The sequence below is a fragment of the Andrographis paniculata genome, unplaced genomic scaffold (assembly GCF_009805555.1).
Source record: "Andrographis paniculata isolate CXL003 unplaced genomic scaffold, ASM980555v1 Contig69END, whole genome shotgun sequence".
NCBI classification, from domain to species: domain Eukaryota; kingdom Viridiplantae; phylum Streptophyta; class Magnoliopsida; order Lamiales; family Acanthaceae; genus Andrographis; species Andrographis paniculata.
In genome coordinates this window covers 7,655,329-7,720,542 of record NW_026137605.1, presented here as the reverse complement: position 1 = coordinate 7,720,542, position 65,214 = coordinate 7,655,329, and the positions used below count along the sequence as shown (strand labels likewise).

Genomic DNA, 65,214 nt, shown 5'->3' with positions numbered 1-65,214 from the left:
TATCATATATTGCTAAGCCCAGTCCTTGGCATCAAATCGGTTTGAAGAAGTTGCTAGAAGCTTTGATCGCGAACACGCTTCTTGTTTTTGGGATAGATCATAGATGAGCTCCTGGAGATTGTCTTCTGGTAATTTTTGCAGTTAATTTCACTTTGCAGGTTTCAGACGACATTTAGCATTGTGAATTTAGCTTAAGAAGCAACAAAGGGAATGAAGTTTTATAAACACGACTGCAAAAAATATATTATAATGAAAGCACTACACTAATCCACAATTAGCTACTAATTAATCAAGATCCATAAATTTTCTGTTCTTGTAGTAGTAGGGAATTCATTACAGGAAAACTCGCATCGCCAAATCACAGAGAAACTGAAAGCCACACAGAATCCAAATCGGTACGAAGGGTGGGTTTATTGATATTTTCCTGCACCTATTTAGGTCGAGAGATTCGATATGCGCCACGCCCAATCACCGATTGGGGATGATGATGGAGTGGAGCAGTAGACCGCAAGCGGAGGATATCCAGACAGCTCCGGCGATTCTCAGCACGCCGGCGGTGGTCGGTCTTTTTCGCAGAAGAAATACGGCGCTGAAAGCGCAGGAGAAGGCAAGGATAACGCAGATCACCGATGCATTGTAGGCAGACAGAATAGCTTGATCTCCGGGGTCTGGGGGTTTCCGCCGAAGAAGGGGAAGCAACGCCGCCGCGCCGGAACTGAGCGCGACAACCACCGGAGAAACCCTATCCCTGTTTTCTGAATATTTGGTGAAAGAGGGGCGATGATTGTCCAGGTAAAGCTCAAAGTGTTTGGTGTTCTTGGAGGCCATACGAGGAGGAGATGGTGCTGCTGCAAATGAATTGGGTAATGAATTAATTAGTTGATTTTGGTGTAATGCTGGGCTGGACGCGCTCAAGATTCAACTCATAGATTAGAATAAAAAAAAAGAATAAAAGTTGGTTTCGTGTGGAAGGGAGCAAGTAGTTAGAGATGATGAACATGACTATAAAAAAAATTGCAGTGTTATGTGTTTTTCAAAATGAAGAGCCAATGGGAGGTTAGTCTGCCAGGAACAGTTCCTTTCAGATGTTGACTTTTGATGGCCGGAAATTTCATGGAATTGTGCGTGCCCCTTCACGCGGAAGAATTCCCAATTCGCATCGGGGAAATTTTACACACATTTTAGAATAAACTGATGCCCAATCGAGATAGAGAGAGAAAAGAAAACGAAAAACCTAAATTACAGTAGAGAGAGAGGGAGAACATGGAAAACTTAACAGTGCGTGCCGGCCGGTGGAATGGCGAAGACTCCGATCTGGAGTTCGATGCTAAGAATGTTTTCGGGTGGCCCATATTACAATCAAATTTTGATCCTGATCATCTCTCTGACTACATCTATTGGTGGTTGAAGAAAGATTGGGAGGAGAAGTATGGAGATGGAGGGAATGATTTTCCTGCTGATAAGGCGTTAGCTGCTGCTCAGGTGATCGAAAACGCAGAGTTGATTCTGGAGGACATGAAAATGATAATGAAGTTGAGTCCTGAAGAAGAAAAACATGTCGTGACTGATGCTGTGGTTAAAATGGAATTTTATGTCTGTGGTTTTGGAATGGGATTAACAGCTTCTTCTTCTTCACCTGCTTATTTAATGCATCAACATTTCATGTCTGCAATTGACTCTTACCTGCAAAAATCAAATAGCAGCAGCAGCAGCAGCTTTGGTGATCAGGGTGAGGGTGAGGGTGAGGGTGAGGGTGAGGGGATCTCTGTATCAAGACCAGGATTCAGCTTTAAGAAGCCCCAAGAAGAAGACCCCTATAACTGGATACATCCTCCTATTGCTGCTGCTCCTTTTAAGTTCAATCCTTATGAAAACGAAGAAGCTGGTGGAAAGATTGATTCTGATAGCTGGTATTTTTTCAGCCCAGCTCGAAGGTCTTCGACCGAGGCAAGAGCTGCTGCCATCCATCCCAAGAAATATCCATTCTTGGATTATAATGGTGAACTCCTGGAAATCGAACCACAGGCAGCTATCAACAATGATTATAAGTTAGAGCATCCAACATTCAAGAAGCTAATGTATAAGTTCAATCAAGTCTTTGGTGCCCATGGAGATGGAGCGGTCACGGAATTTATGCTTCCCTGTGGAAGACTACCGTGGACCAATGGACTAATCTGGCGGGATCATGTCACCATTGATGTTGTCGGAGGAGGAGAAGATCATTATTCCGACACCAGGTTTCGCCAATGGGAGAAATACATAGCTTTTATGAAGAAGACAAAGGGATTGCCGTATCCATCGGTATTCAATGAGGCAACACTAGCCGTCTTTGTAGAGGCAATCGGTGCAGCTCTGGGCCGTGCCATTATGCCCCCCGGCTCGCACATTTGGGTTAAGGCATTTACCGACACGGCCACTATGGTTGCATTTGCTTGCATTTTTGCCGGGATAGGACTGCGCCGCGCTAGGCCTCAGGTGGCGCAAGGTCTGATCAAAGCTGGGGCGCTGGCTACGGCCATGGCGGTGATCGTGTCGCTGGGAGCGGGCCTTCCGGGCGTGCTGGCGTGGCCTGTCGGTGGTGCCGCCTTTGCCCTGGTGGCGACTGCGGTGGCGTGCGCCTGATCTGAATGTATCAACAATCCAAAGCTGCTCTGCTCTGTAGATCTTCTTCTTCCGCTGCCTTTTATTTTTACGTTTGTTTGTTTGGTTATTAGGATTGCTTGATTAAGAATGTGCAATGACCTTTGAGGTTTTGGGTTTCTCTGATGAGAAGTGAAAATAAGATAATGAAATTGAGGGCCTGGTTCTGGTTGATGATCATCCTAATTTTGGGCAGCTTTCAGACCACATTTAATTTGATGATTGATTCTGCTGCAATCTAACATGTCTCGCGAATTACAGAGTGGATAAAGTTAGTTAGTTAGTTAGTTCGAGTGTCCATTGCAGAATGGAATCTTGGTTAGATGAGTTCCCTGTAATTAATGATTTTGAGGTCAAAAGCGTGTCTTGATACCGCCCGCGATTTGCTCCTAATGGGACGATTCAGGCCTGAAAAATATGCTTTGGAACGGCTTCAGAATTTTAAATTTTAAATCCGACCAATTGGAGGGATAATAGATTTTACTAAAACTAGCACTACACTGGATCTGACCTATATATTTTAATAATTATTAGAATTACTATATATTTATATAATCTAATATAATATATATTATTTATTTTAAAAAATTAAAACATAAAACAAATCTCTAATTTTTGAATAAAATTTGTTTTTGTGTTTGTTCTTTCTCAATTCTTTTAACAAAGGAGACTACCGCCGTTCCCTCGTCCGCCGGAAGATTACCGTCATCATTTGATTGTTTTGATACTTTTATTGCTTACTTTAGTATTAAATTATTGATAAATTATACAACTTTTTTAAAAAAAAAAAAATTTATTGAGTTGACCCCAAACCCGGAGGAATTTAGGACGAAGCCCTATAGAATTCGTTTCAAGTCGATCTTATTATCATCCATAATATTGCGGTTTCGGGGTTTTGAATTCAAATAAGCTTTTGGTTCAAAATGTGCTTTTTTAAACATATGATTTTAAAATTTTATTATCTCACATAACATCATTTTAAACATTATTTTAATACCAAACACCAACTATCAAATCAAACCCAAAAAAACACAGCTTTTGATTAAATATGAAATTAAATTTTATATAATTCAGTTTGGATTATTGTTTGTCCACAATTTCGATTGGATGCTTTGAACCGGCTATCTTAAAAATTTTGGGCAAATCTATGTGCCGCCCGGCGAGCTCATGATGCACACTTTTGACCTCAATTTCATTATCTTATTTTCACTTCTGATCAGAGAAAACCAAAACCTCAAAGGTAAAGGTGGTTGGTTGGTTGGTTGGTTGCACATTCTTCATCTAATCATAACCAAAAAGTAAACATAGAAATAAAAATAAAAAGGCAGCAGAAGAAGATCTACAGAGCAGAGCAGCTTTTGATTGTTGATACAAGGGATGGAGCAAAGCAATCAGGCGCACGCCACCGCAGTCGCCACCAGGGCAAAGGCGGCACCACCGACAGGCCACGCCAGCACGCCCGGAAGGGCCATCCCCAGTGACACGATGACAGGGAAAGCCGTAGCCAGCGCACCAGCTTTGATCAGACCTTGCGCCACCTGAGGCCTAGCGTCGGCGCAGTCCTATGCCCACAAAAGTGCAAGCAAATGCCTTAACCCAAACGTGTGAGCTGGGGGGCATAATGGCACGGCCCAGAGCTGCACCGGCTGCCTCTCCAACGTCGGCTAGTGTTGCCTCGTTGAATACCGATGGATCCGGCAATCCCTCTGTCTTCTTCATAAAAGCTATGTATTTCTCCCATTGGCGAAACCTGGTGTCGGAATAATGATCTTTTCCTCCTCCGACAACATCAATGGTGACATGATCCCACCAGATTAGTCCATTGGTCTGCGGATACGGTAGTCTTCCACGGGGAAGCATAAATCCCATGACAGCTCCATCTCCGTGGGCACCAAAGACTCGATTGAACTTATCCATTAGCTTCTCGAATGTTGGATGCTCGAACTTATAATCATTGTTAATAGCCGCCTGTGGTTCGATTTCCAGGAGTTCTCCATTATAATCCAAGAATAGATATTTCTTGGGATGGATGGCAGCAGCTGATCTTGTCTCGGTTGAAGACCTACCAGCTGGGCCGAAAAAAGACCAGCTATCATAATCAATCTTTCCACCATCTTCTTCTTCTTCATAAGGATTGAACTTAAGAGCAGCAGCAGCAATAGGATTAGGATTAGGATTAGGATCATATATGCAGTTGTAGGGGTTTCCAACGAGTTTTTGTCCTTTCCCAGCCAAGCCATCGAAGGTCAAGATCTAACCTCCTGTTGGCTCTTCATTTGAAAACACACACAACACTGCAACTTTTTTATAAAGTCATCATTCATCCTGTCCGCACCAGACCCTCTTTATTTTTATTTTATTTTCTAATCTCCGAGTTGAAACTTGAACGCGTCGAGGCCAACATTCACCAAAATCAACTCAATTCATTTGCAGCAGCACCATCTCCTCCTCTTATGGCATCCAAGAACATCAAACACTTTGAGCTTTACCTGGACAATCATCGCCCCTCTTTCACCAAATCTTCAGAAAACAGGGATAGGGTTTCTCCGGTGGTTGTCGCGCTCAGTTCCGGCGCGGCGGCGTTGCTTCCCCTTCTTCGGCGGAAACCCCCAGACCCCGGAGATCAAGCTATTCTGTCTGCCTACAATGCGTTACTGATCTGCCTTATGCTCGCCTTATCCTGCTCTTTCAGCGCCGTGTTTCTTCTGCGGAAAAGACCGAAAACCGCCGGAGTGCTGAGAATCGCCGGAGCTATTTGGATATCCTCCGCTTGCGGTCTACTGCTCCACGCCATTATCCCCAATCGGCGATCTGCACGTATCGTATCGCCGGCGAAGATCGGAACTGGCGTGGCGAACATCGAACGCCTGGTTCGAAGTAGGTGCTAGAAAACATAAATCAGGGCGTTGTATGGATTTGGAATTTGCGTGGAATTTTACAGAAATGAAGTTACTTACTGCAAAACCCAAAGGATATTACTCCCTTCATCCGGCATGTCCATTTATTTTTTTAAAATTATAAATATATTTTAAAATTTATATTTTATAATTTTTTAAATTTTAATTAAATTATTCAATTATAAGACTCTCTCCATCCATTAAAATTAACTTAATTGGAGATACAAATTTTCTTTTTTCTTTTTTCGAGATTTTATTTATTTTTAATTATAAAATTATTTTTTAAAATATCATTTTTATCATTTATTTCTATCCCACTAAATAATATCAATTTTTTATTATAATAAAAACAACTACACTAATACCACAATACTAATTTTTATAGTCACTCTCATTGTATTTAACATCCTTAGTATAATTTTTTTTTTGTACAAATTTTATTTTATTAGTATTATAAGATATTTTTGTAATTTTTGTAATTTTTTTACTATATTTTTGTATAATAATTAATATTCAAATATCAACAAACAAAAAAAATAAATAAAAAAAGTATTTTTTTCATATACGTGTATATATATATATATATTTGTTTTTTCTTCTATCCTCAACTACTATTTTTTTATGACGTAAAAAAGCCACAGTTGCTATTGTCAAGTGCTTTGAATAAATCCCAGTCGAGAAGTCCAACAAAAAAAAGTCATATTAGTCGTTAAAGGTTTGAATACATAAAAAGTAACGAGTTCAAACTCCCGACCATTGTCCCTTATATGATCTGTTTTATTATTTTGTAACCAAACCAACACTAAAGAAGCTATTAATAAGCAAGAAGCAAGCAATTCAATTAAATGAAATTCATTCCAAGTAACAGATAAAAATAAATTACCTTACACTTTGTCATTTAACACACACACAGTAATGTAGCACTAATACTAACAATAAATATACAAGAGAAAGCAGCCAAATATGCACTTTGTAAAACCACCTTTGGATTCGACCCACAGGCAAATAAATTATCTTTCACCTGTTTGTTTTGTCCCCAGAATCAGTTAGTCGTTTCCGGCTTCTGTCCGTCGGACACCTTCTAAATTGTTGAAGACCAATGTAGGAGGAGGCAGGCATTGGTGTGGTGCTGCTATTGCTATTGCTATTGCTATTGGCTTTCTATCTTCTTCCACAAAGATAAGGTTCTCCTAATTATAGAGTCTGCCGAAAATCCTTCTGCGTAGGCACTAATGGCTGTCAGGAGGCTCTTGAATTTCTCCCCATCATCCTGTGTCATTCACCCCAGCCAAGCTTTAGGAATCAAGGGTTTGTGTTGCATATGAAAAACATATGCCAATATTCAAAGCATAAAAATGTAAATAACTACCGGAGATTCCATACAAATTCGAGTTTTAAGCAGTGATAGACCGTATGTATGCATACATTATATATTCAACTAGTTATACTTTATTATTCCGAAAAAACCTATACAAATATGGGGTGGGGTGGGAAGATGAACTGGCCTAAAGTTACTGTGTCGGAAAAATCCATCAGGAATTTATTATTCTCACATTATCATGATGCAACCAAGGCTACATGCAAATTGGTTCTCGATTTAACAGCATAATCAGATTAATGTAATCAACCCATTTTCATTTAATAAAAACACAATGCAAAGGATTCACAATCTCAGTTCTCACATAAATAGCTAAAAAAAGGAATATCTTGCATCGCGCTAACCTCTGGTTTACTGAAAGCTATATCTTTAGTGGCAAATGGAACCATGTAGAATGGAAGATCAGAACGTAGCATAGCCTACATTGTATAAAAGAAGGTACTCAGCACATAGAATATCCAAGTTTTCAGAAAGCGATTATTCAACAGACAAAGAAACTCACCAGATTCTTGCTGAGAATAGCTTGCTCGGAACTCTCAATCAAAGACTGAATGAAATAAAGTGGCATTAAAATCTAGAAGAAGAATTAAAATATCCAAACACATGCCAAGCCAATTCAACATAAACCAGTAGTAGGACAAAGATTCTGAATAGAAATCAAAATCTTCATCAGAATTTTTTCAGTTCTAGATTTCTGACATTGCTAGTGACAGATTTATTAACTTGGAGTTTTCAATCTTTATTAAAATATCGTAAATCATCGTTAATTTTCTTCATCTAGTTGGACATAACAACATCCAACACTAACTCATACAATCATAATTTACCTAGAGTATAGCTAAAGTGAATGCTAGTCCAACCTTTCTAGCAGTATCTATTTCATTCTAAATTTATTTCCATGTCTTAGCAGGATTGGAAATAATTGATTGTGATTAAAACCAAAAAATCCTTATCCCTTCAATTCCATTTGGTAATCTCTCTACAATGATAAGAACAGCTAAGCATGTGTCTAAGTAGAACACCATCAGAATGGTCTATAGAGAAATATAACTCTTTTTTTTTTTTCTATTTTGTCTTTTTTAAATTCAAGCCATGAAAGGTAAAAAACATGAAAACCCAAATATGAGGAACTTCCACAATAGTAATTCCAACCTTTCTTATCCGGTCCTCTTGAACTTGGTCAGCGCAATCCAACAAGTTCTCCAGTGAACCTAACAATATAAAACAGATAAGATTGATTCAACAAACATTCACTTGAAAAATATATATACAGACCAAAGCAATACTTGCATTCCAATAATTTCATAGGGCAACATAGTTCTTAGTTCATGTAAAATGATTTGAAATGAAGTCTCGTTCTCCGGTTTGCATTTGACTAGAAACTCAGTTGACAAAATAATATTCTATAAAGAACATCATGATAGGTATGTGGCTTTTTAATAATATGTAATCAGCTGTAATGGTTAGAAGATAGCATAAAATCAATCAAGAGGTCACGTAGTACTTCCATGATTCAGATATTAATTATGCTTTGCATCTATGCAATCTGTTGCATATTCAGATAAGTTAATCATCATATGTTACAAGGAAAGCAAGACATCAGAACTTCAATCACTCAGTTTCATTTCTTCCAGGTCTAGCAGTGAATGAAAAGAGAAAGATAGCACAAATCAGAACAGGATTTCCAGCAGCATGAAATTCTATTGTTGAAAATATAAATAAATAAATAAAACAACATAAACACTATGACAAGTAGTATGTGAACATACCAAACTTTGTAATAAGTTGAACAGCATGTGCATTTCCAATTCCATCAACTCCTGCATTCCAGGCAACTTATCAATTCATAATATTTTGCAATCTAGCAATCAATGACCCACCACCCCCCAAAAGAAATCATTGAAAAGCACCAAAAGTTGAGCAATATGTTGGAAATAAAAAAATAAGCTGCTGCAGGCATCAATATCCCAATGGCAGATTACTAACAATTTTACAAGTCTCACTTATATCAAACTTATTTTTCTCTGCTCAAAGTCCGATGACTTAATTGTTGCCATTAGTATCTGTAATATCAAATTGAGACAACCAATATGGTTTTGGCTTTCGGCCACAAATGTAGATGGAATGGTTGAACCAAACAAATAATGTTGAATACTTCTCTCACATTCTACTTCAAACTTAGCATTGCCAAATTTAAGAGCATAAGAAAAAAAGTATCATGGGAGATTCAAGAGGGACAGACAGAAGTATTAATCACCAAGTTTAACAACTTTATTCAGTCCAAAACTCGAACAAGGATGGCCTAATAAAATCAAGAATCAAACTAGAAAATGAGAGAAAACCTGGTATGTTATCAGATCTGTCACCCATAAGTGCTATTACATCAACAAATTGAGATGGCTTCAAGGATCCATATTTCTCAGCAAAATCTTCGAGCCCAAAAGAAGACATCCTGAGAAGAATTCCAAGAATGTCTTTAACAAAAATCATCATAAATGCAAACAACCATAGTTTTTTTAAAAAAAAATAAATAAATTTACACATGAGGTCATAATAACTTCAGTACCCAGTATTTTACAAATATTCACAGAAATGGTATTACTCATGATAAAATAAGTGTCACAACACTCCTGAGTTAGGAAAAAGAAACACCACTTTAAAATGTACTGTCTTGAATAGAGGCAGCAAATGATTGTTCCTTATGTTCATTAAACCAAGAAGTCATACATTTGATAATGGCCGATGACCCTAAGAAGAGATTCTAATAATCTACAACATATATAACTTTCTACCATTTTTCTTCACATATCCAGTTCTTTCCCTTTGGAATTAAACTCAAGTGATGTACCCACCAACTAGATAAAAGATCCTCCGTCTACTCATGAAACTCGCTTTTAACCAGAAAATGATGAAAGATTCACCGAGAAATGGTTATCCAGAGACTTTGCAAATAGTTTCAGTATCTATAGAGAATTCAAAGACATAGCAAAACTTTGTATTCTATCTAAACGGTGAGATAGATATTATGATGGAATTATGTATAACATATAATAAATTAATGAAAAGTAATTTGTGAAGGGAAGTATAGTTGAAACCATAAAAATGCCAGAGACTAACTCAAAGCCACGAGGAGCAATTCGCAGGAGTCGCAATGAAGGAGATAAAATCTGAAAAAAATCTTTATCTGGAGACACAACACGTACCTATAAAAATAAATTTCAAGGAAATCATAAGCCAATGAAAAATATAACAAACACTGGATATATAAATAGCAAGACTAACTCACTCAATCAAGGAATTCAGTATAAGTATGAAAAATATTGTTGAAGGATGAGAAGAAGATGCCAAGGGCTAACTCAGAAAGACATGGCCACAGTCAATATTTTCATCAAGTCCAAATTCACCTGCTTGACAGCAGTATGAACTTCTAAATACAGCAGCAGTGCCAATCTTTAATTCTATTTTGCATACTTTGTGCTTTGCAAATCTTCACATTTTGTGGAAAAAACAGCACAAAACTAATGTTAACTAAGTTCCAGGCATTGGTGTCACTGATTATTTACCGCACCAAATGGTTGAATGTCCTTCCTCAAACAATTTGCCAGCATAAAATTTTGCCCTAAAATGATGAAATCGTTACTCCTTCCATCAAATTCAGCAAAGATGAGATGTGTGTGTGTGCGCGTGTGTTTAAATTAGAGACAGGCATACTTCATAATCAACATAGACTAGTGCATTGCCCAAAACTTTCAAACCACTCATTCACCAACTCTATACATAGATAAACATCAAAAACTGATGCTATCTTCTATGTGATTATGCAACTACTTACTTAATCACTTAGTCAAAATATTTCTACAAGAACAAAGCTATTATAGAATGTTCACTTTGGATCGCTCATAACCTCATTCAACCAGAATACCGATATTACCTTGAATCCATCATTAACACTTCTAATAGCAAGGGTCCCAATAACATCGTCAGCTTCAACACCTGGGACCTGCAAGGAGTAAAGAAATTAATAGTCATTTTCTTTACACTCTTTAACGATGCTGAACCAACATGTTATCTGCATACCTCAATTACTTTGATGGACATCGCCTTTAAGGAAGCTTTCAAGTATTGAAGCCCCTGAACCACAGTGTCAGGGGTAGGACTCCGATTGCTTTTGTAAGCAGGATATAGTGTGTGCCGAAAATTCATGCCTAAAAATATTTAATCAATTACATATCGTCAGTCATAGATAATTTGAGTACCACCAAGACACCAACTCTTAATAATACACAGAGGTGGCAAAATTGCTTAGACACCACAAAAGAGGTTCTTCTATCAATTAATTGTGAGGCAGCAAGATTCAATGTAGAAGTCAAAGAAAAGGGAAATTTTGATGGTCAAGAGTTGTTCAAGGAATAATTTCATGGAAAATTTAAATATAAGAAATTTCAGGGATAAACAAAGGAACAAAGATCATAGAAACTGTGCTATCTGCATAACAAATTAGAACAAGAAAAGAACTTGGAGACTGGAAACAGGAAACTGTATTTATGAGTTGCAACCATTAATCTTGTCAAAGAAAACTAGAATTTACATTCTATGTAAGTGATTATCATTAGATGTAAAATTGATTATCTAAATGACATGCAATGGAGGTAAATAAAAAGGCTTATGTATGAACAGAGTTTCTAGCTCAGAATGGAAATGTAAGTAATCAACAAATAATTGACTATAAATGCAGTATCATCTTCAGAAGGTCACTTCGTCTTAAAAGCTTAAGAAGCCCAAATTGATAAGAGAATGTGGCTTTGTTCACACAACTCATTGTTTTACTGACACAATTCCCAATATATAATATATATTCTATTTTCTCACAAGAAGTCACACAAAATATTATTTTTTATACTACCTGACACGATTCCTCCTACCTCACATAAAAAAAATACTTAAACACTAAACAAACAAACCCTATATCATTTCATATTATTTATTCATTAAATAATTACTCCAACACCCCTTATGTGCATGTGGCTCTCATTTCAAGTATGTGAATAAATTGTTTTTGTTTGATTGAAGTAAGTTATGAATAGCATAGAGCAATTATGTACATTTACTTAATTTTATTTTATTTTATTTTTTTATATTAAAATATTGTATAAAATTGTGAATTTTTTACAGTAGTACATAGCACCTATTCCATTATATGATACATTAGAAGATACAAGTTTACAAAGACGATATGATAACCATTGTGTGTTTGGTGTCAAGGCATTTTTTAGGACGTGAAACTAGATAAGATGTTTGCCAAAGATGACCTTGGTTATGCATTGATCTGAACCAATGCATCTAGGTGACTAATGTAGCATTCTACCAATGCATTTAGACATATGACATATCTATTAGATTAAATTACTATTTGAGTTTATGTATTTTATATCGGGTCATTTAATAAACCAACTCATATATTCTCTCAAAATGTAACATGCCGGGTACATCCTTGTAAACCTTAGAATGTACAGGAAGGCTGCCTCTTGAATCTGAATTCCACTATCACCTCAAAAATATATATCCCATTCTAATATTATCTAGTCGTCACTTTCCCAAAGCATCAGACCTATAACACCACCACCACCACCACCACCACCACCATATTTTTTACTCTGAGACAACACTTGCCAACAAAAGAAATGTGTGTGAGTTACCTGCACCGGTCAATACTTGGTCAACACCTAGTCAATGCATCAATAATTTTGTTGCCGCCGACTCCGGCCACGTGTGAAGGTGCGGCTGCTGTTTAGTTGCTAGAATGTTCCGAATATATTGAGATATTTTTGACCTATTTGTCAAATTTCTAGTTTTTTATCAAGTTTCTTATTTGGTTTTAGGTATCTGTTTGGAGTTTCTATCTATTATGATTTAGTACAGCTGCAACAATAGAAGCTCTCCGGGTGCAACAAAGGATTGCTGCCATAAGAAACCTTATTTTGACGCTGCCGCTATAACAGAAGATCGTGGCCATTACAAATTCTAATTTGGTCAAAACTTTAATTTCTTAGAGTTTACCATCGCTGTCACAACAAAGAATCAACTGGTCCAAAGCCCAATTATGAAGTTTGTCAGAATTCAACCTACACCTCTGGTCTCATTTACCAAACTCAAGGTGGCATTTCCGACACAAACTTGAGTTTGAGAGAGTGTAGATATATTTTAAAAAATATTTTGGCTAATATTATTTAGATTTAGATAATTATTTAGACATATCTACTAGATTAGATTATTATTTAAGTTCATCCATTTCATATCATATCTATAAATAGGGCCTAATTTCATTATTAAAAAAACAACTTATAAAGTCTCTCAAAATGTAACACCAAGGATATTGACATACAATAAGCAGATTCTTCCATTTAAGACATGTAGACCTTTTCTAAAAACTAAACTAAGCAGTTGAGAAGCCAGAGTTTCATTACATCTTAGGATGTGTGTTTTTGTCAAAAAACACCAACATATTTCCCCAAAAAAATTAATATATCACACACACTCATTATTTTTATATGACCTACACAATTCCCTATATCTAAAATATCCCTTCAAATCATTTCACAAAACAAACACATCCTTAACATTTCCATTGTAAGAAACATTCAAAAATTAGTGTCAATTGCTGCAAGAATGCTTCAAATGAATGATATGAGGAACGTGCATATCTATTTTACTAAATAATAAATCATCAATAAGTACCAAAAGAGGAATAGAAGCTTTAAGCATCCAACAAAGAACAACAGCGAATAACAATTATAAGAGATCATAATTTCATAATTGTTCAAATCCCCTACTAAGAATATTATTTGTCACCTAGAGATTATGAAAACCTCAGTAAAACAAAAAAGAAGGGTGCAATCCTCACACTCTAAATAAATTCATGTCCGAGCTGGTTTCTCTTCAATCAGGGATCACACAGTAAAATCAACCACAGAAGCACTCAAGAAAGAAGAATCACTTTTGTGAAACTCTAGAACTCACGTTACACATATCCATATGCATGTGTGACAAAAATGAATAGAAGCCAGGCACCAAAAAAATAGCTTCCAGAAATTAGCATGGCATTTATACTGAAAGGCATCTCTAGTTTAAACCTCAGTAAAAGGATTCAGTCGTGGCACACTTCAGAAAATAATGTATGTGTCAGCCACTCATCAACCAGAAGTCACAGTAGAGTTGGCCACATAATACCCAAGAAGCAGGAATCCCATCAATAACACAGGTACTCACAGAACATATATTCAAATGCATGTGACAGTAAGAAAACAAGTGAAGACCCAAAGAATGACCAAGATCAACTGCACTGTATCCAAAGTTCAACTGTGTGAAAATAGTACCATAGCAATTAGAAAATGGAGATTTCAACAATTATCCATTTACTTGGGCTGTTTTGTATGCACCCAACAATTTCACAAGCAATAATGAATGAAGAGGAGGGGGAAAATTTTTTGCATACCTTTAGCAACAAAACTTCGTTCGGATGAAACATGACCATACGGGACGCCTGTAAAGATGAATTTTGTTTTTGTCAAATTATTCTCTAAGGAACCCACTCTGTCACACTTATATGGTTCAATACATTCCAGGATTATCAGATTTGAATTTGATGTTAGGTAACCAGGGTTGATTCAATAAAAGAAATTGCTTGAAGCAACCAGAACAAGGTGAGTCTTTCTAAAACATCCTATAGTCCTTTTGAGAATGAGCACACTGCATAATTGCAAACCAGACCTAGTGCTTTCCAGATTTTGCCAGACAACTTGAGTGAAATGCAATTGTGCACCAGTTTTCACTAAAAAAAAATGTGTGTGATGAATCTTCCACATCATTACGCAACTGTCAGCAACACAGCTAAAAGCTGCATAGAATGATAGCTGTGCTTTATGAAATTTTAACTTCCAGATGTAGTCCCACGTGAAAAGATTATTATTTTTATTCTTGCAAGGCTACAAAAACCTATAAGTGTGTTTGTTTCAGTTTTCAATCCTGTTTCACACTATTGAATCTATAACAAGATTATTTTTCTCAGGAAAAACACACTTCCAACAACTATTTTCCATTGAAAAATAATGAAATGCAAAACGCACGAAAACATTTAAAACACTTAAAAACTCAAACACACTACGATCTAGTTTGACTAATCTAATGTCACTTATTTGGGTCCACTAACTTTCTTCATATTATAACAAAATGTTTGATTCATATTGATAATAAAATACATGTGAATCATGACATAAATAATTGAAAAAAAAAAAGAAGAACAAGAAGAACAAACTAAACATTTTTATGAATTAAAGGGAGAAAAGTTCAAATTGACTTTTTTACAAAATACACTGTGTGTTTTGTGTTTTTACCTCCCGTATATACTAGTTAATCTACCACTTGACCTCACAAAAATCAAATCCAATACCTATTTTCCACGTAGGACACCATATCCAACAACTATTTTCATCTAGAAACTATCATAGCAAAAAAACACACAAAAAAAAAAAGATAGATAAATAAATAAATAACAAACATAAATGACCACACTGCACAGTCAACTATTGAAATATCATTGTACATAAGCTGTCTTATATGGCTTATAATTGAAGTTTATATATTGAAAGGACCAAAGCTTTAACTGATGTTAATTTTGCCAGCAAACCTAGGAAGTATGAATAGACAGAGCAAAATCTTTCAAAATGATTAAGATCATTGAATCAATTAAATTTAAAAAAAAAAATTGCATTATATAGAGAGAAATTGAAAAAGTACACCATAATCACCAATTAAAAAACAAGAGAGACAAACCATACGGAACAATGCTTAGCAGAAAAACTATATTCATGTATTTGAAACACTAACCACAAGCACTGTTATTTTTTGGGTATCCAATTCAAGGCTTAAGTGCAGTTATTCTCCAATCCCATCAGCACCACCTTACATGTCGCAGCATCAATGCATGTGGTTCTAGAAAGCAGAAGAAAATAAAACTAGCACATCCTAAGCATCCATAGCGATTCAAATGGCTAATGACATGGCTGTCACTGACAAATAGTGTGAAGGATTTTAAGTCATCAAAAAATTCCCACGAGACACAATGAAAAAGCTAGGAATGGCAACAGAAGAGGGTGCAGTGCCTTTGGTCAGCTGCTCCATGGTGTCAGGTCAGGGCAGTTGTGGGGGTGGGGTTGGTTTTTGCCCACACCTTCACCAATGATCCACCCCTACATAATATGCATACGCATATACACATACACATACAAATTATGTATGATGTATGCCTCATATTATATTAATTAATCATAACAAGAATTAAGTATTGAATGGTACTCCCTCCGTCCACACATAAAGTATACAATTACTTTTGGCGTGGTGTTTAAGAAATAATAGTATTTTAATTATAGTGAGTAGTTAAAGGTAGTATAATGACATTTTTGCCCTTATTTTTTGATATAAAAGTAATGATGTGATGTAAAGTAGGGGTATTTGTGGAAAAAAAGTGAGGTATTTAATGAAATATTTACTTTGTAAATGGGCATCCCAAAATAAAAATATGTATACTTTCTAGTTGAACGAAAGGAATAATTAATTATGATTTTAATTTTGTTGGTTACTTTTAGATATTTTTTATCAAATAATTATAAGAAAATGTAACACATAACTACTTATTCTTATACTGTAAGCTTCTATTAATAAGTACTTTATAGTTAATTTTTTAGGAATACTAATTTTATAATTATTGTTGAAATGAGTTGATATATTGAAATTCCATAAACTTATAATGAAGCAAACATCATTTTCAGTTAAATTACATTTGAATATAAAACAAAAAATTCCATTAGTTGATGGCCCTGCTTCCATGGAGATTGAGCAGGAAAGAGAAGGGCAATGGAATTGGTGAAGAGGTTAGGGCAGAGCAAAGGAGAGATTTTGCAATGGTGAAGGCCACTCCCTAACCCCATTTCCAGGCCTAGTCATACTCATTCTATGAACCATTCTATCTAAGAATCCCTATACACAAACCTCTATCATAAAAACGCATATGGAAATTATTTGTGTGGCTGTTTTATTTTCTGGCCAGGTTTCTAGGCCATGCTAATGAAATTCATCATCATTATTTTATATATAATAAGTCAACATTTCATATAAATGTATTCAGCATATTATATAGCTATAATCAGCATATGATAAAAGGGATATTCTAAACAAATTAATAAATTTAGCAATAACATATTGGTATATGAAAACAACATATTGTGCATCTACAGATATTATATTCAATCATAGAAAGCAGCATATGATCATTATTGAACAACATAATTAAATCACTTGCACCACTCAACATCTTGTAAACCTTGGATCAGCATTTCATATATGAGTTAGCACATTACATAACTAGAGTGAAACTGTGAAGACACAAACAAAGACTTGGTTTTGTGACACTTAAAGTTCAAAATTAAAGCATATTCCTCTCATATATGTATTTGACATATTAAACTATATATAGATATATACGCATCAGCACATTTCTGATAAAAAAAAAAAAAAAAAAAAAAAAAAAAAAACAAACCTATTAACAATGGATCCACCGCCATTCTTTTAATTGGAGATACCGTCATCATTTTCTAATAATAATAGTTTATAGTTTCAAGGTAACATTTATTAACAACCAAAGAAACCGGGATAAACCATTCAGAAAGTATATAAATCAAGTAATGCAAGATAAATAAGCATGAACAAAGAGAATCTTACCATCATGGTCAAAAACCACCTGAAAAGCCAAACACGGAGGAAATTTAACTTGTGTTAGAGCAAACACATATGACTAATAATTCAATACATAGATGCACAAAACCACAGAGAACAGTAGATAACTCAAATGGCATAAAGACCTTGGAGGCACAAAAAACACTATGGAATGCTACTTACTAAAGTACAGCACAAACATTGCTTAATTACAAGTACTAACATTCTTAAGGTAATTAGGAATAAATTCAACCTTGCATTTATGTATTATTAACATTCTTATGGCCAAGCTTTCTGAAGATTATAACATGCTTATATAATACTCCCTCCGTCATTCAAAAATTAAGTTCATTTACTTTTGGCACGACTTTTAATGTTGTGTGTACTTTTTGTATTTTATAATAAGAAAAGTAGAAAAAGAGGTAAAAAGTAGTAAGAAATGGTATGATTTTACTTTAAAAAGGAAACAAGCCTATTTTTTTATGACAGACAAAAAAGGACAATGAGCCTAGTTTTTTTATGACAGATAATTTACTTCAAAATTTATCATAATTTTATTTGATTGTATACATGTTTATCAACTGGATACAACAATAATATATGTTTCTAAGAGCATTTATCATGCGTGTAAGAGATTTAAAATGCCTATCTAGTGAGAAAAGAGGATTTGTAATTTCCAAAACAGAAGTGGTAATAAGGAAGGGAAATTGAATGGCAGGAAGCAAACTCTCATGTTTTTATCTTGATCTATTTCCTTTCATAAAATACATCCCCAAAACAAAGGCCTTCTACAAGGCACTCCAAAGTAACTGATGGCCATGAAACTAATCTTACAAGTTCCAAAAATGCTTGGAAGATGAGATTATCAAAAGTATGAGATAGTAGATGAGTGCTTTCATGGAGACGAAGTTAACTTTCTTGAGTAAATTTCATGACCTAAATTATACAAAGAAAAATGTCTACTTTCATCGATAAACCACTTATTTAAACGATGACATGTCAATGAAAATGTAGGAGCCAAACCTAATGCACAAGTAATATCCTATACCCATTGCAATGTGCCAGACAACAATTAGAAAGACATAATGCATTACTATTATTGGCTTTGAAAACGGCGTTGATTCTAGTTGAAGCTGTACAGTCAACTTTTTTACTAGTTCCAGAACAGTACAATTGTAAAGTTTTAAACCATGCACATTATAGTTATCAACAACTACAGAGGAAGAATCGTACCGCTACATGAGAAGGGATGAACTCCAAGACATCAATTATCTGCAGCAAAACAGTATGATATTTTTAAATTTTGACCTTTAAGCAGTTAAAACAGAGACATGATAACAACATATTTGGAGAAAAAGTCAAATATCTAATTTCTTAAGTTTTTAACAAACTAGATTGAATTATATGAGGAAACCTTTCATTGCTGAGTAGCTACAGATGTGAATATTTCTCATTAGACTTACCATTTCATCATCTTGGAAACACAGTGGTACTGTATGGTAGAAAAGACTACCATTCTACCAAACATCGTATGTCTTTCAGCACAGTATTATAAAATATTGCAGTGGACTTTGTTCCATAATCAAAAGAAAACCATAAACGGTAATTATGCATTTCATCTGCCTTGGCATGGTAAATCCATTATGACGAATCCTTTGAAATGACCAGACTAAATTGTTCTAAGAATCACTATTGATATACTGACTGGTTACAGAAATATTCATCATTAAGTTTATTCATTTCATCATCCTGACACAGCTTCAGATGATTTGTATTAGAAGCCAAATTAACGGTCCAAATACATTGCAAGTTTTTCGGCACAGAGAAACAGGATGAAACTATCATCAAGTTTCAAAGTAGAATGTATTCCATTAAAATGAAAATGATAGATGCAAATGACTGTGTCATCTGTTTTTTGGTTAAGTATTGAGACAACAATCTATATACAAGTCATACCATTTGATAAAAATGTTTCCTTTTATGTAACAATTCTCATTCAAAATAATAATAAGAAGAATAAGAATAACATAACTCTATTGTGAAATTTATTTGATGTGACATGAGCTCCCTGAAGCCAAAGAGACAATACTAAAATCATGCAATCAGTGCTCACACATAGTACTCATCACAATGGTTAGTTTTACCGATGAAAAAAAGTCATTAAAAACTAAAAGCACAATACACTAGAATGAAAATATAAAACTTACTAGAGATAAAGCATTGAAAATAGTAAGCACCCAATCCCCATTGCCATCAGCATTTGAAAGATGACCATGGTGCAATTTTGCTATTGATCCCAGAAAATTTGATTAGCTACATAGCAGAATATATCAACCAGAAGACATACTTCTCACAACGTAAAGCTACCACCAATTACCATAATGTTCACATAAGAGAGAATACAACCAAGCAAGCAGATAGTTAAAATATTTTGGGTGTGTTTGTTTGTGGGTTTAAGTTTTTGGGTTTGGAATTTTTAATAGTAAAAAGTTGAATTTGAATAGTTGTTTGATGTGATATAAATAGAAGTTGATGTGATGTTTTGAATGTAAAAGAAATTTGTAGTATAATATAAAAAAAGAAAAGTAATTGTTTGATGTGATATTTTTAGAGGAAAAAAAGAATCTTAATAGTAAAATCGTGTGGTAAAACCCACAAAAGATACAACCTTTATTCTTTTTTATATGGTTTTTGCAACTTTAAAATTCTCATTTCATCTGTAGTTTTTTGTTATGTTCTTTCTGCATATTCAATTTTTATATATTTCATATCCAGAATGATGATTATAGACTACAGTCAAGAACCTAAAGAAGTGAATAAGTGAATAGTGGCAGCTGCATATTATAACTTTTTGAAATAGTATGACACCATGGGATAGTATCACACATTAATATTCTGATGTGAGCAATATAATAGTACCAGAGAGGTCAACTTCCTTGGTTTTGTCCTGCTGATAGAGTAACATCACCAATTTTCTGTGTCCATGCTACGGCTAGATAGTTCGACATCAAAGGAAATTACTGAACAGAAGGAAACTTTAATTTGATATTCTTAACTTTTTTTTTTAATTCCATTTTATCCAAGTGGGTGTCTCTGCCAGTTTCAGTATCAGAAATTAATCAAAGGGCAAAACAGACAGACTTTAGCACAATCACCTTTAATTGTTTCAATCAAACACATACAAAACCTTAAAAATAATGTCACCACCTTGCTTTGAGGCACACAATAGAAACATTGCACTTACAAAGCGAAGTTTCTTTTCCCATTGGCTGGGAAGGAATTAAATTGTAAAATTTTCTGATAATTATACTCTCTAGATTTAATATTGTGAGTTGATATAGTTGAAATTGGGTATTATTTGTAGATATCCAGAAATGAAAACAGTCAATCTGATTGGAATCAAAGACACGCTGCATACAAATTTCAAAAATTATTAAAGAGAAGCTACGGCAATTTAACATATTAGAGAATAAATAAATCCAGTTATGACATGAACCTGCACAAGTAAAATTTTACGTACACCGAGTTGCACATTATTGCTCTGATGAAGGACTTGTTCACTTAGGTATCATAAATGAGCCACAATTTACTCTGAGGCTAATATAAACTAGATTTGCATCACATCTTTGTAATGTTAATGATTTGTTTTATATTAGCATCACATCTTTGTAATGTTAATGATTTGTTGTCCTCGTTCTTTCCATCCATTTCTCTACTCTACATTATATTCATTAAGTATCCATTCTCTGTGATTAATGATAAATGAAGGATGCAAAATGGAACACCACAGGATAACATTCACAAGCAAGTAAACAGAACGAACAGATTCAAAAAGATTAATCTATATTTATACATACCAATAAGCCTGTAATATGCTCTGTATATGATAGAAGTACCATCAATAAGCATTACTCTGCCATTTGGTAGACTAGTCGAAGCTGGTTTATTTTCACAGATATCAGAATCAAAAACTGGACTTTGTGCATTTTGTGCAGATGTACTCAGACCACTGGAAGAGAGGGAGTGCACAGCCTTAGATAGCCCATAATTCAATCTCTGACGCCCAATACCAAAATCCTGAGTAAACAAAACTAATTAGATAACAGAAGAAAAGAGAACAAATATACTATATCAATAGTATATAATGCTGCCCGTACCTTACTAAATAGAGTGGACGAAAAGAAAGTCCTGGGGTTTTGGAGAGCTATCAATTTCTTGTGTACTGCGTCATTTGCCAAAAGAGTTCTCCCACAATAACAAAATGCCATCCGAAAGACATGACCATGCTGGTGTGGGATCGGAAAGCAAGCCATGACCGTATGCCAATTCCTTTTTCTTGAATTGAATCTCGAGCTTCAGACTGTAGTTAAAGAAGAACTGAAATTCGTAATGAACACATATCGTTAATATACACATCGACAGAATTTAGTTTATCCTCCACCGCCCACACAATCCATATCACATTTTTGGTCCAAAAAAATGGTGCAAGCGAACAAAAAGGTTCAGTGGCTTTCGAAACCTAAATGACCTAATTTGTCTCCTCAGAATAGTAACAGAGATGTGCACTTATCTAGTCCTCCATAACTTCGGTGAAATTTTTCCCACTAAATCGAACTAGAGAGAAATGCACTTGTGTGATGCTTCATATCTTTTTCGAATCCTTAAACTTTGTGAAGGAAACTTGTACGAGGAATTGAACGGAGAATAGCACTCACCAGCGATTAAACCTCGCAGGCGGCGACTCCGCCGGCTCCGTCGTCTCCCACGGCTTCCCTTCCCTTCTAGTAATTTGGAGAACAAGTAAAAAGTACTACTCCGTCCGAGTACACATTTTCCATTTCGTCCCGCAAATGCAATGCTTTACTTTTTTTTCTTTTAAATAGGTTTAAACACTAATATAAACAAATCAGTCGTAACTAAAAGAGTGATCCTGTCTGGCCATCTCCGTCCCTCCATTTTATTTTTGTAATTGCTACCGTAAAAAGACATTGATGTACAGTAATTTTACTCTAAATTACATCGTAATTTTAATTTTAAAAAGAGTAATTTTTTATATTTATAAATTACATCGTAATTTTAATTTTTTTTACATTAAATTCATACATATATAATTTATATTTTATTTAAAATATATATATATATATATAAAAATTAATATTTATAATTAATAACTATTATAAATAAAATTATTTATTATTTTTCTAAAACATAAAATTATATCATTTTTAAAAAATAAAATTATACATTATTTTTCAAAAAAGTAAAATTACATACAATTTTTAAAATATAAAATTATATATCATCTACTTAAAAAAATTAGAATTACACAATACACAAGGTTGGAACCCCTCCCCTATTTTTTGTAATACAGTGAGTTGGAGATAATCATATAGTATAATAGTATAATGCTATATAAATATAAATATAAATTAAAGCTTTCCTTTTTTTTTTATTTTTTTTAAAACAAACACACCCTAAATATTTGACATAAATTATAAATATATCTCCGTATATATATACTATATTGTAATTTATATATAGAACACAAAAATATGACGTAAAATATCAAAATTATTTATATTAATAAATAAAATATTCCTCTCTTCATCACAATTGAATATATCAGTATCTGTGTTGGGAAATGGTGGTTCGACAAGTCTGCTTCGAATACCTAAAATAGAGCCAACTTTCCTTCAAGCGCAGTTAACTTACAGTAATAACAGTTCATCGACAACGATATAAATACTTAAGCAGAAAAGCAATAAATGAGCCAAGTATTTGTTAACCCAGTTTGGTTATAACAACCTACATCTGGAGGATCCCAGTGCAGGAGATACTCCACTATAATCAATACTGAAACTAGTACACAACAACTTTCAACTCACTTAACACATATCCTCCACGAAGGCTTACCTTGCATTCAATGCACAGGTACTGCAGTCACAAACGCGTATTGACACCACTGTATACAACAAGCCTAGAGTAATGTATCCAACAAGCTGGTTGTTATCTCCTTTGGGTCTCCGAGAACTCCTTCCTCCGGCAACTTCTCCGGTGGATTTTGTGTATCAAACACAGGTGAAAAACATGGAGATAAGGAGGGACTCAAATGGGAGCTTCTACAATAATTTCTTTCTCTAGGATAAGCTCTCAAAATGTGCTCTCTCTCTCAACCGAGACTGTCCCATGCTGTATATACAGCAGCCTGATTTTGAGTGAAAATTAAGCAATAATTAATTCCCTTAGCACACAAATGGAATAGGGCGGTTCTCAAGGTAGATCTGACGTTCCTTTGACTATCCTCATTTTATCAAACTTGTCTTGTACGGATATATGCACATATGAGACAAAATAGACAAGATAACACACATAATCAGCTGTTGCAGGTAAGAGTGGACAGCGGCTGCAGAATGTCATTTGTCTATATGCCAAAAGTAGTAATAAGAAGATTTTTCATTTAACAATGTGTGTAAATATAAGAGTTAGCTCAAATTAAAGGTATTTAATATTAACTTATAATTATAAAAAATAAGTAATTAATAAGATTATAAAAAATAAGTAATTAGTGGGATAGATAAACATAATAAAAAAAATACTCTTTCCATTCCACTCTCAAGCACATAATTAGTTTTTTTTTTTTAAATAAAATTACACACTTTAATCATATTTTAAAATTTAATTTTTTTTATTTTAATTAAATTATTTAATATATTAATCTTAATCTAAAATTATTTTTATTAACTCATAATTATTTTTATTATTATACCTTTGTTTGTTTAATAATTACATCATACCTAAACCCTTGTCCAACTAAAGTTAACAAATTAGTTGGACAAGACAGCATTAAATATAAAATATTATTTTTAAAAAATTAAATTAGTCGGACGAGGAGTATATACAATCACTCAATTCCAACAACTTCACCAAATAAAATGAAATGCAAGATTTAATGTCATTACAATTCAACAAATCGAGAAAACCATACCTCCAACCACTCGATCCCACAAAAACCTAACAAAAGATATCCAAACAACACTCCATGCAATGGAAATATAAATATGAACATGAATGAGTGCCCACTCCTCCCCACAATTCCAATATAATAATTCAACAAATAATAATAGTGATATGCATAAACCAGAAATAATTCCCAAAATAACACTAGAGGATAGTTGCCTGCCTGGGAGATTTGCAAAGATCTTCAGTACCAAGTTTCCATCAATAAACTCCTGGTGGCTTTGAGCCCAGAGACTTCAAATAGGTTGGATCTATCTTGTACCCATTGTTAGATGGATCAGCTCTTTTGACACCGGCACCTATTCCTGCTACCGTTGCCTCCCCTTCCCCACGTTCCCGTTGCACCCTCGGGAGACTTACAAGCTCAACAGGCTTGTAGCATGCTTCAAGATTGGCAGGCTTCGAAAGCCCATATGCATCCCCCCTTGTCCCCTTTCGGATACCTTCACGCGGCTTCTTCTTTCCTACACCATGAGATGGAATGGAATGTTAAACTCAAGTATTGATGGCCATATATATAGCCAAAACCAATAAGTATAGCATAATGAAAGGCAAATGCAAATGGTAAGCAAAATACTTCGGTTAGTATAGTATATTCAAGAATTTGCAATGCATTAAAAGATGAAATGCAAAGAAGAGAGCCAAAGTACCACGCATCCTCCTCGGCTTTGCAGGGTTGCCACTTGTACCCACAGATGGGGCTGCATTAGAATCACTGGGCGTCCTCTTCTTTCCAATATTTGGCTCTTTTTCTTTTTCTTTTCCTTTTCCATTTCCTGCACCTTGTAAATTATAGAACAGACAATAAATTGGAAGTTAGGCGCCTTGCTTACAGGACATACAATAAAAATGATATGCAACTTTGTAAGGAATATAATTATTGATGTTAAAAATAAAATTCACATAATAAAGCTATAAGATTTGTGTTTCAACACCAGCTCCTTCTTACGGTTTGTTCTTTTGAAGGATTTTACCAAAATCCTACTATTCATCCAAAATTTTCCCCAAAAAATATCAAATTAAACACCTATTTTATTTTTTTTATATTATACTAAAAATTAATTTTACATTCAAAACATTACATCAACACCTATTTATATCACATCATACAACTACCAAATTCAAAATTTTTACTATTCAAATCCCAACTTAAAATCCAAACCCCCAAACAAACACACCCTTAATAGATTGTTTATGCATTCACAGTATGGACACCAACCAGTGTTTCATGAGAACCCAAAGCAATAAACATTAGCCTAATAACTATAGCAGCATTAATTGATGTGAGAAAGAAAAATAGAATGAAGATAAATATGCAATGTTCTATTGAATGTTCTCACACAACAATATCAAGTGTACCTATAGGAGAGAAGGACAATATCTTCTAAAACAGAATTGCGTTAGATTTATCTTCGACATTAGAAACTAGAGGAAACAAGTAGGGAAGTGCATGTTATCTCACCATTCTTGATATTGGAAACAGGGCCCCCCTTACTTTTGGACGTCCCCTCAACACTTCTGTTTTCAGGAGCTGAATGAGTGCAGCCATGATTGTTTGTCTGGGGCCTTTCATAGCTTAACTTGGTTCTTTCACAGGCAGTTTTGGCATATATTTGAACATGAAAATGACTCCCTTTTATGTAGGTAAATACCAAGACATATCCTTTCCTGAGATCATGGACTCTATAAAAACTACTCCATCCCTTCACTAATGATAACGTACGGCCAACAAATGAAAGAGTCGCAGGCCATCTCTGCCCACACATATCCTCTAGCTCAATTTCTTTACCTGCCAAGTGCACCACTCTTGCCGCAAATGCAGATGGCAAGTACTGCAAATATATCAGAATTTTCGTGAGACATCTTTAAGCAAAAAGTTTCAGCACACATATAGAAGAATTTTGTCTGCATAGATCTTTGGTTCAGTGGATGCAAAGTGGCTAGCAAACATCCAAAAAGTAATCATCTAGTACTCAAGACAAGTTGGTGGTGATAAGAGAATACTAAAAAGTATGTTTGTTTAGGGGTTTGGATTTTGCTTTCGAATTTGAATAGTAAAAATTTTGAATTGGAATAGTTATATGATGTGATACAAATAGGTGTTAGACGTGATGAATTGATTTTTAGTGTAATATAGAAAATGATAAATAGGGGTTTGATTTAACGAGATTAATTATTTTAAGGTTCAGAAATTGTTTGCCAAATCATGTTTTCTTCCTAAAAATAACATTTACTACACAGTACACATTGCCATGTGATTACAAGCAGCATTATAAAACCAAGTACATCCCATGGTTTAAGACTAGAAATAGACGATAAACTTAACATGAATGATCAATAGCCAAACTAGACTTTGAAAACCTGTAAATTTAGAGAGAGAGAGAGAGAGAGAGAGAGAGTACCAGTGCTTGTGAGAAGTCAGCATACAATACTAGGAAAAAACGGCTTATCGGTGGCTCTTTCTGGATTAGATTTGAGATTGAGCACTCAGAACACTCTATGCCTCTATAATCCATTTGTTTTTTTCACCTTGATTAATCTAAGAGCTAAAAAAGCAGTTACATGAGATCCATATAAGATAAAAGTTATGGTCAATGAAAATAAGAACATTCAAGAGTGCATAAGAGCACACATGTAAAAAATACTTGAAATTGTTTCTAATTAATGCCCTCTAGAATAATTTTAATCTTTAAGTTTATCTTGAATGTTTATATAACATACCCATGGTACAGTTTGCATGACTTGAAAATCCCCCTCCATAAATATTTTCCACCAACAAGAAAGAAACATATAGATTCATGTTTTTTAAAGTGAAGATGTACCTTGCTGCAAACGCATCCCATAAAGCACAGGACAATGTGGAGATGTGTGCTCGTGCTTGTGCAATGTTAATAGCTTGCAACAGTACTTTGCTCACAATCCATAAATTAGATGCAATTTTTGAAAAAATAACCATTCAAAGTAAATTCATCATATTGAGAAATTTTAACATTTATCCCATATAAAGAAAGAAAAAAAGAAGAATCAAAACAACTTGGATATATTCATAGATCTACTCAATTTAGTGTTGAATCATAATTTCCCTAACAATAACAGTCGCTACACCAACTTAAGAAATCTACTCATATTTCCATACAAAAAATGAATCAATAAACAAAAAAAACATCGAAACAAAAAGGTAAAAATAAAATAGTAGATCGTGAAAACTGATTCAAACATGACGGTAAACTACAAGGCGAAGAAACGCCATTGGAAAAGAATACAACTAAAGCAACATGAATATAAAAAATTGTAAAGGCAAGACACGAAAAATCTCACAAAACATAAAGCGAAAAAACCTAGAACAACCAAAAACATACCTGAGGAGATGGACGAAGATGTGTAAATCTAAAGGTTCTCGCCGGTGGATGCTTTAAGAGGGAATCAGGGGCTATATATAGCCTCCAATGTCCTTTCAGGGTTACACTTCCCAAATACAAAAAGAGGGCGGAAAAAATGCCTTTGATAAACATTTAGTATAAAAAGGCGTAAACACGTCTTTAAAAGGACAACAACAGGGGAACATTAAAATTTTAGACACATCTATTAAACAAGGGCAATGCTCGATGAATAGTACATATGTGGATAGTTAATCCTTTACCATCATTGTGACAAGTATAATCTTTCAACATGATTCTATAAAACTATTATTCCATAACAGAAACTGAACGTACCATGAGTGATAAGAAACCCCACAAATTCATAAAAACAATGAGACTCCTTAAATGTGAAGCTTCATCAGGATGGAAAGAGCAGCACATGTAAATGCAATCCAAGTTCCAAATTCCAACTGCAACAATCAAGGTTCCTGCAGCTTCCACCTGGCCTGCGCTCTTTGTTTTTATGATTGAATCAACCATATCCATACAAAAAACATACATACATTTTCTAAATCACAAAGAAAGAACTACATTACAGATCTTCAAATCCAGTACAATATTTATTCCATTACATGATAGGTTTAATCAATTTGAACACCATCAACCTTGCTGCGAGACTTGGACCATTGAATTGCCTCAATTCTTAAGCACAAAACACCAAATTTTCAGTATTAAACTGCATTCATATCTAATCTGATACAGTTTTCATTGGAAAAATGCTCTCCAGTTAATAATCAATAGTTTCCCATTTATGAATTTCAAAACAGAAACATTATCTTATTATTTTAATTTTTTTTCAAACTTCAGTTATATGACTGTCCTTAGGCACTCTCTCTCCCTGTCTACTAGAAATACCTGCGCAAGTAATGGCCCCAATTTACCGCTATTTGTTTTGCTCTTCGTGGCCTTATTTTCTCACAGCTTGTAGCAGCAATACCTGAGTATAATCACAACGAATGAGAAAACCACATCTGAGGATTATTTGGTAAATCATATATGTATGGTTGGAGGGCATTTGAGTGCCGTACACTTTTAATCCAGAACTCCATTTATCCATGGAGCTTGCATAATTCATCTTAGTTGGTTTACCCTCAGAAACACCTTTTATACAGGACTTGTTGTTCATCTTGGGCATTTCATAGTTAAACTTGGCCATTTCACATGCACTTGCATCATTTTTGTTTTTTATTTTTGAAAAGAAGAAACAGAGTTTATTAGTAGAAATGCGATAGGTGAGATCACTAGGCTACAACCATTACGAAATCGCAACATTTCCTCTAGCACAATTGCATAGCAAAGTAGTTTGAGACTCCTTTTTTTTGTGCTGAAGGGATCGTGCTGAAGAATGATGAGGGAACAATGGAACAAAAAAATGCTCCCCATTTAAGTACCTAAATACCAATGCATATTCTTTGTTAAGATCGTGGTCTCAAAGTGATCAGAAACATAATTAGCACAACATTAGAATTAACAAATATGAAAACTAAACTGTACCACACTGAATCTATATGTGGCTTCATGTTTGACTTACATTACACCCACTCCTTAATAGATTGTTAACATGCCTAGAGCCAACCCATGTTAATTAAGAAAACACAAGACCAGTTCAAAACAGACTAGTAAATGGAGCAAAACAGACATAAGAAATAGATGCAGAGAACAAGCACATCATTGCATTCATGTGAAAACTGAATTCTTTACACAGTGGTGTATGGTGGTGGAACAGGTCATTGGTTAAAGAGCATCAGATTGTCATGATTAATGAAAAAATTCTATGAGAGAATACAAAATCAGAAGATACATTTCCAACATTTGAAAAACAGAGGAAACAAGTTGAGTGGTGAAGTTAAGTCACTGTACTAGACATGGAAAACTTGTTCATCTGCCTTGTATTATGGTAGCGAATGAATTTTGAACCCATCTGATGCAGATTGCACTTGCAGCAGCCGCCCATCTGAAAAGGCCAGGGTAGTGTAGGGATAAAGGATCAAGTGTGTGAGTGTGAGCATAGTTGAACAGAGAAGAAAGCTTTTGAAGGAAATCCATAATATATGCATGCCATATATATAATAAACAACTATATATATATATGCATCTCTTATATATAATTTTTACATACATATGTATATACTTACATACAAAGATAATATATATATATATCTATATGCACACACACTTATAAATATGCCATATATATAATATTACATTCTCCTTCTGTCAAAAATCTATCATCTGAAAGTATTCTCGTAAAAATTGCATCTACTTTTTGCCTTCTTTTTATCTTTTTTTCCTATAAAAGACAAAAATATCAACTATTACCTATTCACATTAAAACTTTGTCCAAAGTATGAGCATCTTTTTTTTTTTTTTTTTCCGACTGATACAATACTTTATACATTTTTTGTCTCAATCAGATGCATATATTTTGTAATTTCATATCTTTGTTTTGATTTTAAATTGGAGTTTAAATAGTATTTGATATGATATTTTGTGAAAGTAAATAATATATTTTTATTAAAACTTGTGTGAGCTAAATAGTGTTAAAATAAGTTTAAAATCATAATCAAATACACCCACAACTTTTATATAAACTACAAAATATCATTAAGTATACTATAATTTTATACATAAATTGCAAAACAGAAAAGAAAACTTGTCAAAATTTCTTACACACTAGTAAATAAAATACTATCATTATTTGATCTACTAAAAAAATAAAGCAATAATTTTTCGCGGGAAGGAAAGAACAACAACTTTAACATTATTCAATCAATCTTATTTTTATTTTTTCAGTTAAATGTGAAATTGATTGAACAAACAATAAATTTAATTGAAATTTGTAACATGTACATTTTAGGAATTAGTAGCATTATGAACATAAAATAAAATTGATCATTAATAATTTTAGGTATTAGTTAGCATTATGAACATAAAATGCAGCAAATACACCAAAGACATCAACGATTGAATGAGTTGGCGAAAACAATCAATCAGAGAACATCGAAGATCATAATTCCATTACAGAATTCGAGTTCTGTGATTCGGATTTGCGATCATCTCATCATTTTTCTTCTCACATCCAATGAATAAATTCCAAATACAACAGTAAAAAAATATTGTTTTGGCAGAATGAAGCAGGAATAGTAAGGAGTAAATTCCTGCCGTTAATTTTTCTGCCAAAACATTCTTTATAGCACCGAGCTACCTAATCTCGAAATTTTCCTCGCAGCTCATTTCTTACAGCTGCGAAGGGCCATTGGTGCATACAAAATAAAATTACATAGAGAAAATTCGACAGAGAACGCTCGAAACAGTTTACCGGACAAAACGAGATCTGCCGGATGGAGACGGCTGAATACTGACGAGTCCGAGATTCGCAGCTAGGGTTTGTTTCTGTTTTGGGCTCATTTCATTGATAAAATGGATGAAGTGACCACGGACGCATTTTAAACTTTTATATGGTGATTTGAATAGGAGGATAATTATTTCTTATTATCACATTTATGTTATTTAACTTTATTATCACATTATTCATATCAATATTTAAATTTTTTTATTTTCTAACAATCATTATAGTCATTATTTTTCTTTTATTACTTTTACTATTTTATAAAAAGTAAAATTTATAAAAAAAAAATTATGTGTTTTTTAGTATCTAATAATATATAAATAATAATATATTTAAATTTTAAGATATTAATTAATGTTATACTAATTTTTATAATAATTTTGAAATATTAAAATTATTAGAATTTGTAGAATAAGTTATATTTAAATATCAGTAAAATATATTTTTGGTCTTTTATATATTCAGTGTCAATTTTAATTTCAAAGGACACATCTTTTATTTATTAAAAGTAATTCAATTTTAATCTTTAATCATTATTTTAATAAAAATTAATAAATATAATTATTACCGCCTCTTTTGGATAAAAATATAATTCCTCAAAATTTCTAAGAAGTTGAATTGAGGTATTCTCTCCGCAAAATAGTTACATTTTTATTTCCAAAGATAAATTTTTTGTCTCTAATGAGAGTGACACTTCAAATTATCAAAATTATGATGAATTAAAACGAGAATATATCTGAACTAAAATGCTATGATAGTTTGCAAATAAGGCTAACAGATGAAGAAGCTTTGAGAGAAGAAAAAAAAAAAAAGAAGCTATGAAAATATCTTCGAACGAAGAGGGAGAACCTTTTCACAAAGAGAGTCCACTCATAATTATGGTTGGAGGTGTGATCTTTGGTTATAACATCAGTTATGATTAGCAACATAACGGCTATGCGCAATTTTTGTTCATGATTGCAATGGAACATATAGATGTTTGACCGGCCAAAGAAACTATTTGAATTGTCTTCACTTGGGCCAAGAGTTTGAACTCTGATCAGACTTGTCTTATAAAAAAACAATAAATAAATTTGAATATAAACTTAGATTTTCGAACAAACATCGTTTTCACAATTTTCCTGGCCCCAAAACCCAAGGCCCACCATCCTCGAGTTTCATGTCCGGTCCAAGTGGGCGGCATGCACACATGTGACTCACCTGCACTCGTACGTCTCGACCACTCTTCTACGATCACTCTTCTGGTCAACTTAATTAGTCATAATAACATTTATACACATCATTATTAATGTGTTTATTCCAATATTTTTCTTAGATTAATTACATATTAATTAATTTAATTTGTCCATATTACAATTTAGCTCAAAATTTTTAAATAATTTCAAGTTCAAATAATTGAAAAAATACCAATTAATTCATTTATACGGTCAATGTATTTTTACTAACTGAATAATCAATTTCGAAAAATAATGATTTTTGTTTTTTTATAATTATGTTCATATTGTTTTTTATAAATTATGTTCTATCAAATATGAAGAAATCTTATTTTGTGGAAGACATAATATGTTTTATATCTAATTTTTTTAAGTGTTTTTTTATAGGAATGAGTAGAATTTAGAGTCTTTTTTTTTAGTTTAAAAATATTTGATCTAAGTTTTATATTAACATAATATATGATAGAATATTTTAAAAGATAAAAAAAAAAATTAAAAAAATACATAGTTCAAGTAATAAAATTTTAAAATTTTAAGTGAAAGAAACACAACCCTAGTAATTTTGATATATATACAAGATCTACTCCAAATTCGTCCATAGCATATTATTTGCATCTAGAATAAAATGGCAAAACATAACAAAATATGACTCACAATACATTTATAGTGTGTTTGTTTGGGGGATTGGATTAGATTTCTGCTATTCATCCCATTTTTTTCCCAAAAATATCAAATCAAATACTTATTTTTTATCTTTTATATTATACTAAAAATTAATTTTACATTCAAAACATCACATCAAGACCTATTTATATCAAATCATACAACTATTCAAATTTAAAATTTTTACTATTCAAATCCCAACTCAAAATTCAAATCTCCAAACAAACACACCCTTAATACATTACTATTGGTGCAATAAAGAGGATAAATGCATTTCCGGAAAAGATGATTTGGTAGTATGGAATTGACTCGTGACTGTAAAATCATAGGTTCAAATCCTAGCGTATTTTTGAAAAAAAAAATTATGATAATTAGGAATTAAACCTAATAATATTGAATAGGATTATATCTTTTTCATATTCAATATAATTTTTTCTAGCTTCAATCAATACAAGTTGTGTTCCAATGCTGAATCAATACTTTCAATATAATGTTGAACATATAATTTTAAAGAACCATATATATTGTCTAGCACTTTTTATGAGTTGATTAGGGTAAATCAACACGGTGTTGGTTAAACCTAATCAACAATCTAAATCATACCATTTCATACATCATATTAAATAAATTTGAGTATATTAAATGATTGTTGGTGTGTGATATAAAAATTTGTCTAAAAAATATAATATATTATTTTAGATTGAATATTTAACTTTTTAATTTTTAAAAATTATTTTTTAACTTTTTATAATGAGTATTTGATTTTTTATTTTTTTACTTTTGTATAAAATATTTGTATTTATTATTAATATTTTGAAAAATTGCAATTGAAAACTTTGATATGATAATTAAAATATTTAAACAATAATGAACATATAGTAGCATTTTTAATTAACCATTTATACAAATATTTACTCTATCAATATGCTATAATTATGACTTTTTTTTTTCTTTTTCTTTTTTTAATGTCTACTAAATTTATGAATAATTTATTTATAATAAATATTATATTATCAGCAGTTTTATTATTCATCTTTCAACAAATAATAATTATTTTGCTACTATTTTTCTATTTATTGCATCGTCGTGTAATCGATTTTTTAATAAATTTTATTATAATATTTTCATTCATTTTCTACTTACCCTACTTATAAAGTAATCCATTCGTCCTGGCTATCCTGTCCATCTACGATAGATACGAGAATTTATGAAGGGTATAATTAGTAAATAATAAAAAATGTATTAGTAAAATAATTATCCTATAATAAAAATAATTTTAAATTAGATTAAGATACCTAATTAATCTAATTAAAATTTTTAAAATATAAATTAAAAAATTTAAAATGAGATTAAAGTGTATAATTTTTTTCCAAAAAGAAAAGTGAAAGACTAAGTGCGACAGACAAAAATGAAAATGTGAACATGGTAAATGAAACAAAAAGAATAAAAAATATTATTACTTTTTAGTTTCCGTATCTGAATAAAGTGATATACTTAGTCAAACGGAAGATATAATATATTTATAATATCAAATCATCAATTACAGAATTACTAGGTATGTTTATTTTGTAAAATAATTTAAAATAATATTTTTTTTTAGATGAAATATAAAAAATTATTTAATTAATATAAAAATAATAAATATATATAATATATTTATTTTTTTAAAACATGTGTCATAAAAAAAAGAAAACACACCCTAAATTATTCTCATAAAATATATAATCTGCAAAGCCTCCAAGCGATAAAGTAACTTATACAACATTATAAAAATAGTTTTAGCTGTCAGCACCCTATGAATCATGGGTATATAGTACTCCTTCGTCCCACGTAATTTGTCCATATTTTATATTTTTGTCCGTCATATGTAACTTATCCTTTCTATTTTTGGAAATATAATTATACATTTTAATCGTATTTTAAATTTTAAATTTTATAATTTTTTTAATTTTAATTAAATTATTTACTTATCTTAATTTATAATTATTTTTACTAATACACTTCTTAATTAGTTATTAATTATACTTTACCTAAATTCTCGTGTCTATAGTAATACACCCATATTACATGAGAAGGAGGGAGTACTAGTTTATAACCGTCGGACAATGGATGATAAATTATTTTTTTGTGTTTATTATTTGTAAAAGCACACTAATAAATTGATTTTTTTTTATATTATTTATTTTTTCACAATATTATATATCCTATTAAATACATATATTAGAAAATATATACTTTGTCCGCCGCTACATATGACTCTTTTTTTTTGTCTGTTCCATTAAAAACGATCCCTTTATATTTTTAGTAAATTTATTCATGTTAAACATATTTAATATATAAAAATCAATTTAATTAAATTTATAACATCTTACACATATGACCCACTCAAAACCCTTTATTTCTATCTCACTTCTTAATAAATAAATATTTTTATCTATATTTAAAACTTTTTATTTTTAATAAAAGTTTTAAGTTAATTATAAATAAATATTATATAAAATTTTATTATCTACATATATTTTATTGATATATAATACTAAAAATATTTAAAATGCCAACAACACTACTCATATAAAAATAATAAAATAATATCATAATTTATTATTAATAATTTACTAATCTACACTAAATGTGTCCTTAACCAAATGAGTCATCTTGAGCGGGCGGAGAGAGTATATAATTATTAAGAGTTTCTTTGTCTACTTTACTTTTGAGTGCACGTCTTTTTCATAAGCATTGTGAAAAATAAAAAATATATATTAACACAATATATATAATATATATTTTTATTTATCTTAAAAATAATTTAATATAAAATATTATTTTTATATTATCAATACAATTATCTATATGTAATATAGAAGTACATTCATCGTAAATATTACTGTTGTTACTAAAAATAAAATTATATAATTATTTCTGTTGGTATTTTACAATATATCTACACTAATACATATTTTGAAGAATAATTTGTATAATATTAAATAGTTATTATCATTAATAAATATGAACATTATTGAATAAAGAATGAAGTACACAATAATAATTGATAAATATGTTCTAATTTTCCATTCGTTTCAATTATATGTTTTTATTTCTTTTGTCCATTTTATCATAATATGTATTTTTTCATATTTTAATAACAATGTTAAAATACCACTAAAGTAATATATGGCGTGGTTTTAGTTTTTGGATTTTTAATAGTAAAAAATTAAATTTTAATATTATTTGATGGGATATAAATAGAGGTTGATGTGATATTTTAAATATAAAATAAATTTGTAATATAATATAAAAAATAAAAAAATAATTATTTGATACGATACAATTTTTTTTTTTTTTTTTTTTTTTAAGTAAAAAGACACGGTAAAAATTAAAAAAAAAAAAAAAAACACAACATAACTTTTATTTATTTATTTGTCTATGTTATCATAAATAGTTTTCGAACAGTTGAAACTAAACTCAGAAATTATGGGTTGAATTAACAGTACGAACCTCAAGAATGTTTCTAGAACTCCGTAGAAACGGTGCACCCACCATCAAGATCAATCCTCCAGTCGTCCCGGCTACAAAAAATCTGCAGACAGCTGTGAAATCAGCTGCATTTTATATCCACGAATGAAAGTGAGGTGTAGTGATTGGGCAACGTGTACCGTTCGCCACATATCCCATCACACATTTCTTCCATTCACTCAGCACTAACCCAATTTCAACACGACAATTAAACCACCCACCCCATCTATTAATTCATATCCTCGATCCAATGCTGACTGTCGTCTACGTGTCTCCGCCTATCTGATCTTTCTGTAATTCCTTGTGTTTTGTTGGGGATTTTGTTTTTGTCCTGCGATTCCGAGCTTTTATTCTGATTTAGGGTTTTGAAATCTGGATTAAAAATTATGACGGTTGAAGATCGGAGAGATTCGCCGCCGGTGAGGGCTGGGGGAGACGATGCGGTGGGGGTGAGAATCGCCGACGAGAGAACGCCTCTTCTGAGGAAGGGAGAGAGCAGCAGCAGCAGCAGCGGCGGCGGCGGGTTTGGGGATCGGGAATTCGACGGCGCCTCGTTCGCCGGAGCGGTTTTCAATCTCTCCACCACCATCATCGGCGCCGGGATAATGGCGCTTCCGGCGACGATGAAGGTCCTAGGGCTCGCCCTCGGCATTGCCGCGATTATCCTCGTCGCTGCCCTCACGGATTTCTCCGTACGGATGTTGATGCGCTTCAGCAAAGCCGGCGGCGCCACCTCCTACGGAGATGTCATGGCCGCCGCCTACGGCGATTTCGGCCGCCGGCTCCTCCAAGCCTGCGTCGTTATAAATAACATCGGATTGCTCGTTGTCTACATGATCATCATCGGTACCTAAAAAAACATATACATAAAAATATATATCTGTATCTGAATCTAACTCTGTAATTTGGGAATTGATTTCGCATAATCTGAATTTTGAAGGTGATGTGCTGTCGGGATCGTCGTCGGACGGCGTCCACCACGCCGGAGTATTGGAAGGCTGGTTCGGTCCGCACTGGTGGACCGGCCGGTTCTTTGTTCTTGTTGTCACAACTCTCTCTGTGTTCACTCCTCTGGCCTGCTTCAAACGCATTGGTAAGTAATATATCTATATATTTTTAATAACCTGAGAATCGTAGCTACTCGAATTTTTTTAATTATTGCCTATGGTGTTTCTACTGCAGATTCTCTTCGGCACACGTCGGCGGTGGCGGTTCTTCTAGCGCTAGTTTTCCTCGTCGTCACGGCCGGCATTGCCGTGGCGAAATGCATCCAGGGATCGATCGAGATGCCGAGATTGCTCCCGAAAGTCACAACTGATATCGATTCGATCGGGGCGCTCTTCACCGCCGTCCCCGTCCTCGTCACGGCTTACGTCTGCCATTTCAACGGTAGATTCAGCATCTTATCGCGTCGTTACATGTTGCTGTCGAATGTTAGATGATGACAATGACCGCTGATCGGGTTCCTTTCTGCAGTGCATAATATCGAGAACGAATTGGACAATCCTGCGGACATAAAGCCCGTTGTCCGCGCGTCGTTGTTATTATGCTCGATCACGTACATAATGATCAGCTTCTTCGGGTTCCTTCTGTTCGGCGACAATACCCTCGACGATGTGCTGGCCAACTTCAGCACCGATCTCGGCATCCCTTTCAGCTCGTTGTTAAATGACGTCGTGCGCGTCAGCTACGCGCTGCATTTGATGCTGGTCTACCCGGTGATCTTCTACCCACTCCGACTGAATATGGACGGGCTGCTATTCCCGTCCTCCACCCGTTTGGCAGACAGCAATGTCCGGTTCGCGACGATCACGATTGCGCTTATTACCGTTGCGTTCCTCGGTGCAAACTTTATCCCGAGCATTTGGGACGCCTTCCAATTCACCGGCGCAACAGCCTCCGTTTGCCTGGCGTTCATCTTCCCGGCTGTAATAGCTTTAAGGTAATCCGACGAACGAACAATGTACAATCCCGTTTCAATTATAATTGACAGGAAACCTCTGTTTTTTACTCATGTCGCGATTATTCAGGGATGCTCCGAGGATAGGATCGAGGAAAGACAAGATCGCCGCGATCTTGATGGTGATTCTGGCCGCGTTTGCCGATCTGATGGCGATATATAGCGATTCGGTCTCCATCTTTAAGGAGAACTCGTCGCCTTCCGGAATGCTCACTCGTCGATTTGGCGGCAGCGGCGCCGCCGCCTGGAAGGGCTGAGATTGTTAATCATATTGTAAGAACTAATATATATATATATATATATGGCTTGTAATAGCTTTAGCTCATACCTACTACTGAAATACACTTTAGTAGTATCCTTCGGGTGTACGGAATTTGGGTGTGTGCGTCCATTGTTTTATACTTAAAATTCTTTTAAGGAAGAAGAAAAGTCTTTGTACAGAATCTTGTGTGTTCTTACAGCAACTTTTTCTGTCTCTCGGAAGCCATGTCCGATCATCCTCACATCCTTGTCTTCCCATTCCCCGCGCAGGGTCACATGCTTCCCCTTCTAGATCTCACCGACCACCTCTCCCGCCGTGGCCTACGAATCACGATTCTTGTCACCCCTAAGAATCTCGAAATCTTAAACCCCCTCCTCTCCTCCAACCCCTCAATCGAAACCCTAATTCTCCCCTTCCCATCAAATTCCCACCCACCCATCCCCCCGGGGGTCGAAAACGTCCGCGAAATCGGCAACCATGGCAACATCCCCATCATGTCTGCTCTAAAAGGACTCCAAGACCCCATAATTCAGTGGTTCAGGTCTCACCACAACCCTCCCATGGCGATCCTCTCTGATTTTTTCCTCGGATGGACTCATAACCTGGCAGCCCAGATGGGGATTCCAAGGATTGTTTTCTACTCCTCCGGAGCACTCCTGACCGCAGTTTTCGACTCTCTCTGGTCACTTCCAAACCCTAAAATGGCCGTCCCCGGGACTGAGATTAAGTTCTCCGATCTGCCGAGGTCGCCGGCGTTCAATTGGCAGCAGCTACCTTCCCTGTACAAAAGGTACAGAGCATTAGGGCCAAGTGACCCAAGTCATGAAGTGATCACCACTTTGATGTGTGGCAACACTTCGAGCTGGGCTTCAGTTTTCAACTCATTCCATGACTTAGAGAACGAGTTCTTGCAGCACTTGATCAGAAAATCAGGCCACGCAAGGATGTACTGCGTAGGCCCACTGAACATGGGAGGTTTGAGGGCGAGGGAAGAAACCTACACAGATAAAGAAGAAGTGATCCCATGGCTGGACCAGTGGAAGAACAAGAACAAGAACGATGATAACTGTGTTCTCTACGTCTGTTTTGGGAGCCAGAAGTTGCTCAAAAAGTCCCAAATGGAGGCACTAGCCACAGCACTCGATATGAGCCATGTTAGGTTCGTTTGGGCATTCAAACCACCGACTGCCCAGCAACTGTCCGAAGGGTATGGGACAGTCCCAGAAGGGTTCAAGAACCGGGTTCAGGGTAGGGGGGTGGTTGTGGAGGGGTGGGTCCCACAGGCGGCGATCCTGAGCCACCCTGCAGTGGGGGGGTTCTTGAGTCACTGTGGATGGAACTCGGTTTTGGAGGCGATAGTTGCAGGGGTGATGATTCTGGGTTGGCCTATGGAGGCAGACCAGTTTGTGAATGCTAAGCTGTTGGTGGAATATAAGAGGGCTGCTGTGGTTGTGTTTGAGGGTGATGAAGAAGTGCCCGATCCTGCAGAGTTGGCTCGGAAGATCTCGGAGACGATGGAGGGGGGTGGTGTGGAGAGGGTTGGGGTGAAGGAGCTGAGAGATATGGCCATGGCAGCCACCATGGGTGGTGGATCTTCTGACACAGATTTGGATAGGCTTGTTCAAGAAATTGAACATCTTAAAAAGAAGTAGCAAGTATTTGAAGAAAGTGAGGAATGATGTAATATAAACACTCTTTATTTTATTTGAAAAAAAAAAAAATTATAGTATATTATAAATACATAAATTAATAAACAAACCCTGCAAGCCCAGCCCAGCCCAGCCCAGCCCGCCGTTCCCCATTCCCCCTTTCTTTCTCTCCCTTTCTTCTTCTTCTTCTCCCCCGTCTCTTATTTTCTTTTGTTTTCTTCTCCTTTCTCCTTCTTCTAAGTTTAGCTGTTGCCTTTCTCCCCGCTGGAATTCCGGTGAGTTTTTCTTTTTTCTTTATTTTATTTTTCCATCTGCTTCGGTGCTTCCCCATTTCTCAAGAAAATACAGTAATTTTAACAATTTTCTCATTTCTTTTCTGTTCACAGTTTCTCTCACCTCTGCAACTTCACTTCGTTATCGCCGGACGCCTCTCCGGCTCTCATAGGCGGCCAGGCCTCTCGTCGTCGTCTTCTCCGGCTACCTCTGCAACTGCTTCAAAATTGTAAGTTCAATCCTTAGCTTTACCATCCGATCCATATCTTAGAATACTTCCGATTCTAGTCCGCTCATTTCATCTCAGTTTGAGACGTGAAATGCGAATCCATGAATTAGACTTGAAAAAAAAGAAAGATTTTTCCTGTTTTTTCAAACAGTTTTAAATTTTTTTGGCGTCCGGACGCAGAGTTGGAATATTAAGTATGAATCTTAGTTCAAACATTTCTTATTCTAGTTGATTATAGTTTGTGTTCCAGATACTTGACTTTTTTTAATCTTTCATGGCCGAGAGTGAGAATGTTTACAGCATTTGCAGCAATCATGTCAATTTTAAGTTTCAGAAAATCAAATTAAGCATTTACAAGATCATAACTGTTAGAATCACTACCAAATTCTTCGTAAATTGGGGCATTCCCATAGTTAGCTCCTTCCCATTCACCTTCTCCGCGTCTCCCTAACTATTGCTGACACTACTGATCAGAAATTCAGCATTACCCTTCGTAGTTGTTATCTAAGTATTTATCAATATTAACCCAAATGCAGTGGTTGCATACGGCTTGTGGGTTGAGCTTAGAGATTCCATGTGGCGACAGGGTTGGGATCTACTGTGGCGGGCTTCACGGGGGCTTCCGGTGCGCCATCAACAGTGTGCAATCAGCACTCAACGCATCACCGGAGCTGCTTCAAAGCCTAGCCTGTCGATATGGCGGCGGAAGAAAGAGATGGGGAAGGAGGGGTTAATGGTGACGAAGGAGCTCAAGCGTCTTGAGAGCCAACCTGTGCGTTTTGAGCGGTTTATGAAGACACATGTTTCCCGTCTCCTTAAGTCTGACCTCGTTGCGGTCCTCGCAGAGTTTCAGCGTCAGAACCTGGTCGGTCTCTCCATGAAGGTCCGGTAGTCTTTCTACTTTGTTGCACCTTTTTAGCTTTATTTATGGGATTTGACATGGATAAACTTGTTGCTTTCATTGATGCTGATATGGATTGTTTGAGATTTTCTTCTTCGGCGTTCTGATCGTATTTTTCTGTGTTGTGATCATGGTTGTGTTTAGTAGATCTAAATTTGGGATGTCTTGCTGTGAAAGAGGATATTTTCATCAAATCTAATTTGATCACAGTGCTGGGAAGGATGGTTTGTAAACACAGAGATTATATAATGCATATATGAGATGATCACTTTGGCAACAATGTCTGCTCCAAGAATCAAAGATAATTAGGAACCACATCAATTTGTTGTCTGAATTTCATTAAGGTCACATTTGTTTGGGTAGATTTAGATTTGACAGTGGATTTTAGATGGATTAAATTAAAATTGTTTTTCGCAATTTGACAACATGCATGAACTAAGAATGCCAAGAGTTCACATTCTGATAGACTTGTATGTTTCTTTGACAGCTGTATGATGTGGTGCGGAAGGAAATCTGGTACCGGCCGGATATGTTTTTCTACCGAGATATGCTAATGATGCTTGCTAGAAGCAAAAAGATCGATGAAGCAAGAATGGTGTGGTATGATTTGAAGAGCGAGGGTGTCCTTTTTGATCAGCATACCTTCGGAGACCTTGTCCGGGCCTTTCTAGATGGTGGATTGCCGAATGAAGCAATGCGTATATACGACGAAATGAGATGTTCACCAGAGCCTCCATTATCTTTGCCATATCGTGTCATATTAAAAGGGCTGATTTCTTACCCTGAATTGAGAGAGAAGGTGAAAGATGACTTTTCGGAACTCTTCCCTGACATGATTGTTTATGATCCTCCAGATGACCTGTCCATCGACGATCGACAATATGGAACAGAAAGTGACGAGGAGTAGCTATGGGACTGATCTACCTACGCATGCCTAACCACATTCAGAATGTAGATGCCAAATAGCTGAACTGGATAGGTAATCTAGGCCAAGACCTGAATGAGCATATATTGTTTCTTGGAAGCGTGCCACATGGATTTTCGACATTTTTACCATTGCTGACAATGCTTCTTCTTCTAGAGGGATGAGTAGTCGCTGAACTTTAATGAGAGTTAACGAGTCGGGGGGTCAAGGTGGGCGCAGAGTGGCCCTTAGCTGACCGGTATACAATATTGAGCTTTGGAGTTCGCATTGGGCTGAGTCTGTATGATGAATCTCTTAGTTTATTTAAATAGATATAAAATCTGTAATTTGCAATAAATATGTTCTCTATTTATGCCCGTGGACATAGTCAACTCGTTGAACCAAGTAATCCTAATCCTAATCTAGTTAAAATCCCAATAGTAAATACTCAACTCTAGTTCAGCATTTACAAATGGCATTACCACAAGTTCTACAACAATGGTCTTAAAATGTCCATTGGCCCGGCCTAACCTAGCCTAGCATAGTCATCCAAACTCACTAGCTAGGCCTATGGCTTGGGCCGGCTCGAGCCGGTCCACATTCGTCGTGTACCTACACTGGTGCAATGCAGTTGAGTCGGGTCGAGGTTTTGTTCAATCTATCAATCAGGTCCATATAGAAACGATGTCTTTTAACATAAGGGATCAACGGGAACTCACAAATATAACGAACATGTTACGCTACCTGTATGTTCAGAATGAATCAAAATCTTTTCCTGTTGTTGTTCCAGCCCAAGCCGGCAGTTCCTTTGTTCCCTGTTGCTTGTAAAGGTTTGGACAAGCCCTTCATGCTACTCCCGAGCACTTCGCCCTGTCCAAAAGTATTTTACCAGCATTAAGTCGCGATAGCTCGTCCTACAGGCCATGTCTACTATCATGGATTATGTTGTGTTATTCAATCTCCATTTCTTGACGAACATATGAAGATTGAATTACTCTCGATGTCTGTCAAACTATACATTCATTAAATTTATGATATTACTAATATTGAAAGACAAAAATTTCGTCATTTAACTGTTATCCTTCATTCAAAATTTCACCGTTCAACTATTACACCATTCACTAAACATTTATTTACTATAATCGCCTCTATTATTATTATATATCATTTATATTCTCTCCCTTTATTTTCTTTATTTACTAATTGAATTTTAAAAAATATTCGTAATTTTTTTTACTTTTCTAACTTTTTCAATAAAATATTCATTTTTGTTAATCAACACGTCGTCCCCAATGGCACCCCAGTCCAATAGTTAAACGAATATTTTAAAACCAGCTTCAGAAATTACTAACTATAAACCAAACTTAATGCCCCTTACTAAATCTATAAGTTTAGGAAATCTTACCTCCTTCCAGCCCATGCCCTCCATAATTTTTCTTGCATAACTTCCCGACCCGAACGACAAGTCCATTGACTCAGCCGCAGCTTCTTCAGGATGCGTAGGAGGGGATGATGGAGGGGAGTCATCATCAGTAAGCGGTTTCTTTTGTCCGGGGCCAATGCCAAACCCTTTGTGCAGGGCTCTTCTCTCAGCAGCTCTATCCCGGTACGTATGATCCTGAATTTGCACTCAAACAGAATATGAGAAGGAAAAAGTAATGATACTAGGAAATGGTAGGATAATTGTATGCTTGATTATCTATACCTTTTTAGCTGGCAATGACAACGATTTATCTTTTAGAACATCGAGAGTTCCTATGCTTTGGGATTCCAACTGCTGATGAGATTTTGGCGACTTCTTTGTATGGTTTTTAACTGTTGGGAAGCCCCAATCCTTGGTTGGGTTGGACGCATCGTAAACTGGCAGGGATGCTACATATTGCAAGCTCGGATTCCTCAGTCTGTATATCTTGCCTGTGGAATAGGTAATAAACATATTTAACCGAAGAAGTAGTTGCGTACTATTAATACAATATATAAAGATATAGGAAACAATGAAATAGGATTGTTAAAAAAAAACTAGTTCAAGTTAGAATCACATGGTTAAAAGTAAAATCAGTGATAGTAAGTGAAATGTTTTAAAACATGGGTATGATCTAGCAAGAAAATTCGGAAATTGCTTCTTTTCTTAGAAACAGAAGTGGAATTTTTGCTCAGTTTGTGAGTTAGGTTTTGTTCTTTTGTAGATTTTACAAAAAAAAATTACTATTCAATTTTTTTTTCCTCTAAAGACATCAAATCAAATAATTACTTTTTTTTTTAATTTTTTTTTATATTATATTACAAATTTATTTTATATTCAAAACATCACATCTATCATTCATTTATATCACATCAAACATCTATTCAAATTTAATTTTTTACTATTAAAATATCCAAACCCCAAAACCCAAACCCACAAACAAACACACCCTAGTAACTGATACTTGAACTCCTACATTCGATTGGAGGAAAAATAAAGACACAGTAAAGGGGGTAGTGGTCGAACCTGATGACACTCGTACCAGATCAAGGTGTGTTTCGCATATGGGTGCCGTTTTCAGTATCACGCCACCAGAAGGAACTGAAGGATGAAGCTTCCTAGAGGGCTTCCTCAGTCTGCCAACCAGCCTAGAAACCTCTGTCTTTCCATCTTTCTTAGTCCCTCTTACCAATGCCCAATCCCATAAATCCACTATTTGTAAATCTAACATCCATTCGTCATATAATTGACTTGGTTGGCTGAATTGAGCGCACCAATTTTCTTCTTCTGGAGATATACCTGAGTATATGATTACACGGTATAATACGGATATAAGGAACTTCAAGCTTTCCTCTTGCTCAGTATTGGAGAATATATTGCAAAATAGTCTAGACAAAACCTTCGCTTCAATGAGTTTGATTGAAATAATGCAGCAGCAAACTAGAGGGAAACTTTTGGTGAGTTTTTAATATCTTTTCATACTTTATTTTAACACCAAAAGCAGTATTTTCACACCTGAACTCTATAAAAAAACATCACAACATCACATCGTGTCCAACCATTATTTTTCACTCTAAAATACTCGAAATCTAAAACAACCAAAAAACATGAAATGCATCCTAAAACACAAGTAAACACACCCAAGCTATGTGGAATATGGACACGTATTCTAAGTACAGCTGCAACCTAAACACACTTGTGAACTGAAAGAAAAGTATTTTAACTTCAAGTAGACATACCTTCATCCATACTTCTCTCACTAATGTTTTTCCAAAAATCAGGGTCGTCAGGGATCCATTCGCCTTCCTCCAATTCCTCATTATCTTCATCACCTGCATTTACAAAACTAAGAACTTGCAAGAGACGCTAGAATTGACTTACTCCGATCAGCTAAAGTACAGAAGTACTTACAAGGATCTTCAATGTTCACTTCATTAGTTTCAACTGGTGTTGCCATGTTGGCATCGGCAGCATAGGTTGTTTGATTAGGATAGCCAGATAAGTACATTTCGATAAGAGTGTCTTCCAGCCTGCATACGATCTGTGGCTTAGGCATGTAGACAGGATCAGCAATAAATCAAGCATAACGATAGAATACAGTCGAGATTGAGCACACCATTCTGACGGTGGAGGTGGATACTCTGTCTGATCACTGCCTTCAAATGCTGAGGAATCTGTCTAGAGACATAAAAAATAGAAGAATATCGTGATGAGGAACAAAATAAACAATGCATGGCAAAGTAGAAATCTTTACATCTTCAGAACAATAGAGACAACCATCAAAACAGCAAAATAAAAATAAAATGATACAAACAATGTATTTATGCAACCAATGAGTAGAAGACATCACATCATTCACTCAAAACACAATAAATCATTTTAAATAATGAAACAGCAGCTTCTGAATGGATGAAACATAGTACTGGAATGAGGACCAAGCAATCCAAGTCGATAGGGAGAATTATATGTACATATATATATATATATATATATATAGAGAGAGAGAGAGAGAGAGAGAGACTGATACATATAACTATATTAAACTTTTTAACAGGAGGTGATCATTATAACATGGCATCAAAGCAAGAGGTCCCATTTATTTCAAGTGTTTCACGTACAGAGAATTCTACCAACACAAGGAGCATGTAAATAAATGTAAAATGATATATATATATATATATGTATAACATATTGAACTTCTACACATGGGGGTATCGCACAAAATCATTTTAACCTTCACAAGTTGTAACTAGCAAGCTGGAAAATCAATGGCTTGACAGAGGGCGCCTAATAAAACCATTTCTTCTCTCGAAACAAAAATGAACACTCATTAATGGTTAGAGTAAATTGCGACCAAGGTCAAGTACACTCCAAATTAAATCAGCACCGTATAGCACAATATAAGGAAATATTGAAAAGATTAAGGGTGTATTAAAAATGTCACGTCAAAAAACATTTAGATTCAAAACACAACATCCAATATCTATTTTCCATTAAAATGTCCTATCAAAAACCTATATTTCATTAAAAAAAAAAAAAAAAATTCTCCAGAACATAAAAAATACAAAAAAACACACCCCCCAATAAATATATCAGAGGACATCGCAGAAATATTAGTTCACCTAGTGATGGCACCTCAGAGATTTCTCTTCCTTGCATTTGAGCCTTCAGTGTTTCTCCTTGACCATTAGTATCATTCATTTCAGTTTGATCTGAAGCCTGAAACGTATACAATGAAAATGATTACACTAACCTCAAGGTCATGTTTAAACATATGAAGATTAACTAGTCATGTTTAGTAAACACAGCCTAAATTAATATTTCCTCCGTGCCGATTAATTATGCTAAGCCTAACATATGCATAATTCATTTAAAGTACAACTTTATCAAACCACAATTTCATTACTCCTATGTTAACAGATAATAAGAAAATTATCACTGTTCTTTCTACATACCTCACTATTTTTTAATGAACTCTTTCAATAAATTTTTCATAATACCCTAACTTTACTTTTTACCGGCCCCACTTTTATATTAAGGCTACGGTTGGTTGCCGATTGGATTATTGAGGTGGAAGTTGGGTTAGGAATATTTTATTTAATTAATATTTTGATTTATGATGTAATACATATAAACTTTATAAATTTTAAAATATATGTTTAATTATTTTAAACGAATATATACAATATGAATGCCATTTTGTAGAGAATAAAAATTTAATATAATACAAATAAAATAAAAAAATATAAATATTTATTAATAATTAACATAAATTAATTTATAAATAAATAGAGTTTTGAATGTACATAAATATATTTGTTTATTGAGGAAATAAGTAAAAATAAAAAATTTTGAATGAATTTTAAGTTGGTCCCATATGATGTAATATTTTTTTTCTAAAACAATTGGGCCAACTCCGGTTGGGAAGCCAACCAAACGCACCCTAAAATACTACTCCCTCCGTCCCACCGAAATTGAATCATTTGATTAGGGAAACAGTATTTAAGGTAAGGATGCTTAATTAGTTAATAATAATTAGTTATGATATTATTTTTTACATAATTAATAATATTTATAGTTTGAAAGTAAATTTAATATATATGATTAAAAAAATCAAAATATATGTTTAAATATTTAAAAATTATATAGCAATTAAAAAATACATATAATATGGATATCATTTTATAGAGAATAAAATTTTCTATAATAAATAAAAAAAAATATTTTTGTTTATTTATAATTAACATAAATCAATTTTATAAAAGATGTGTAGTTTTAAATATAGATAAAAATATTTTTTTTTAGGAGAGAGATAGAAATAAAGGGGTTTTGAGTAGGTCCTACGTCATTTATGATGTTATATGTTATGTAGTTAATTAAGTTGATTTATATTTGTTAAATATGTTTAGATTTAATAATTTTTACCAAAAATAGAAATGTGTCAATTGTTACGGGATAAACAAAAATGAAAATAGTGTCAATTGTGGTGGGATGGAGGGAGCATTATTTTTTAGTCTCTGTGTCTGAGCATTATGGCATAAATAGCCCGGATGGAGGGAGAAATAAAATATAAATGGGTCATATCTTAGATAGAAATCTAGGGTATGTTCACTTGAGTTTGGTTTTTGTTTTGAATAGTGGTTTTGTTGTGATTTTTGTGAGAGAAAATGGCCTATTTTTTATAGGAATCGTGATGGTAGTATAATAAATAAATTGAAACAAAACTCAGAGTAAATGGGCCCTAAAAAAAGCAATTAACACCTGATATCCATCAAGCAGCGTATATTCCCCATCCTCGAATTTGTAATAAAGTCCATCTCTGCTGCTGTAATACCAACCTGCCTGTGGGTCATGGTAAAATCCAGTGCTGCACAACATTCGAAAAGCTAAAGGTCATACATTCTTGACATAAAAGAAAATAAAAAATAATTACGAATTCAACAGGGCCCGATCGCTAGCATTGTTTGGAAAAGACTTGTTAATAAACAATCAAACAATCCCGTAAATCAATGCAAAAATAAATCAAATTTGCAAAACTACAGAGGAAAAGAAAATATACCTGGCATGGTAATAGAGTTGAGAACTCTCATCCCACTGGAAAGTACAGTCATTGTTTTCGGATGGATCTTTGGTTTCCGCCATGATTGTGGTCCAGTTCAAATTCTCCTAGCATAAGAAAAAACGAACAGGGATATATGCTTTTTTTTCAAAAGATAAAAGATTTGAATATTAAAATAAATCTTCAATTAAAGACAAACATTTTTATTGTAAATAGTAATACTGAAAATAATATTAAAAACATATAAAGGTGTGCTCTTTTGGGTCTGTTTACTTCGTATTTTTAACCTGTTCTTTTATCATTCAATCTCTCAATCCCCTAAAATTTTTTTGTAATTTTCATTCAAAACAATCATCCATCCATCGACAGTTACTCTTTGGTATAACCCGATCAGGTATTCCTCAAGTTGAGTTTGGGAAGTCAATATTCGGCAATCTTCATGCAGTTCAATTGGCATCTACAAGACTATACCCTGTTGCGCTTCTAAGCCCCTTCTCCTTAGCAACAGCTCCAATTGAAGCCACTCCATCCCATCTACCTCCTACAGCAAACGGATTTGACACCGAACAATATGCGCTGGCACTCCCCAGCTCCACCTCCAACAGCCATTTCCCGACTCTTTCTCCCACCTCCATCCCATCGTGTTCCATGACGATAGTTGCCTTTCAACCATGCTCTCAAATAAGTTCCTAGCCATATCGAGCCTCCCCTATTTACCATAGGCGGTGATCAACGAGTTTGTCAAAGCGACATCGGGTGTATGTGTATGATATAGGCATGCATGTACTTCCATTAGGAATTTGAGGTGACTCGCTGCCTGAATTAGACAAGTGAAGGTGACACAATCCGTTCGTATACATGACGTCTGCATCAACCGGAACAATGCAATGGCTTCGTCGTCATGGCCATGGCTCACATAGCTGCGTATAATTGATGTCCACGACACCCTATCCTTGTTTTTTGTCATGTCAAATACAACGCGAGCGGATAGTATCAAGTTGCATTTTGAGTACATGCTTATCAACTGATTCGCAATGTCCGTATTATTCTCCATCCCTGGTCTGAACATATGTCCATTAGCGAATTTAGCCCTATCAATATCTTTCAACTCAGACAATGCGCAAAGCACGTTGATTTATTGTGCTTCTACTTTGGTCGAGACCCCTCGCTACCATTTTGCGAAACATTTCCAGTCTTGTTAAAAAAATCCATTGTATAGATAACCGGCTAACATTACGCTAAACAAAACAGTCTTTAACACATGTATGGTTGAAGACATTCATTCCACCTGATAAGTGCCCGCATTTTCCATACATATCAATCAAAGTTGTTGTCCCAACAAGATCAAGATTCACCTCTTTCCGAAGTATAAATCCATGAATGGCTTTTCCCAAAAGCAAATGTCCCAAGTTGATCGCAATCACTAGCCCATTTGATAAAGAAATTAAATCAATCTTGTGATTCTCAATAGCCATTTGATTGAACGCATTCAAAGCCTCAAATGGCTGTCCCAAATTAAGTCAATCTTGTGATTCTCACTATTTCTTATAAAACTGCTATATCACATCTAACCACTATTTAAACCAAAAATTAAAGCTAAAATACAAAACTTTAAGATTAGAACTAGTCGAACAGGCACATAATACAAAATTAGTGTACGAATTTAACATAAGGATTCTTTTTCTTTTCCAATCTGCAAATTTTATTGTTCTTCAAAAATCTCACAAAAATAAAGATTCAAACAGTTAATTATACTAGCATCAAACAATTCAAACCCTAAATAACATGACAGTCGGCATTGAAATTTTGATAACAGAGCGTAATTCAAAAACATGGTGAAGGAATGGAACTTACAAACCTCGGACGAAACTGGACAAGAAGAGAACAATACGCCGCCGCCGACAACGATTGAGCGTTTTACTAATGAAAAAGAAGGAAGAAATGAAAGAGAAGAAAGGGGTGAAATTGGAAGGCGGTGGAATGTGTTTAGGTTTCTTAAGTGTTTTTAATAATTCCCTAAAAATATTATTAGAAAAATACTTCTTTTAATCCCAATAATATTTAATTAATTAATAACAGTAAATTGGTATATTATTTTTTAACATGATGAATAATATTAATAATTTTAAAATATATTTAATATATATAATTAGAAAATTGGAATATATATATTTAAATATTTTAAAATTTATATTATAATAAAAATTATTTTATAGAGAATAATTTTTTTTTTATAATACAATTAAATTTTAAAAATATTTTTATTTATTTAAAATAAAAATAAATTAATTTTATAAAAATGTGAAGTTTTTAATGTAAATAAAAAAAAATATTTATTTTTCTGTGGGTGATAAAAATAAAAATTTAAATGAGTTTACATGTTATACAGTTCATTAGGTTGATTTAATTTATCTATTATTTCTATTTAGGTCGAGTACATAATTTTTTTTTATTTTAAATATAGTTATACACTTTACTTACATTTTAAAATTAATATATATATATATTTTTAATTAGACTACATAGGCAATCTTAATCTTAATTTTAATCTAAACTTGGGCGGCGGTCTCCGTCAGGTTTTTTTTTCTTCTACTAATTTGCTTTGTTTCAGCCTATGGAGCAACAAGTACTGGGTCGAATAAAGTGGATATCAAGAATTTTGATTTCTTGGTTTGTGAATTTCTTGTTTGAAAGAAAAATTGAAAAACATGTTGAGCTATGTAACTGTGATAATTCCTAGAAGGCATTTATAAACTGGTTGTTCATACTATTCTAATCCCCTTTCTCTATTCCTAGTACATGGCTGCTAGTGCAAAACACACCTTTATCTATCTCATAATTTTCTTGTTAACTAGGAAGAGAAGCAATTACAATCTTCTTACTGTATAGGTTAAGATTTGAGAGAAAAACAGATCTCGATCAGGTGAATGCTTCCTCCTGCATTGAAGAAAGAAGATTTCAATGTGACCAAGCTTCAAGGACAGCAGCACAGCATGAAAACGAGGATCAGAGATATCATGAGAAACTGACAAGCACTAGTATCAGAGTACCTCAATGGAATCGATTTGTTTCCATGGAAAAAGTAGCCAAGATACTGGACTTGTGTCAATCGAACTTCTTCTCCTTACTCCTTGAGAGTATGAAACTAGTTTCAGGATGAAGCAGAAACTCGAAGCACTGCAAACAGTGCCATTAAAGGTCGGATAACACCCAAAAAACTTATTTTCGTTCTCCAACAATATTTTGAAATTTGGTTGCAGGATAAGCACCCTGAAGAAGGTTGCTTAGCAGGCACACTAGATTTGTACGATATAATCCCAAATAAACATTATAATCCATCCGACCTTAACAGAACTTGTTAGACCCCATGTCCCAATCATTTTCTTCTTGTTTGTGCCTGAATGTGATTTGTACATATGAAATGTAGTATCAAATGAATGCAATTTGTTTGTTTAATGAAAACTCGTTAGCATAAGATTTAATAGAGAAACAAAAAAGGACTAAAATATTATCCAAGTTCAAAACTTGAGAATTTAAAAGTGTGTATTTTAGTTTGATTGGTTTCGGTATTGTTTGCTAAAAGTTTTATGAACATAAATAAAGTATTTTCTTAAATATTCATGGAATCAAACCTTAATTTTCATCAAATTAGCTATCTTAAACAGCAAAGTTGAAACTGTAGGTATAGTACCAGATGGAGCTTCTGTGAAAAGTCTCGGCAGCATAATAACCGTGCTCACAAAGCTCTCATCTGTGAAAAGAAAGGAGATGCAATTAGAACAAGCAGAAGCAAATGTCTCGTATTAATCTATGTAAGATGGAGAAAATCATACCGTCCAGCATCTTGATTGAGTCTGAGTTTCCTTACCAGTAATGGCCACAGATTGAACTGGGACCAGTCGACTGCAGAACTTAAATACAAGAACAGGAGCAAAAAAACAGTAAGATTATGCAGACAAAACATAACAATTGCTTGAAATGATAGCAGAAGTAATACCGTATACTTTGCAAGATATTGCATGCTCACTTTATGTCTTGATCAAACGCACAAGTAGTCAACCATATAGAGCGACTGGCTAAACATAATACAGTTATCAGATTTAACAGCCCCATAACAAAAAATCAATTATGAAGATAACCCTTGTGATATTTAAAACCTTTATTTTCAACTCTCAGATTTAGGACATTAAGAAAGATAAGAGAGAATTGAGACCACAACAAGAACAGAACATATAAAAAGAACAATATCAAGAGTTTAAAAACAAAAGATATAGACAAGAAGACCTAAGAGCTCATTACAATAGATACTCATACCTTATCCAAGCACTCAGATTGGGAGGATATTTGATGGTGAGGTGCTCAGTTACAATACATCTCATACAAAGAACTGGTACCTTAGCCACATTTGATAATTAAAGCATATATTTGAAATTTGGAAAAGCAGTCCTCAACTTCATCAAGAAAACGAAGAATATCTGAAGACATCTGCTCGTCAGGTGAAAAACCATCAACTAACATCATTCGAAGAAATTCCATCACATCACTAAGTAAGGATCTTTTGCACAGTCTATTAATTGCAGCACTGTAATCTTTCACAGAAATTTCAAACCCGGCTTCAGACATTTGATGAAAGAGGGCCAAAGCCTTCCAAGCATCCCCCTTTGCACAATGTGCTTTTATAAGTGTGGTATAAGCAACTTTGGACAATCTAAATTTTTGGCCTTTGAGAAAAGAAAATAATTTTTCAGCATCACCAAGGTCTCCATACACACAAAAACCATTGATAAGAGTGTCATAAGTCACCTGATTCGGCTTAATACGAAATCGCACCATCTCATCATGCAACTCAAATGCTCTTTTGAAATTTTTGGCTTTACAAAAATACTTGATCAGAATATTATAACAACCTTGATCTGGAGAAAGATTCCTAGCAATCATATCTCTGAGAACCTCAACAGATTTTTCCAGCTTTCCTTGCTTACAAAAGCATTTCATGATCACTGAATAAGTTACTTTATTGGGCTCTACACCATTAGCTTTCATGTCCTTAAGAAGCCCAAATGCATTTTTCGTATCTCCGACTTCAAAAAACGCATTAAGAAGGGTCGTGTAAGTAGCAACAGTAGGCACCAAATTATACATCTTGATGTCAGCTAGCCACTTTTTCACATCAGCATGCTTTCCAGTTTTGCATGATCCAGTTATTAGAGAATTGAGCGTAACTATAGTCGGTGAAACTCCTTTCTCCAACATTTTTCCGTACAACTTTATAGCCTCTCCCATATCACCAAGTTTCATGTATCTATCGATCATTGTATTGTACGATGCAACATCCAGTATCATATCACTATTGGTCAATATATCATATTTTTTTAATGAGATAGATCCTTGTGGATTCGAGGCAAATTCCTCGACGCATATTTCCTTGTAAAGTTGGATGGCTTTCTCTACTTTTCCCAACTTGCAAAGGCCATGAACAATCATGGAACCCATAAAAGCATCTGGTTTAAAACCAGTATTTTCTATCTCAGAAAGCAAAAGTAGAGCTTCTTTTACCATCCTGCTCTTACACAAAGTGCTGAACAGCACACGGTACAAAATACCATTTAACTTATGACCCTTAGATAGCATCTCCTCACGCAGGCGAAAACCCTCTTCGACATTACCGAACTGGCAATGCCAATAAATTTGAATTGTGTAAGTTAGATCTGAGTTTGAGTTTCTATTTAGAACTTTCTCAGAAACCTTCCCTGCTCCACCCTTTAGATAAAGTAGGCGAAATCCTTTGGCAAGGATGGTATAAGTTACTTCATCAGGCTCCAATCCGTGTTTTTCCATGTCAATTGCAAAGTCTATTGCTTCTTCCAGAAAACCAGTAACACAAAGACCATGAATAAGAATGTTGTAACTATATGCATCCGCAGAAATTCCAGACTTGACCATAACACAGAAGAATGATTTTGCGATATCCACATATCCCATTCTACAGAAGCTTGACATCAGCGTATTGAACCACACAACACAAGGCTCAGTCTCTTTCTCTTTTATCTTCTGCAGAAATGGAATTGCTTCATGAATGAGAGACTGTTTACAAAGACCATCAAGAAAAATTGAATTTGTGTAATCAGTTGGATGAATTCCATTGTCTTCTAAATCCCTGTACACATCCTGCATTATATAAGAGTGCCGCAAGTTGTGCATCAAACTATTGTAAGTCTCAACTGACGGCGGGATATCAAAATCTTTCATCTTGGACAGGACAACAAGTGCATCATGAACCATGCCAGCTCTAGAATAAACAAATGCTAGCATATCCCACACCAAATGAGTTGAATTCCACCCACTGAAGCATTTCAAAAGGAGGTCGCAAAGTAAGGGTGCAGATCCAGAGCCTGATGGAAAAAATTTTAAAAAATAATCTATAAAAGGATAAATTAGCACTTTCAAGCAGTCCATAACATATTTTACTACGCAACCAAATCAAAATTGCGCATGAAAGAAACCGATCACCATTAAAGGGAAAGCTTCAAGTACTAATCCATTCAAGTCAGCATTTTATGCCCTTCCACTTGTTTCCCCAAGATTTGTAGCTCAACTTCTATATCTTATCCATGAAAACAAGTTTTGCATATTTCACTAATTTAACCTGCTCGTTTTCCAAAATTTTTTCAAACAAGAGCAAAGTCCAACCCATTGGCATAAAATCAAATGGTTGCAATAATTCTGATCATTACCAAAATAGCAAAACTCATGAATGTACTACCTTAGGTAAGGACAATTACTCTAAATATAATTCAACCTCTGCAGTTTCAAAGAATATAAAAAAAAAAAAAAAAATCAAAGAGTGCACACAATGCAATATATTTCCATCAATTACAACGAAATACAGTGTTTTACCTTCCTCTTGAAGCATATTCTGCAAATGACACTTCAATGCACGGGACTGCTTCTTTTCCACCAAAATGTGGGCTATGATAAACCAGGAGTTTCGTGAGTGTTTGAACCCAAATTCCTTCTGCAGCAATGAGAAGAAGTCAATTGCATAGTCCGGGCTCAGTTTCTCGAGAACGGCGTCTATTTCAGAAGGGCCCGATCGAGCAACTTCGTTCCTGAACCAAACATCGGTTCTTATGGAATTAATCAAGAACTTAGTGTTGTGGCAAGGGGGAGAATAATTAAAATAGCCCACAATTTGCGTTACGGCGTCGTCTTCCGGGATGCCCCTGACGGAAGCGCAACCGGCTGAGGAAAAGGCGACAGGCTTACCAGAGATGAGGCGGGTAAGCAAACGGCGCTGTACGGTGGATGAGCAGAACATCGAGCATCATCGCTGAGAAGATGATGAAAGGGTTTAGGGTTTAAGAGATCTTTTTTGGGGTTTAAATTTTAATACATCCTTCTGCTCGTTACGAACTTACGATGATTAGTCTGTCAAGTGTCAACCCGATCCGGAACTTCGGGCCGGGTATTAAAAATATGGTTGTTAATTATCTTTACTTATCTTGTATATATATTGAAAAGTGATATTTCATATGAGTTTATTTATAGTATTATATTAGTATTGTATACTATAAAAATAATAATATTATAATATATTATAAATTTAAAGAATATTTATAATATTATAATAAATATAATTATTAAAAAATAATAAAATAAATATTATTATGTAACGAATCAAAATAAAAAAAAAAAAAAGTTATTAAAGAAAAAAGAGGGAGCATAAATTTTGAAATTTCTCTCGCTTTTTTTTTTTCATTAATTATAATATTTGATTGAACATGGCAAAAAAAAAACAAAAATGGGCAAGTATTCTTTTTATTTATTTAATATATATTTTTAATTTATTGTTATTTAAATAAAAGAAAAGAGCATAAGAGTTTATTTGTAATACTTTCATCTCCGTCTCGTAACAAAGTATTCACGTTACATTTATATAGTACCTTACTAATAAGATTATTTTAGTCATTTCTAATTTATTTTTATTTATATTATAATATAATATTAATATTTCTAAAATTACGTGCAAAATGAAAGAGTATAATATTTGATTGGACGTTGCAAAGAAAACGGGCAAGTACTCTTTTATTTATTTAATATACATATTTTTTTAATTTATTGTTATTTAAATAATTTTCTATTTGTATATATATTAAATAGTGTACAATTAGAATACAAAATTTTAATTTTTAATAATTAATTTTATTGACTATTTGATAGAATGGAAACTATGTTGTAAAATTAAATATCTTTATCTTATTGTATATATATTTGAAATGGGTGAAATTCATGTCTACCTTCCTCATTTTTTTTAATTAATATAATTTTTCATGAATACTATAAAAATATAATATATAATTTTTTTATTTATTTATAAATATTAATTATTCAATTTAAAATATTATGTTTTATATTATTAACACGGTTATTTATATCTAAAACACAAAGTAAATGCTAAAAATAAAACACGACAACAAATTGTATATGATGGGTAAGGCTGCTACTTCAAGATATATATATATATATACACTTCGTTCGTCCCACGTGTCTGTACATAATTTGTCTTTTCATATTTTGGAAATTGATTATATATTTTAATTCTATTTTAAAAATTTTATAATTTATAAATTTTTAATACTAATTAAATTATTTAGTTATTTTGATTTTAATTTATAATTATTTGTATTATACTATAAATATAATTTTTCAGATATTTATAAGACATTTTTATATGCATTCATGAATTAATTATACTAGATGAATGCATAACTTTTGGATTACATTATGTGTTAATTGAAAATAACAAATTAAGGGTGTGTTTGTTTTGGGGTTGGATTTTGAGTTGGGATTTGAATAGTAAAAATTTTGAATTTGAATAGTTGTATGATGTGATATAAATAGGTGTTGATGTGATGTTTTGAATATAAAATTAATTTTTAATATAATACAAAAAATAAAAAATAGATATTTGATTTGATTTTTTTTTAAAAAAAATGAAATGCACAGTGAATTGAAAATACCATCCCAAGCAAACACACCCTAAGAGCAAATGCAACACTGTGTTTTTATGCATTGGAGAACCCAGCCACAGAAATATAAAATACCAAAAGAATAATAATAAAATTAGATGGAACCGCGAAGAACGATTCCAAATTTCTCTTTCCTCTCAATAGAGAGAGTATATATATATATATATATTTATAACATAATTAATATTATATACTCCTATAAATTATAATTATATGTATATATTTAGAATTAAATGTGAAATATAAAATATTACACTTTTAAAAAATAATTAATATATTGTATTATAAAGTGAACTTTTTTGGATAGTAATTATAATAAATTTATTTTTAAAATTATTTTTTAAATAAATATTATGTAAAATTTGTACTCCTTTGCTACATATCACTTATTTATTTATTTATTTTTGTCTGTTTCATAAAAAATTATCTATTTTTATTCTTAGTAAATTTATTTATCGTAAACATATTTAGAAATATAAATAAATTAAATTAAATTTCTAATTTATTACCTATATGATCTACTCGAACTCCCTTTATGTCTATTTCTCGTGAATAAACAAATATTTTTTTATTTATATTTAAAACTCTTTATTATAAAATAATATATTAATGTTAATCCTAAAAATATTTAAAATACCAATAACACTATTCTTATAAAAAAATAATAAAATAATATTTTATTATTAATAATTTACTGATTTATAGTAGTTGTCTTTTAACTAAAAGGATCATCTTGACCTGACTGAAAAAATATTATAAAAATATTGAATGATTTCTTATTGAGTTCTTAATTTTTGCATTACATATGATCTAATAATTATAATTCCAACCGTAAACACACCCCATTCTTGTGAGCAAGATTGCATCATTTCAACAATTCATCCCCCACGACTTTGATTCTAATAATATATTAATGCTAATCCTAAAGGCCATCGCCGGAAAGTTGAATATTGTCTCACAAATGTCTAAAAATTCAATTTGATGAAACAAGAGAATTACGGAAACTCAAAGTTAGACGGTATGATCACTCGATCATGCGGGACAAAGTGTTGAAACGAGGCAACCTTACTCTAAGATTTGTTTTCATTCACCGTTAAGGGCAAAAAATTCTTCAACGATTGGCTTGATGATTGAATACTCTAACCTCTACCGTCTAATCAAGATCATCATAAATTGGTTCTCGCTATAAATTAATTAAAAACATGCTAAAAATAGTTAGGAAGCTCCAATCAAGATCATCAATCTGTGCGACCAATTTCACTAGGAATCGTCGCAAGAAAGTTAACATATCGTTAAAGAAAATTACATCAATACTCGATAAAAGCACGGATTTAATCTGATTTTTAACTTGTCAATATTTGGAAGACTTCCATCTATATGGTATCACACATATATATATATATATATATACTTACACATTGGCCTTAGCTAATTTATGCTTCTTTAGCCTTTACTCCATAAGCAGCCTAAATTTATATCCAATTAGGTAGTGGTGGAGCCAAAAAGTAATAATAGACTGGAGGACTATTTATTTTTTAATATATGATACATTGAAATTATAAAATTTACAAGCATTCGCAATTGTTGATTTCATGATTTTATTGATAAATATATTTGGACAATTAAATTAAATATTTGTAATAATAATTTTTTATTAAATTATTAAGGGGGCTATTATTCAAAACTTTAAACCCTATTATCAGGTTCTAAAAACTACTGCATATAATACAGAGAAACATGAAAGCTCTTGAATTTCTTACATAAAGAATGTCTTGACTTTTGATATAACATCTCTCTAAAAAAGAATTCGAAAGCGACAAACAAATAAAAAAAACTTCCTGTTTTTATTGACACAGTAAATCCAATCAAATCTTGTCGTCAAATTTAGTTTTATAATCCTATTAAGTTTGATTTTGCATAAAAATCAATTATTTTCCAACAGATGTTATTTTATTTTATTATTTAGTTGACAAATCTTTTGTATTCTTGACCCAATATCGAAAAGATTTTCTAACTTTGATATCTTCTACTTCAAAACTTTAATTGTACTATGATCCATGCCAATGTTCTAGTAGGCAAAGAAGACATTTTGGTACAAAACTAACTAGTCATGGTGATTTTTAGTTTTCAATTCAAATTGTAAACACAAAGATACACAAGAAAACAAAACACAATGTATATTCAAACTTTATCAACTGAAATCAAATGGAACTAAAATTAAGAAAAAAATGTTGAAAAATACATGGTAATAATAAAGGAATAGGCAAGAAAGTCAAAGTCGAATAAGACATCTTCTGGATAGAAAAATATATTTTCTTGAAGCAGGTAAAGAAAATAGAATAAACGTGTATCCGTCACTTTTATATATTTTCTTAAAGCAATCCTAAAAAAAAATAAAAATAGTAATCTGTGTATCCGTCACTCTCATATATTTTCTAAAGCAACTCTAGAGAAAAAAGAGTAGAATAGTTGGTATATACTTAGTACCCCAATATATATTTTTGAAACAAACCTACAAAGAAAAAAGAATAGAACAAATGAATATCTCTGTACAAATTAAAAAAAAAAAAAATCCTTATCATTTTATATATTTTTCTTAAAGTAATCCTATAAATAAAAAATGTAAAATAATCCGGTGAATCTTACTCATATATATGTATGTATATATATATATATATTCTTGGGATAGTCTATCAAAAACAAAATAGAACAATTCCGTATCATCCTATATATTTTATTAAAGCAACTCTACAAAGAAAAAAAAAAAAAAGTAGAATAATATTATCATTTTTTATATTTTCTTTCAAGCAAACTCTACAAAGTAAAGAGTAGAATAATCAACAAAAAGGAATTGAGAAATCAAAGATAAGAAGAGAGAAAAGAAAATATATATATATATATATGAATCGCTGTCTTGCTCAAGACAATGGGCCAACTGAGATCGGATTCGACAATTCAATGGGCTACCAAATAAATGGAATAAACATCCGAAAAGGATAAAAAGCTAAATCGATTTAATTGTTATACTTTGCCAAATTTATAATTTTATAAGGTACATCCGTTAAAAAAAATTAATTGAAAAAGTACAAATTATAGGGGCCCAAATATAGAGTCGCATATGGGTCGGATCCCGTCGGACCCAGGCCCGATACAAATATATATAGTTACATTTGAGATCCGAATTAAATTCGATTATACTCTGAGCCGATCCAAACAATATCTTATTAGAACTGATGGACCCGACAGACCAAAAAAATATTTTACAATTCTTAAAATTTAATTAAAATTGGCAAATCCGGACTCGACATATATTAAAATTTAAATATTTGTTCAAAAATATTATAATAAAATAATAAAAAATTTATAAATTAAACTAAACACATATTTTTAATATAATTTATATTATTAAAAACTAATTTTTTCATATGTATAATTAATATATTAATAAAATATTAACCGAGTCCGCATCTGGATAAAATCCGACCATAGACTTCATACTCAACCCGGATCTAGTAAGGGTACACAATATTCAACCGATCCGAACTCGATATCCGAATAATTAGACCTGATTCCAAATAAGTTGGTCGGGTAGGATCGAATTTTGAATCTACCCAGACTCATTGTCATCTCTACACAAACAGGAGTAAAAAAAAAAATAATGATGACAGTAATATATATTTAAAGTGGAGATCGTATAAATTGATTTTAATTTAATTTGAACTCTAAATAATTGTTGTGAATTTATATTGTAAGACTTTATGGAACAAATTTTGTAAACAAAAAATTCGAATTAATCAAGGGAAGTAAAGTTGATTAAATCCAAATTATTATTAATTGAAATTAATTAAAAGACATAAAAAACCAACTATGGAATTTAACAAAAAGAAAGCAAACAAACAATGTATTAAATTGAACATTGAAATTTCCTTGTTTCGATTTTGGTTTGAGATTGCACACCCAGATTCAATCGACGAGCTCGATCTATTCCACCGGCGATGACTTCGATCAAGTAGGATTCCTCCCGCAACGCCTATAATCAGTTTTGGCCATCGCCTCCGGCAGCGTCTCCTCCTGAGCACCTCCGAGAACCAGCAACTTCTTAGATTCAGCTAAAAGCAACTTGAATTATAAAGAGAATGTTAATTACTTGAATAAGAGGACGAGAAGTTTCCTCATTTCACATCCCCCATCAGTTATAGAGATGGAGTATGGGGTGATGTTGTGTACTACTAAGGCCATGCGTTGCAGCTCCATATTTGGAAATATGTTTCTCCAAAGCAAATCTATTCCCATCCCCATTTTTTGTGTTTGATACAGTGCAACACTATTTTTGGTATTGTACTGTAGCAACGCCAATTATGATATTTTTTTTTTAATTTTTACAAATTGTAAATTGGTCCTACAAAGACCAATATGTAATTTTTTATATTTTAATTGTGTATATTTGTATTTTTTTAAATATAAAAAATTGTTTAAAATAATATATAAAATAGAATATTTAGATAATATTCTTTTTGGAGTTGAAAATAGAGTTGTGGGGCAGAGTTAAATTACTGTAGCAATTGTATTTTTAAAGTTATATCCGCATAAATGGAATTGTCCGGTTGGAGATGGCCTAAGCCGCGTATATATATGATCCTCAAAGCTAGGAGGAGAAAGAGGAAAAGAAAGGGTCCCAGCGTCATAATTTGAATTATTCTACTAGTTTGAAAAATTCTGAATCTTCTTGATTAAATATAAATAATATATATGATAGAGGTTGGAAATCTTTGAGACCATTTTAATGAATTTTGAAAATTTGAATTTTCTAATTGTTCGAAAAAAAATATATTGAATAAAATTTTGAAAATTTTGAAACCATTTAAATGGATTCAAAATCTTTCGTAATTAGATATAAATAATATATATATACATAATAGAGTTTCGAAAATTTTGAGAATATTTTAATAAACTAAAATTTTTTTGAATCTTTTTAATTAAATATAAATAATAGAAGTTCATAATACCTCAATCCATTTAAAATGTCTTGGAAACTTCCAAGCCTTCTTAATTAAATATAAATAATATATATGATAGAGGTTCAAGAATTCCAAGACCATTTTAATGGACTCGAAAATTTTCGAACCTTCATAGTAAGCAAAAACAATATATACTCCATAATAAAGTTTCAGAAATTTGAAGACTATTTAATGGGCTGGAAATCTTCCGAACCTGATTAAATTCATATAAATATTAATATATCTAATAGAAGTTCAAAAATCTCGGAAAATTTCGAGCCTTCTTAAATTAATTGTGTCGCAGTAATGTGTTGTGAGTTGAATTGCGTAGAGTATTATCTGTGTGGCATTAATGTATGTAGCATGCAAAACGTAGATTAATTTTGAAAATCATATTGTGTAAACTTTTTAAAGTAACAAATAATAATAATAATAAAATGATATGCAAATTTGTCCGAAATTTATTTAGTCGCCAGGTTAAAAGTAGCCAGTTGGGTTAAAAGTTTGAAGCGATAGATTGAATTTGTTATGAAAAAATCCTGATTTCTTTATACTATAAACTCTACGTACTCTAAACTCTTATAACAATTACGTACGTACCATTCTTTTTCAGAGGCAGGCAGACAGACAGATAGATAGGTATGAGATAGTTGCAGAAATGGCACACAGAAATTAGAGAAGAAAAAAAAGGAATGGATTGACGAGGTTCTGGTAATGGATTCCAAATCCAATATTGTTTTTACTACACAGACAGCACAACAGCACCGGCCAGCCGTCGTTGTTATCAAAGAATTTTTACACCTCTATCTCTGGCCTCTCAGATTTTATTTATTTATTTATGTGGTGGTGGTGGTGGTGGTACCGAGTCGACTTTTTGGAGACATGAATGGCGGAACTTCTCCAAAAACTGCCTCCATTCTTCATCATTCATGTCTCCTAACATCACAAAGTAACCGCTGACAGGAAGCTGCTTGTTCGATGACAAATTCCCCTCGTTCTTGTCGGCTTTGGATCCAAAAGACTTTGGGTGAACCTCGCCCGGACACTTGGTTGTGGCTCGAAGCAACTTTGAGATAGTCGAGCTGTTGTCCAGCTCAGTAATCCCCCCGCTCTTGTTTTCCATTGTTAGAAATTTTGGGGGAAAATAATGACATTGTCTTTTTTATCATCAAAATAAAGAGCCTATACAGAGGTAATACAAAACAGACTCGATAGACTCAAATCTAAATAATCTAATATGTGAATAAGATCAAATCTAGATATAAGTCTACTAAATCTAAAACTGAATATCTAAAATATCTCAATATCCCCTCAAACTCAAGTGGTATAACATAAACCAATTTGAGTTTGATAAGAAATTTGAATATAAATGCAAAAAAAAAACATAAATAAAATTTACCAGTTGACTCTCCATCCACCGGAGCAAAAAACGAGATGACTCTCCACTGGAGCCAAAAACGAAATGACTCCACCGAAACCGAAGCCGAGATGACTCTCCACCGAAGCCGAACACGAGATAACTCTCCACCGGAGTAAAAAACGAGATGACTCCACCGGAGCTCAAAATCACATGACTCAACCGGAGCCGAAAACGAGATGACTCTACCGGAGCTTAAAACGACATGACTTTAC

At 33.5% G+C, this 65,214-nt stretch overlaps 8 protein-coding genes across 39 annotated transcripts; 3 read left to right on the top strand and 5 right to left on the bottom strand.

Annotated features, from left to right (window-relative positions):
- Positions 1-6,355: 6,355 nt before the first annotated feature.
- LOC127263658 (uncharacterized) lies at positions 6,356-22,548 on the bottom strand. 5 transcript variants are annotated; one of them, XM_051292790.1, is made up of 16 exons: positions 22,398-22,548; positions 21,840-22,059; positions 21,540-21,759; positions 19,890-19,969; positions 18,916-18,954; positions 17,689-17,707; positions 14,408-14,455; positions 10,993-11,120; positions 10,847-10,915; positions 10,033-10,118; positions 9,258-9,367; positions 8,685-8,735; positions 8,068-8,126; positions 7,418-7,462; positions 7,260-7,334; positions 6,356-6,807 (listed from the first exon to the last, which is right to left on the bottom strand). In XM_051292790.1, exons 2-16 carry the CDS (start codon positions 21,993-21,995, stop codon positions 6,688-6,690), a joined length of 1,305 nt encoding a protein of 434 aa, XP_051148747.1. In that variant the 5' UTR covers positions 21,996-22,059; positions 22,398-22,548; the 3' UTR covers positions 6,356-6,687. The 5 variants fall into 5 exon arrangements, with proteins under 5 accessions (XP_051148747.1, XP_051148748.1, XP_051148749.1 ...); XM_051292791.1 differs by having other exon boundaries at positions 21,840-22,042; XM_051292792.1 differs by lacking the exon at positions 14,408-14,455.
- A 2,032-nt stretch (positions 22,549-24,580) lies between these two features.
- On the bottom strand, positions 24,581-31,568 carry LOC127263646 (putative B3 domain-containing protein Os03g0621600). 9 transcript variants are annotated; one of them, XM_051292769.1, is made up of 8 exons: positions 31,438-31,568; positions 29,979-30,072; positions 29,147-29,509; positions 28,974-29,055; positions 27,102-28,571; positions 26,162-26,531; positions 25,350-25,481; positions 24,581-25,163 (listed from the first exon to the last, which is right to left on the bottom strand). In XM_051292769.1, exons 5-8 carry the CDS (start codon positions 27,213-27,215, stop codon positions 24,901-24,903), a joined length of 879 nt encoding a protein of 292 aa, XP_051148726.1. In that variant the 5' UTR covers positions 27,216-28,571; positions 28,974-29,055; positions 29,147-29,509; positions 29,979-30,072; positions 31,438-31,568; the 3' UTR covers positions 24,581-24,900. The 9 variants fall into 9 exon arrangements, with proteins under 9 accessions (XP_051148726.1, XP_051148727.1, XP_051148723.1 ...); XM_051292770.1 differs by having other exon boundaries at positions 27,102-28,564; XM_051292766.1 differs by lacking the exon at positions 29,147-29,509 and having other exon boundaries at positions 27,102-27,245; positions 27,522-29,055.
- Positions 31,569-36,800: 5,232 nt separating this feature from the next.
- On the top strand, positions 36,801-39,074 carry LOC127264130 (amino acid transporter AVT6A-like). The gene is made up of 5 exons (XM_051293532.1): positions 36,801-37,703; positions 37,798-37,950; positions 38,040-38,246; positions 38,334-38,799; positions 38,888-39,074. The coding sequence occupies exons 1-5, from the start codon at positions 37,244-37,246 to the stop codon at positions 39,072-39,074; spliced, it is 1,473 nt and encodes a 490-aa protein (XP_051149489.1). The 5' UTR covers positions 36,801-37,243.
- Positions 39,075-39,303: 229 nt separating this feature from the next.
- Positions 39,304-40,837, top strand: LOC127264131 (UDP-glycosyltransferase 89A2-like). The gene has a single exon (XM_051293533.1). It carries the CDS (start codon positions 39,304-39,306, stop codon positions 40,729-40,731), a length of 1,428 nt encoding a protein of 475 aa, XP_051149490.1. The 3' UTR covers positions 40,732-40,837.
- Positions 40,838-40,847: 10 nt separating this feature from the next.
- LOC127264134 (pentatricopeptide repeat-containing protein At1g62350-like) lies at positions 40,848-43,351 on the top strand. Of its 3 annotated transcripts, XR_007841622.1 has the most exons (5): positions 40,849-41,003; positions 41,115-41,230; positions 41,767-42,113; positions 42,619-43,110; positions 43,213-43,351. XR_007841622.1 is itself a non-coding variant. In XM_051293545.1 (4 exons), exons 3-4 carry the CDS (start codon positions 41,946-41,948, stop codon positions 43,036-43,038), a joined length of 588 nt encoding a protein of 195 aa, XP_051149502.1. In that variant the 5' UTR covers positions 40,848-41,003; positions 41,115-41,230; positions 41,817-41,945; the 3' UTR covers positions 43,039-43,259. The 3 variants fall into 3 exon arrangements, 2 of the variants coding, with proteins under 2 accessions (XP_051149502.1, XP_051149501.1); XM_051293545.1 differs by having other exon boundaries at positions 40,848-41,003; positions 41,817-42,113; positions 42,619-43,259; XM_051293544.1 differs by having other exon boundaries at positions 42,619-43,259.
- A 31-nt stretch (positions 43,352-43,382) lies between these two features.
- LOC127264133 (uncharacterized) lies at positions 43,383-51,545 on the bottom strand. Of its 9 annotated transcripts, none has more exons than XM_051293541.1 (12): positions 51,411-51,545; positions 50,912-50,979; positions 49,557-49,663; positions 49,259-49,364; positions 47,620-47,716; positions 46,614-46,671; positions 46,409-46,527; positions 46,237-46,329; positions 45,524-45,796; positions 44,741-44,949; positions 44,441-44,653; positions 43,383-43,905 (listed from the first exon to the last, which is right to left on the bottom strand). In XM_051293541.1, exons 3-12 carry the CDS (start codon positions 49,637-49,639, stop codon positions 43,798-43,800), a joined length of 1,359 nt encoding a protein of 452 aa, XP_051149498.1. In that variant the 5' UTR covers positions 49,640-49,663; positions 50,912-50,979; positions 51,411-51,545; the 3' UTR covers positions 43,383-43,797. The 9 variants fall into 9 exon arrangements, with proteins under 9 accessions (XP_051149498.1, XP_051149492.1, XP_051149499.1 ...); XM_051293535.1 differs by lacking the exon at positions 50,912-50,979 and having other exon boundaries at positions 43,383-43,693; positions 43,780-43,905; XM_051293542.1 differs by lacking the exon at positions 50,912-50,979 and having other exon boundaries at positions 43,383-43,652; positions 43,780-43,905.
- LOC127263993 (pentatricopeptide repeat-containing protein At4g30700-like) lies at positions 50,003-53,577 on the bottom strand. Its single transcript, XM_051293319.1, has 7 exons — positions 53,554-53,577; positions 53,425-53,467; positions 53,189-53,307; positions 50,834-51,061; positions 50,719-50,783; positions 50,344-50,617; positions 50,003-50,218 (listed from the first exon to the last, which is right to left on the bottom strand). The coding sequence occupies exons 1-7, from the start codon at positions 53,575-53,577 to the stop codon at positions 50,003-50,005; spliced, it is 969 nt and encodes a 322-aa protein (XP_051149276.1).
- LOC127264139 (putative pentatricopeptide repeat-containing protein At1g13630) lies at positions 52,148-56,925 on the bottom strand. 10 transcript variants are annotated; one of them, XM_051293554.1, is made up of 7 exons: positions 56,454-56,925; positions 53,871-55,975; positions 53,554-53,632; positions 53,390-53,467; positions 53,248-53,307; positions 52,607-52,686; positions 52,148-52,493 (listed from the first exon to the last, which is right to left on the bottom strand). In XM_051293554.1, exons 1-2 carry the CDS (start codon positions 56,872-56,874, stop codon positions 53,952-53,954), a joined length of 2,445 nt encoding a protein of 814 aa, XP_051149511.1. In that variant the 5' UTR covers positions 56,875-56,925; the 3' UTR covers positions 52,148-52,493; positions 52,607-52,686; positions 53,248-53,307; positions 53,390-53,467; positions 53,554-53,632; positions 53,871-53,951. The 10 variants fall into 10 exon arrangements, with proteins under 10 accessions (XP_051149511.1, XP_051149507.1, XP_051149513.1 ...); XM_051293550.1 differs by having other exon boundaries at positions 52,152-52,493; positions 52,607-52,733; XM_051293556.1 differs by lacking the exons at positions 52,148-52,493; positions 52,607-52,686 and adding an exon at positions 52,901-52,953 and having other exon boundaries at positions 56,454-56,665; positions 56,823-56,924.
- Positions 56,926-65,214: the final 8,289 nt, after the last annotated feature.

Bases quoted from the DNA above. Each gene is read 5' to 3' on its own strand.
- LOC127264131 (XM_051293533.1), top strand. From the start codon at position 39,304: ATGTCCGATCATCCTCACATCCTTGTCTTCCCATTCCCCGCGCAGGGT.
- LOC127264133 (XM_051293541.1), bottom strand. From the start codon at position 49,639: ATGGCGGAAACCAAAGATCCATCCGAAAACAATGACTGTACTTTCCAG. The intron at 46,672-47,619 runs GTGAACTAATAT...GTCTCTAGACAG, and splicing joins CTCTGAGGTGCCATCACTAG to ATTCCTCAGCATTTGAAGGC. The intron at 45,797-46,236 runs GTATGTCTACTT...TCATATACTCAG, and splicing joins TGAGAGAAGTATGGATGAAG to GTATATCTCCAGAAGAAGAA.
- LOC127263646 (XM_051292769.1), bottom strand. From the start codon at position 27,215: ATGGATTATAGAGGCATAGAGTGTTCTGAGTGCTCAATCTCAAATCTA. The intron at 25,482-26,161 runs GTGAGATAACAT...ATAATTTACAAG, and splicing joins TGTTTCCAATATCAAGAATG to GTGCAGGAAATGGAAAAGGA. The intron at 25,164-25,349 runs GTACTTTGGCTC...CTCATGGTGTAG, and splicing joins AAAGCCGAGGAGGATGCGTG to GAAAGAAGAAGCCGCGTGAA.
- LOC127264134 (XM_051293544.1), top strand. From the start codon at position 41,805: ATGTGGCGACAGGGTTGGGATCTACTGTGGCGGGCTTCACGGGGGCTT. The intron at 42,114-42,618 runs GTCCGGTAGTCT...TTTCTTTGACAG, and splicing joins TGGTCGGTCTCTCCATGAAG to CTGTATGATGTGGTGCGGAA.
- LOC127263993 (XM_051293319.1), bottom strand. From the start codon at position 53,577: ATGCAATATCTTGCAAAGTATACG. The intron at 53,468-53,553 runs GTATTACTTCTG...CTTGTATTTAAG, and splicing joins AATATCTTGCAAAGTATACG to TTCTGCAGTCGACTGGTCCC. The intron at 50,219-50,343 runs GTACATGCATGC...CATGGTTGAAAG, and splicing joins ACCTCAAATTCCTAATGGAA to GCAACTATCGTCATGGAACA.
- LOC127264130 (XM_051293532.1), top strand. From the start codon at position 37,244: ATGACGGTTGAAGATCGGAGAGATTCGCCGCCGGTGAGGGCTGGGGGA. The intron at 38,247-38,333 runs GTAGATTCAGCA...TCCTTTCTGCAG, and splicing joins TTACGTCTGCCATTTCAACG to TGCATAATATCGAGAACGAA. The intron at 38,800-38,887 runs GTAATCCGACGA...GCGATTATTCAG, and splicing joins CCGGCTGTAATAGCTTTAAG to GGATGCTCCGAGGATAGGAT.
- LOC127264139 (XM_051293554.1), bottom strand. From the start codon at position 56,874: ATGTTCTGCTCATCCACCGTACAGCGCCGTTTGCTTACCCGCCTCATC. The intron at 55,976-56,453 runs GTAAAACACTGT...ATCCTTTTATAG, and splicing joins GAATATGCTTCAAGAGGAAG to ATTATTTTTTAAAATTTTTT.
- LOC127263658 (XM_051292790.1), bottom strand. From the start codon at position 21,995: ATGGCTTGCTTTCCGATCCCACACCAGCATGGTCATGTCTTTCGGATG. The intron at 10,916-10,992 runs GTATGCAGATAA...TACTCCTTGCAG, and splicing joins TGTCCATCAAAGTAATTGAG to GTCCCAGGTGTTGAAGCTGA. The intron at 8,127-8,684 runs GTATGTTCACAT...TTATATTGTTAG, and splicing joins TCAACTTATTACAAAGTTTG to GTTCACTGGAGAACTTGTTG.